Source organism: Myxocyprinus asiaticus, chromosome 2 (genome assembly GCF_019703515.2).
Source record: "Myxocyprinus asiaticus isolate MX2 ecotype Aquarium Trade chromosome 2, UBuf_Myxa_2, whole genome shotgun sequence".
NCBI lineage: Eukaryota > Metazoa > Chordata > Actinopteri > Cypriniformes > Catostomidae > Myxocyprinus > Myxocyprinus asiaticus.
Window position 1 is genome coordinate 14944301 of NC_059345.1, and position 60948 is coordinate 15005248.

General features: G+C 37.3%; 2 protein-coding genes across 2 annotated transcripts; one reads left to right on the forward strand and one right to left on the reverse strand.

Moving 5' to 3' along the window:
• Positions 1–20311: 20311 nt before the first annotated feature.
• Positions 20312–32266, reverse strand: LOC127451215 (60S acidic ribosomal protein P2-like). Its single transcript, XM_051715732.1, has 5 exons — positions 32137–32266; positions 29434–29557; positions 29277–29325; positions 21075–21170; positions 20312–20429 (listed from the first exon to the last, which is right to left on the reverse strand). The coding sequence occupies exons 2-5, from the start codon at positions 29554–29556 to the stop codon at positions 20353–20355; spliced, it is 345 nt and encodes a 114-aa protein (XP_051571692.1). The 5' UTR covers position 29557; positions 32137–32266; the 3' UTR covers positions 20312–20352.
• Positions 32267–45960: 13694 nt separating this feature from the next.
• slc25a22b (solute carrier family 25 member 22b) lies at positions 45961–59246 on the forward strand. Its single transcript, XM_051715501.1, has 9 exons — positions 45961–46309; positions 46390–46445; positions 46592–46682; positions 49515–49572; positions 51194–51254; positions 51821–51980; positions 52069–52223; positions 57418–57493; positions 58205–59246. Exons 1-9 carry the CDS (start codon positions 46131–46133, stop codon positions 58356–58358), a joined length of 990 nt encoding a protein of 329 aa, XP_051571461.1. The 5' UTR covers positions 45961–46130; the 3' UTR covers positions 58359–59246.
• Positions 59247–60948: the final 1702 nt, after the last annotated feature.

The window sequence follows — 60948 nt, forward strand, 5'->3', positions numbered from 1 at the left end:
TAACTTTTATCCAGAGTTGATTAGAGTACACGTGTCAGAGAAAATGTTAATTGTGCAAAGTTTAAGTAAAATGGGGCTTTTTGTCTCTCTAAATGGTTAGGAATGTTCCCTTAAAAAAATCATGCAAGTAGAAAATTGTTTTTGTCCTCAGAGTATAGTTTCATATAAAATTCCTATTCTGACGGTATTCTGATGATAAATTGCCTGATGTTTGTAGCATATGATGGACAGCTGTTAATTAATATGCCAGACGAAGCAGATGGGTTATATTTTTGACAAATGAGAACTAAAACACTAAAACAAATGTACATTTTCTCTTGTTTTTTTTGTTGTTTTTTTTCAGATATACAAATGGAAATCTGCTCCTGAAATCTCTATTCAAATGATTTTTAAATAATCCTTAACCAGTAATTTTGAATGACTCAAAAGGCCATGAAGAAGTCATAGATATCAGTTAGTCAAAAAGTGTGGGAATACATATAGCAAAAGAAAAATCAGTCCTGGACAGTAAAAATAAAAAGTTGAGTAAACTTAAAGGCAACCAGCTGCAAATCATTTGAGTTTACTAAACTTTAGGAAAATTAGTTGGACCAACTTAATAATTCAAGTTGGATTGTAAATTCCATGAACGCAATAAGTCCAGCAAACTCAAAAATATCTATTATTATTAAGTTAGACAAACTTGCATTTTTAAGTACAGCTGTTCATAATTTTCAATATTTTCGAAAATAATACAGTATAAAGATACCTTTTTTATTTTCACCACCAAACTTGACATTGTTTAAAAATTTAAGTTGCTCTGACTGAAATGGCATAAAAGCTAGCTTTATTAGTTACTGTTACTTATTACTGTTTTAAGTAATATCAACTTTTTTTTTAACATTAGATAGTTCAATCAACTGTTCAATCAACTTTTAAAACTGAGTTTATCTGACAAAATTGAAGTTAGATTTTTTACAGTGATAAGTGTTTGTTTTATAAACAACTGTACAAATGTGACCAAAGAAGCCACAGAACTAGCTTTGTTATATACAGTATGAGTAGTCTTGCACTGATTACAAGGAAATCAGATACCCATTGTATCTATTATTGTTTGGTTATTATTACTATTATTAAACAGGTTACATTGCAATGTAGTAAAAAAATAAATAATAATAATAATAATAAATATATATATATATATATATATATATATATATATATATATATTATATTAAAGAATCTTGCACTCTTCCGTATAGGTGTAATGCTATAAAAACCAGTAGAGAAAGTCAATATTTCACCCCGATGCAGTATCTAATTTCTGTTATCAGCACATGTATAGGAACTGTAAAGGGGGTTAGAGGGGAAATGAAACAGATCTGCAGTTCTCTTTTCATAAGAAATTGATGTTAATTATGCTATGGGATGCAATTATACCAGAACTTACACTTCCAGTTCTCTTTTCTTTAACTATAAAACCCATTAGTACATGTTTAAAAATGAAATAACATGAAATATGGTACAAGTTACCTTACCGTACCTATGGTGAAAAATTATATTTGATTTAATACTCCGGTGCATTAATTACTAGTAATTATCATTTATATTATGAAATTAGTTAAAAGTGCGCTTAATCCACAATGACTTTATGTAGTTTTATGGCTTAGTGTGTCATCACTGTTTATGAGGATTTGTTTACAGGTGGCTCACATGCACTTTCTGCATTGTCTGCTGCAAACAGACTATGAGAACAAAGAAACGACACCTGAGATTAACCACAAAAACACCTGCTATTTTCTAGTAAATATAGAACATGTATGGGGATTTTTTTATTTTTGGGGTTTTTTTTGTTACGGGGTTTTAATTTTCATTGTGTGCTGTCATTATAAATTTAAAGAACTAATTTCATTAGGCAATAGTTTATATTTACAGTTTGGCAAAGCAACAGTGCTTTGGAATGAACTGAAGTCACAAAGCATTTCAAAATAAATCTATTTTTAACCATTTGTTTAAATCTTGTAATTGCCAGACATATTCTTTTTAACTAAAAACATGATATACGGTGCAAAACATGACCAAACAGTGACCTAAAATCAGTTGTCAGATGTGCAACACAACAGATATGAGGAAGCTGGCATGATTATGTGGTGAAACAGGAAAGACATTCATATCCACCTGTGATGGTGTCTGCAAAAAGTTTAGGCAGCACATATTAATTTTAATTAAATCTGAACATTTTGATATGGTGAGTGTATTACATGTTATTATGAGCCTTACTTTAATAAGCTGATAGTGTACCAAATCAATTTCTGATTTCCATTCTTATAGACAGGTTAAAGGAGTCATGTCATGAGGAATACAATTTTCCTTGATATTTTGACATATAAGAGGTCTTTCTATTATAAAAACATATTATACATTTCAGAATTTAAAACTTAATCCCAAATGCAATAAAAGCATTTATTGAAACCAAGCTGCAAAAACGCCTATTTCTCTACTTCCACGACTATCCTACATAATTCATGACCGCCTCTACAGTGAAAAACATCAACGCCTACTTAAAATCATCACACCCTTGGACCCACCCACTGGTGCTTCAGTTTATACTCAGAAAGAGGGAGCAGGACAAATAGGCCTACTGCCTCAATATTCCTGAATACCAAAGCGGAACCATCTGGACTATTTTGGATTATTTTTGTATATATTCATGCTCTAGACAGACATTTTTGATCACTTGATACATATCTCGGGACGCTTTTAAAAGGCGCGGCTTCAAGTTACAACTCTGAAAAGGAGAAGCAATTCGGTTTCATTCAGCTGCTCTGCCTCTTGTTGTTTTGAGCACAAACGCATCATAGATGCGTTCTTTCACCCATCTGCACTATTTTTATTTGTTGGTGTATGAAAACATGTGCTAGATGGACTTCTTTGACCATTTTGACAAGTTACCTGTGATGTGATGCTGGATGTGTGCATCTAGTTCGCACCGTGCTTTGGACTATGTGTGTGCGTCATGTGGATATGTCTTTGTGAAGGATTCCACAAACAGAAGGGGAGGAGGACACAGGGAAGCAGGTTTTTCCAGACTCAGGTAAGGCTTTTAATCGTCCACTTCAATGCTTTACAGCTTCACAAACTCAACAGACTCAGAGGCACGTAAGCACTCAAACTCATTAGCTTCACGAACGTAAACACATTAGCTTCACAAACATAAACACATCAGCTTCCACGAGCACTGTAGGCTCCCTTGTGTCAGACTCTCTCTGCCTCTCTGCTGGTGGCGTGGCCGTTTATATGCCACTCTCCCCATGCTCACTGGAATTAGAGAGAGGTGTTAGACATAATCTAGCTCAGGTGTAAGCGCCCTTACCACTTTCTCTCTCTCCAGACGAATGCTCGACCATGCTCCCGCTGCCACATATCCCCCCATTTATGGAAAGGAAGTCAGCGACAGCCATCTGCACCCCTGGTCTGTGGACCACCTTGAATTTAAAGGGCTGGAGAGCCAGATACCACTGGATGATCCACGCGTTGGTATCCTTCACACGGTGGAGCCATTGGAGTGGGGCGTGATCTGAGCAGAGGGTGAAGTACGGTGCTGTACTTTGTTTCCCTCAAGGACAGTTTTTTGGCTGATGTACAGCACCGGGCGCTCCTCCCCCTCCACACCTGTGAGAGTACGGCCCACAGCCATCTGTCTGAAGCGTCCGTCTGCAATACAAAAGGGAGAGATAATTAGGTGCATGTAAAAGCGGTCCCCTGCAAAGTGCGGCTTTAATCTGCATAAACACCTGTTGACACTGCTCCGTCCACTGGACCAGGTCTGGAGCCCCCTTTTTAGTGAGATCAGTAAGCAGGCTGGTGACGTGTAATAGCCAGCCAGCCCCAGGAACTGTCTCACCCCCTTTTTAGTCTTGGGTCTCAGGGCAGGTCGCAATCGCCGCAGTCTTGTCAATTTGGGGATGCACCTGGCCATGGCCCAAGTGGAACCCCAGATACCGTACCTCCACCTGCCCAACCGCGCTCTTCTTGGGGTTTGCTGTGAGCCCCGCCCATCGCAGCGACCTCAGAACCACCCTCACATGCTGCATATGCCGCTGCCAATCATTACTATAAGTGACGATGTCATCTAAATAGGCAGCGGCGTAAACCGAATGAGGTCTGAGGATTCGGTCCATGAGGCGCTAAAACATGGCCGGTGCCCCAAACAAACTGAACGAAAGCTTCACAAATTGGTGTAATCCAAACGGTGTGGAGAAGGCTGTTTTTCACGGGAAATTGGTGTCAAGGGGACCTGCAATAACCCTTTGTCAAATCCAATGTCGAATAAAATCGAGCAGTGCCTAACCAATCGAGCAACTCATCAACGCGAGGCATTGGGTATGCGTCAAATTTAGATACTGCGTTGACTTTTCTATAATCCACACAGAACCGTACAGACCCGTCGCTCTTAGGAACTAGAACAACCGGGCTGGACCAATCGCTGTGGTATTCCTCTATTACCCCCATATCGAGCATTGCATCCAATTCTTCCCGAACTATTTTCTTTTTGTTGAATCATGTTTTTAAGGGTTTTATTAAATCGCTCCACCAGGCCATCTGTTTGTGGATGGTAAATGCTGGTGCGAATTGACTTAATGCCCAATAATTCGTAAAGCTTGCATAGTGTCCGTGACATAAAGGTTGTGCCCTGATCGGTGAGGATTTCTTTCGGAATCCCCACCCGGAAGATTATATTGAAGAGTGCCTCCGCAACACTATGTGCTGAGATGCTGCACAGAGGCACTGCTTCTGGATATCGTGTTGCATAGACCACTAGGACTAATACAAAGCGATGTCCGCATGCTGACTGCTCTAATGGCCCGACGAGATCCATGACAATTCTCTCGAAGGTGGACCTCGATTAGTGGAAGGGGGCGCAATGGCGCTTTTGGGGTGGCCGGTGGATTCACCAGCTGACATTCGAGACATGCCGCACACCATTAGTCGGTTCCGTGTTTTCCTTTCCCCTAAGTGACCTGCTATGGGATTATAATGAGCCGCCTGGAACACTATTTCCCGGCGGCTCCGCAGTATTAAGAGCTGGGTTGTATCTTCCTTTGTTTAAGCCTCCTGCGTCACTCTATATAACTGCTCATTTATAATTGCGAAATAGGGATAAGAAAGTGCGACAAGTGGCTGGAGTTGTTGACCATCGATCACTCTCACTTGGTCGAAGGCGTGCTTGAGGGTTTCGTCTCACGAATGCTCCAAAGGGAAATCCCCTTCAGGAAATACCCTGAGGATGGGAGGGGCTCTCCCCCCTCACGTCAACCTGACGTGGAGCTAACGAAGACGGCCAGAGCATCGCACATTTCACATCTCGTTGCTTTTGTGCAGGACCCATCCGCGCATATTCCCTTTAATACATTTCTAAATTCAGGCCAATTAGTTCCCAAAATCAGCGGATGGGTGAGGTGGGAACTAACCACGACCTCCACTCTATGTTTTGTTCCCCAGAATTTAATCACAAGAGTCAACACAGGGTAGTTGTGAATATCCCCATGCACACATTCACCCTCACCATTTTAGCTGTGCCCAAAGCCTCATGTTGAACCAAGCATTGGTGGAAAGTGGTTTGATTACAACCCGTGTACACCAATGCTTGGTGAATACCCCCCTTGACATTTACTGGTATCTGATACGCTCCGGCTTGGTCGGGGGCAGCCTGCGGAGTGTCGAGGATCTGGACCACCACCCCTAGCTCCATCACAAGGCATTGATCCCGGAAGTGTCCTGGATCCCCGCAACTCCAGCAGGCTGGCCCAGGCGCCACGCCCGCACCTGCATCGGCGATCACTTCCACCTGAGGGGGAAGAGTGGTGGGGCACTATAGATGCTGGGGAAGGTGCAAACCCTCTCTCTCTCCGGACGGACGCTCGACCACGTATTTCAGTGTGGATTGCATGTTTTTTTGGCTCATATAAGCATGGATTGCTAGTGAAATAGTCAATACAATTCAAGCTTTGCAAAGCAACTATTATTTAAAGATGGAGCAGTTAAAAACACTTGGACCCGATGCAAAACAGTAAGTAAAGAGTAAAATTCATGAATATTTCAAATGTCATGACTGTTTTAAATTTTATGGTGCTGAGTCTTAATAGTTGTGCTTGAGATGAACAGTTTAGTATATTCAGATGCAATGTGTTGGATGTGCATTAAGTGTAAATCATAAGGTGCTTGCTCATTCTCTTCCAGTTGAGTTTAAAATATGGCTGATTTCAAGGGGCTGCACAATGTTAGCCAATCATAATAGTGGCGTTTACGTTGAAGCAGGGGTGGGTTTATGATTTCTGAGGCCACAAACAACCAACCAAGCTGTGGCCCCATTTTAAAAATATTTGCTTAAGAAATTACATAATTTATTTTAAATCAGAATTTTAAATTCATCCTATCAACCATTGTAGCCAAGTACATTCAACATGTTTAATGGAAAAAAAAATCTAGTTAAAGATAATTAATGCATGTTTTCCTGTTTTTCCACAATACAGTAATAAAAAAAGCAATATTTACCTACATAAATTTATACAAAACAATTTTTTTTTTTTTTAAAGGGTGTGCAAAACCTACTAATTCACCCAGTAACATTTTGGAATTCAGTTGATATTAATTTTATAACCCAACAATTACTTATTGTTGTCCAGTTTGTCGTTATAATATGATACAGTATTATTATTATTACTTAGAGGATTTGTTGTATACAATAGTAATATATTCCTGTCTTATTTACTTTACTTTCACCTGGAGCTTATATTCTGATGCTGAGGCTGTATTTTATGTAAGCATTGTAGGCAACATTCATAACTAACAATAAACATACAAAGCACGGTGGCCCCTCAGCACACTAGAGCAGAAGGAAAAAAAACATTGCCGTTTATCAAGCACTGAAACTTTCCTTGTTGCAGAACAATCTGGAATAATGTTAAACAGTCATTAAATACAGTCCCCTCTTTGCAACCTGAACTTGTTCAGAACGTTAAATCTATGTGACACCTGCGCTAAAAAAAACAATCTAGACACAGTTCAACGACTGATACAGAACACAGGTGTCTCGGCATGCATTTTTAAAGCCTGAAGCTCTTATTAACTTGACACAGTGTCTAAAAATGTGCCAGTCCTCCGAGAGACATTGAAGAAACAGTGAGACGCAGTGCAGCAGGTATGGACGTTCGTTTAGCGCGTTTACACAGGAAAACAATGGCAAAACACGTTCGCTCTGAATAGCCCCTAACTCATCCGTTCACATGTATTGCGTATCTGAGAGTGAGAGCGCATGCGCAGAACAAATTCAGACGGCCTATATATTTTTTCATAAATTACAAACCAGAACCCTACTTGAAAAAACTCACCTGTCCCGACCCCAGCGGCTTCTAACGTGAACCGCTCTAAGAGCGCTGACAACAGCGTATTCGCGCGTGTACCCAGAACAACATGTCACTCCTCAAGCATTTTTTGCAGAGCTTTCCTACCGGGGCAGGGGCCCCCCAACGTCCGGGGCCCCACGCAATTGTGTGGTTTGCGTGGTGGTTAAAACCGCTACTGCGTTGAAGTTTTATGAAAGCACTTAGGCCAAAACTGAGCGTTTCAGTCAGAGGGCCAGAGACAGGGAGGAAAATTATCATATATTACAAAATTATGACTGTTTTGGTGCAAAAAAAAAAGAAAAACTTAATTACATTATAGTGGACCCTCAGGAAAGATAATTAAACTATAAAAAAAGAGCATTTCATGACCCCTTTAATGTTTCATACTTTTAAGATCATAACTAGCAGGTTGGGAGATTACATTGATAAATTGTAATGATTTTTGTATATTGATTCAGTTGAGCCCTGAATCCACAAACAATTACTAAAACATATTTGATTTGTTGAGTCGTTGTTTAGTTGGTATGGCAATTCTTTTTTGGGAAGTGTGAAAACGTTTGTCATCGAAATTTTTGTCATGCATTCTTATTTTCTGTTTTGGTAATTGGTAACTAAAACAAACGAACTGTCTCGTTATGCTTGTAAAGAGAGTGTTCTGAATTTGTAGTTTAATTATTCATTGATTTATTGTCTGATAAATCAATTATATCAGGCCATAACCAACTTTTCCAGGTGCGAGCTGACATTGTCAAAGTCAGTACTGACACACAGGTTTGAATGGTTTTGTAATCTGTGAACTCAACAAGAGTGCAAATAGTATTATCTAGACAATACAACAACTACAGATCTATATTTTAAGATGCAATTTAGCCTGCCAAATATATATACAGGTGCATCTCAATAAATTAGAATGTCGTGGAAAAGTTCATTTATTTCAGTAATTCAACTCAAATTGTGAAACTCGTGTATTAAATAAATTCAATACACACAGACTGAAGTAGTTTAAGTCTTTGGTTCTTTTAATTGTGATGATTTTGGCTCACATTTAACAAAAACCCACCAATTCACTATCTCAAAAAATTAGAATATGGTGACATGCCAATCAGCTAATCAACTCAATACACCTGCAAAGGTTTCCTGAGCCTTCAAAATAGTCTCTCAGTTTGGTTCACTAGGCTACACAATAATGGGGAAGACTGCTGATCTGACAGTTGTCCAGAAGACAATCATTGACACCCTTCACAAGGAGGGTAAGCCACAAACATTCATTGCCAAAGAAACTGGCTGTTCACAGAGTGCTGTATCCAAGCATGTTAACAGAAAGTTGAGTGGAAGGAAAAAGTGTGGAAGAAAAAGATGCACAACCAACCGAGAGAACCACAGCCTTATGAGAATTGTCAAGCAAAATCGATTCAAGAATTTGGGTGAACTTCACAAGGAATGGACTGAGGCTGGGGTCAACGCATCAAGAGCCACCACACACAGACATGTCAAGGAATTTGGCTACAGTTGTTGTATTCCTCTTGTTAAGCCACTCCTGAACCACAGACAACGTCAGAGGCGTCTTACCTGGGCTAAGGAGAAGAAGAACTGGACTGTTGCCCAGTGTTCCAAAGTCCTCTTTTCAGATGAGAGCAAGTTTTGTATTTCATTTGGAAACCAAGGTCCTAGAGTCTGGAGGAAGGGTGGAGAAGCTCATAGCCCAAGTTGCTTGAAGTCCAGTGTTAAGTTTCCACAGTCTGTGATGATTTGGGGTGCAATGTCATCTGCTGGTGTTGGTCCATTGTGTTTTTTGAAAACCAAAGTCACTGCACCCGTTTACCAAGAAATTTTGGAGCACTTCATGCTTCCTTCTGCTGACCAGCTTTTTAAAGATGCTGATTTCATTTTCCAGCAGGATTTGGCACCTGCCCACACTGCCAAAAGCACCAAAAGTTGGTTAAATGACCATGGTGTTGGTGTGCTTGACTGGCCAGCAAACTCACCAGACCTGAACCCCATAGAGAATCTATGGGGTATTGTCAAGAGGAAAATGAGAAACAAGAGACCAAAAAATGCAGATGAGCTGAAGGCCACTGTCAAAGAAACCTGGGCTTCCATACCACCTCAGCAGTGCCACAAACTGATCACCTCCATGCCACGCCGAATTGAGGCAGTAATTAAAGCAAAAGGAGCCCCTACCAAGTATTGAGTACATATACAGTAAATGAACATACTTTCCAGAAGGCCAACAATTCACTAAAAATGTTTTTTTTTATTGGTCTTATGATGTATTCTAATTTTCTGAGATAGTGAATTGGTGGGTTTTTGTTAAATGTGAGCCAAAATCATCACAATTAAAAGAACCAAAGACTTAAACTACTTCAGTCTGTGTGCATTGAATTTATTTAATACACGAGTTTCACAATTTGAGTTGAATTACTGAAATAAATTAACTTTTCCATGACATTCTAATTTATTGAGATGCACCTGTATAAAAACACCATGAACTGCACTGTAAATATTTCCTACACTTTAAAATGAAAACAGCACTGTGGAGATTTGGGCGTGGCCGAGCAACGTCTGTGGAGAGTGAGGCCGTGAGAGAGAGTGACGCACGCAGCAGTCTTGTGTGTGTGTGTGACTGTTGTGCTGAAAAGCAAACACTGGTGTAGAACGCTGAAAAGCATTGCAAATAAAATGTTTACATTGCTTGTTTACCTGGCCGCCGCTTCCTCCTTAATAAGAGAGTTAGTGATCTGCCACAAACACATTTATTTGATGTCAGTGTTTACACACCAGTCTCATATACACACACTGACTTATGTACTGCTTGTGTTGACATATGCAGCCATCTGGAATTTCCATGTCCTGGGATGATTCCTTATTACTGTAAGATGATTCACCAAGCATGAAAAGAGCAGAAAGTCAGAAGTGAAAACAGTTAAAACTCAGTAATAAAAATAAAACATTTTGGTTACGTACGTAACCTCAGTTCCCTGAAACGGAGGGAACGAGACACTGCGTGCTAATGTATCTGGGGGAGTTGTCCTTTTTAGGCGCGAAGCTGTTTGCTATTAGTGAGGTGTGGTTCATGAATGATTTGTTCATTTTTAACTAATCTTTTATATGACTCAGAAGAACAAGTAGTCTCAGAGAGTGATTCGTTCATTTTGTCGCAACCACACATATGCAAAATCCGTGCTGGTGTTTCGTTCATTTGGCACAGGGACAGCTCTGTACAGGAAACAGAACTGATTAGTTCACCTCCGGAGTCAGTCTTCAGGTACAAGTTGTTCACTGACAGCTGCAAAATATCTGTATTGCAAACAGAAGTTACTTAATACTTCTTAATGCTCCCCATCAAGCAGTTTGAGATGCTTTATTGTTGCCCTTACAGTCACATAAAGTGTTTCTGGTCACTGATTTTAGCTTCTTTATTTCTTGCAATTCATAACTTTGTGAATATTTCTGTCATGATGTTTTTCCCATCCCACTGAATCTGGTAATAAAGAGTAATGTTTTAAACTTTGTATGACCATTGCCTTCTCATCAGAAAATTCTGACTACAAGAGCTATAAGGAAACCCCATATTATTTACTTGTTTATTGATTTGATTTTAAATAAACTGTAATTTATTTTTCCTTCATGATGCATTCCCTTGTTGTATGATTTCTTTATTTCTTCTTATGTTCTTGTTGGGAATAGACCCAAATCAAGCATTAATTCATTATTAACTAATTTACACTTGGGATAAAATATCGTGTCAACACTTCCTGCATGAAATACATGAAAACAATTCATCATGACAATTAATATGATTATAAAAAGTCATTTATTGCCATACTAACATGTACTGATCACGATACAAACAACTGCAACACACTGACTGTGAGCTGTAAAGAAAAAATAATGAAAAAAGACCAGTAATTGTCATTCGTGAATGAGTGCTCAGTCTGGAGGTCACGTGTCAAATGAACGAAGACTCAGATCTGAACTCCGAAGACCGACTCGGGAGTTGAAGTAATCAATTCTGTTTCCTGTAGAGCCTATGTCACATGATGAACAAAATGACTTCATTTTGCTGAACGAGACTCAAAGATCCAAGTCAGTAAAATGATTCGATCTTCCCATCACTATTCGCTATAAAAGCAGGTGCACAAACACCATTCCTCAGAATTTTCTGACTGAGGGACAAGGAGCGCATCGCTGCCACCTCAGAAGAACTCTGACTCTTGTAGTGCTGCCAGCGTTCGCAATGTCTCGTTCCCTTCGTCTCAGGGAACTGATGTTATGTACGTAACCGAGACGTTCCCTTACGACTTAGTACACTTGACATTGCGTTCTAACGCATATGGGGAACAGAATCCCATCACGCTGCACTACACGACATAACCTTCCAAAGAGGATTTTTATTCAAATTAAATTTACAGGTATTTTACAGGTGTACTTTTAGTCTGATACTTTATTTTAATTATATATTAATATAATTATACATGTTATATACTCTGCACCCATCTACTGAGGTACTTCAACTTGGGAATTAACATCCCTTGCATTTGAACATCATATTTACGTGCAAATTGGCGTCATTTTTTTTTGACATTTCCATTGAAGCAAAGTATTGTGGTTATGAGTGCCCACGAAGGATACACCTCATGCATCCACCGAATTCCCGTGAAAGAAGGTTGCATTCGAAGGCTGCATTCGAAGTGTCCTACTCGCTTTTCTGAAACGAGACAGCCTCGATGACATATGCGGCTGACAAATGCGACCTCCGGAGGACGCAGCCTTCCAAACGAGACACAGCCATATGCTAACAATGAATTTTCTTTAGTTTAATTGCGGGTTGCAAACCAGTGTAACAGGTGCCGCCACCTATTTTAGTGTGTTACGTCATGGCTTTACCAATCTTTTATGCCTGAATTCGTTTAATCATTACGGTCTCTTTCACTGTTGATCATTCCATTGATTATTATATAAATATTGGGGGGGTTGTACTTGCTTGTTTTGATTATTTCGGGGGGGGGGGGGGGGGGGGGGTCACCTTCCCCCATCCCCCCTGGAATTTACACCCCTGGGTAGGGTTGCACCAGCTGTGAGTAAGTTCTCATGTTAGTTAGGATGTAAAGTTTACACTAAGGGCTTAGTAACTACTAGTTAGTTTGTAACTAAGTCAGTGCTTAATTTGGCTGCACCACCTGTTCTTAAGGCAAGACTTAACTAGTAGGTCGTAAGCTCTCCGTAAAGTAATGCGTAGTCGCATAATATGACGTTTACCTGTATTGATCCAATAAGCAGCCTTCAAATTTGTACACAGAAGTGTTAAAAAGCCGTGAATTTCAACTTGATGTTCAAACTTTGTTTGCTCACATAACTGTCAGCTGTAATAAATTAAATCCCCATTAAAATATGATACGTACATTTTATAAATAGTATATTTGCCCTATGTAAATAACAATATTATAGGAACTGTATCTAAAATAAATGAGGGGTGATAAATACTAATACAACAGGCTGTAAAAACAGACATTTATTCATTTTAATACCCTCTATATATTTTGAATGTGTTGAAACTTGACACAGGGCAACGCACCCTGAAAACTGCACCGTTAAATCGGTTTCGTGCTGAATAGCCGCTTAAAAGTACATTTATTTTCTCTCTCTCTGTCAACATCATAATGTATGTTGAAAGGATTGATGCCTGTCAAGCAAAACATGAGCTCATTGATGTCATAAAATATCAGTCTGCTTTTTTATTCCATCCGTTATGCCTGGTCGGAGGCTTCCGTAAATATTTAGTTTATACGTAGGGATATGTAGGGTTACGTTAAATTGTGACTTAGTGCCCATTTACGCCACAACTAGGCTAAGTTTTAACTTACGCACAGCTGGTGCAACCGGCCCCAGGTGTGTAACATCACAGTCTTTTGTAACGTAGATGCTAGACACATGCTGCAAGCCGGTAAAGTAATTTGTGTTGGTAGGTATATGAAAAAAATACGCGCTTGAAACAAATGTTATCATTTCATGTCACAATAATCTTGTTCTGAGAAATAAAAGTGAATATATGAAAGGAAACCTGTACAACAGAAATAAAGCAGGTCATCAGGTTTTGAAAGAATGACTAACTTTGTAACAAGTGTAATCAGTTTTGTGTTTTGTACTTAGAATTTTTACATTTTACCGCTTGCATGTAAAAATAGTATCAGCAATAAAAAAAATTAAAAAAAATTAAAAAAAACACACTTTTGTTGTCGTTCCCCATTTAGATAATGCGCCTTGGAATCTTGGGCTAAATGTAAATGCTGTATACAGTTTTAAACACTTTATTGTAATGCATTTGAACTTCATATGTTTCTGCCTCTTAGCTTATGCCAAGTTCAACTTGCCAAACTGAACCAATGTGTTCCTGAAAGTCTCTACAGGAGTTCATGTTGATTCTGTTTTTTGCAATTTTTATTGTTTTTCTAATAGGGCAGTGTAGAGAGACAGGAAAGCAGGGGATAGAGACTGGGGAAGGAGATCAGGAAATGACCCCAGCAAGTATTGAACCCAGGTCCCCATGAGCCAACAGCTCACATATGTGTCCTGGATGAGGGCACTACCAAAGTTTTGGATGATGCTAAGTCTGGTAAGAAACTCAAACGACCTGCTGTCATATTCAATGAAAAATATTATCAAGGTTGTGTACTCTCTTCATACTTATAACTGCACATCACTCATGATAGCATCTTCCTTATAGAATATGCTATTTTTTTTTTTACTGACTGGCATTTTCAAGGCTTTGGATATCTTTTTATATCCTTTTCCATCTTTATAAAGTTCCATTACCTTGTTACGCAGGTCTTTTGACAGTTCTTTTCTGCTCCCCATGGCTCAGTATCTAGCCTGCTCAGTGCATCCACGTGAGAGCTAACAAACTCATTGACTATTTATACACAGACACTAATTGCAATTTAAAAAGCCACAGGTGTGGGAAATGAACCTTTAATTGCCATTTAAACCTGTGTGTGTCACCTTGTGTGTCTGTAACAAGGCCAAACATTCAAGGGTATGTAAACTTTTGATCAGGGCCATTTGGGTGATTTCTGTTACCATTATGATTTAAAAAGGAGCCAAACAACTATGTGATAATAAATGGCTTCATATGATCACTATCCTTAAATAAAAGACAGATTTTTTGCATGATCAGTCATATTTTCAAAATCAATGCCAAAATTTCACAATTTCTGCCAGGGTATGCAAACTTTTGAGCACAACTGTATATATTTATAGCAAGAGTGTATATTGAGCAAGAGTGCGATATGGCCCTACGGCACTCGTGCCTGCGGCCGAATCACAGCAGTGCTGATTTAGGGCCATATAGCACGATTAAGAGTGTGATATTGCTTATATACAACAGATGAATGAACAAGTAAATGTAAAACAAAATATGAAAAACTCAGGAACTACTTTCTTACACCTCGAATCAGAATCTGCCATTGCTGGTTAAAAAAAAATGATGCATCCAAGCCTCTCAAAAACATCACTTTAGAACTACTAGTATCATGACTTGGGCTGTTTCTAACATGTAACTGTAGAAACAAGGATGTGTGTGTGTGTGTGAGATAGAGAGATATAGAGAGAGAGAGAGAAAGAGAGAGAAATGGAGCTTGTGTGATCACCTGTTGATGATGCTGTAGTCTGTTAGTCAGCTTTCTGAAGATAATGTAATTTTGGTCAAATTCATCCTATTTTCTCAGTAGAAAATAGCCATCCAAGCAGGGGTTTTCCTCCCTATTTTGTGGTAGCCGGTGCGTAAGTCTTTCACTATAGAAAACGCAATCTCCTCCACCATTTTGAACAGTAAGCGCCTTGAGTTTGTGTATTTAATCAGTCTGTTGTGTCTCTTAGCTGTGATGAGCCTTAATGCTGAAGTTGTTAGTTTGAAGTTGTTTAAAGCTATTTCCTAGCTTTAGTTGTGTAGTAGTAATACGAGCGATCACGTAGTACTGATGAATGAAAACACTGACTGACGCTGACTCACTTCACCCCTCACCCCTACCTTGCACATACATTACCACTTGCACATGTACATACGCCATTCTATGTTATATGTCCTATTATTTATTATTTAGGGCAGTGGTGGCTCAGCGGTTAAGGGTCTGGGTTACTGCTCAGAAGGTTGGGGGTTTAAGCCCCAGCACTACCAAGATGCTGCTGTTGGGCCCTTGAGCAAGGCCCTTGACCCTATCTGCTCCAGGGGTGCTGTATCATGGCTGACCCTGCACTCTAACCCCAGCTTAGCTGGGATATGTGAAAAAAAGTATTTCACTGTATGTGTGAAAAAAATAAATATAATTATTATATTTGTATGTCTATTTATACTCTTACCTTGTTTTATATTCTCTGTCTCACTGTGCACTTGTTTCTCCTATCACCAAAAAAAAAAAAAAAACAATTCCTTGTGTATATGAGAACACTTGGCAATAAAGCTCATTCTGATTCGGATTCTGGTTCATGTCACCAACTGGCTCATATTACACACAAAAATGGTCTTTTTCCACCACCTGCTGGCTAAAATATGTAATGTTACAAAATTAAATGTAAAGAGACAGATACAGTTGAAGTCAGAAGTTTACATACACCTTAGCCAAATACACTATATTGCCAAAAGTATTCGCTCACCCATCCAAATAATTGAATTCAGGTGTTCCAATCACTTCCATGGCCACAGGTGTATAAAATGAAGCACCTAGGCATGCAGACTGTCCAGTCGTGAAATTTCCTCACTACTAAATATTCCACAGTCAACTGTCAGTGGTATTATAACAAAGTGGAAGCGATTGGGAATGACAGCATCTCAGCCACGAAGTGGTAGGCCACGTAAAATGACAGAGCGGGGTCAGCGGATGCTGAGGCGCATAGTGCGCAGAGGTCGCCAACTTTCTGCAGAGTCAATCGCTACAGACCTCCAAAGTTCATGTGGCCTTCAGATTAGCTCAAGAACAGTGCGTAGAGAGCTTCATGGAATGGGTTTCCATGGCCGAGCAGCTGCATCCAAGCCATACATCACCAAGTGCAATGCAAAGCGTCGGATGCAGTGGTGTAAAGCACGCCGCCACTGGACTCTAGAGCAGTGGAGACGCGTTCTCTGGAGTGACAAATCACGCTTCTCCATCTGGCAATCTGATGGACGAGTCTGGGTTTGGCGGTTGCCAGGAGAACGGTACTTGTCTGACTGCATTGTGCCAACTGTGAAGTTTGGTGGAGGAGGGATTATGGTGTGGGGTTGTTTTTCAGGAGCTGGGCTTGGCCCCTTAGTTCCAGTGAAAGGAACTCTGAATGCTTCAGCATACCAAGAGATTTTGGACAATTCCATGCTCCCAACTTTGTGGGAACAGTTTGGGGATGGCCCCTTCCTGTTCCAACATGACTGTGCACCAGTGCACAAAGCAAGGTCCATAAAGACATGGATGAGCGAGTTTGGTGTGGAAGAACTTGACTGGCCTGCACAGAGTCCTGACCTCAACCCGATAGAGCACCTTTGGGATGAATTAGAGCGAAGACTGCGAGCCAGGCCTTCTCGTCCAACATCAGTGTCTGACCTTACAAATGCGCTTCTGGAAGAATGGTCAAAAATTCCCATAAACACACTCCTAAACCTTGTGGAAAGTCTTCCCAGAAGAGTTGAAGCTGTTATAGCTGCAAAGGGTGGGCCGACGTCATATTAAACCCTATGGATTAAGAATGGGATGTCACTTAAGTTCATATGCGTCTAAAGGCAGGTGAGCGAATACTTTTGGCAATATAGTGTACATTTAAACTCAGTTTTTCACAATTCCTTACATTTAATCGTAGAAAGCATTTACACCACATGGAATAATGAAAACTCTAATCATCAGACAGTACCTTAGAAGAAATGTTGATTACCATCTCCTTGAGAAGCTCTGCATCCATGGGCTTTGTTGGATTGTTTTTTTTTTTTATTTATTTTTTATTTTTTTTGATGCCCTAATCTTTCTCCGACATTTCTTCTTCCTTGGGGTCTTTTTGGTGGAGTTTGTCATCCTTTGATATAGGAGCACTAGAGTCAATGTCCAAAGTGAAGTCACTTTCGGTGGAATTGTCAACTTGTCTGCTGTAATTGCGGGATCCCACGTGTCGTCCGGAATTGCGGAAGCGCTGAACATTCCTCGAGGACAAAACTGACCCTAGATTATTGACGTCATCAGGCCCAATGCTGCATGCCACTAGTGTTCGAAGAAGCTGCAACAGGTACCTTCTCCAGGGATACACCTCATTTTGAAGATAATCCTCGGTATCTCATTTATACTTCTTCAGTTTTATTTCATGTAGTTTCTCACAATATTTTTCAATTGAAGAATTTATGGAAACTTGGATAGAATCAAAGTGATTTGAGGTTGCACTCTCTGCTTCTCTTCCAGTTGTACAATATCCTCATGTGTTTCCTTAGCGTCAACTGATACTTGTTCTATGATCAAGAGCATCAGATCAAGAGAGCATTTGTTGAGGATTTTCCCTTATTTCTTTAGGAAAGCATTATTGATTCTACACAGTCAGGGGTTTTGGTATTCTCAGACCACATGGAAAAAAAGAAACATCTTTGTACAGTTGCTCTACAGATCTCAGAACTCAATATACTGATCTTAAAGTTATAGTTATCCATAAATTAAAATTCTCTCATTATTTATCCCAGATGTGTTTGACTTTCTTTCTTCAGCTGAACACAGAGATTTCTGGAAGAATATCTTAGCTCTGTTGGTCCATTCAAAGCAAGTGAATGGTGACCAAAACTTTGAAGCTCCAAATAACACATAAATGCGGCATAGATGTAATCCATGTCTTCTTAAGCGATCCAATCGATTTTGGGTGAGAACAGATCAAAATAGAAGTCCTTTTTCACTGTACATCTTGCCATTGCAGTCTCTAGGCACAATCATGATTTCAAGCTCGATTAAACTTCCTAGTGCTTGACACATGTACAGAACGCTAGTGAAAATTTGTTCTTGACAAGAAAATGTTTCTTTGCTGAACATGAGGTAAGCAAAGAACCATTAAAGATCCATTGTTTCTTGTATATGAGTACATGGGGGGGAGGTCTAATATTCTGAACAAACAAAAACGTAGAGATGGATTGTGGCAAGATTAAACGATCAAATAAACCTTATTCTGAGGAGGCATTTTCACGTTGTCATTATGGGGTATTGTTTGTAGAATTTTGAGGAAAATAATGAAGTTAATCCATTTTGGAATAAGGCTGTAACATAAAATGTGGAAAAAGTGAAGCGCTGTGAATACTTTCCGGATGCACTGTATATGAAAATGTTTTGACTACCTATACCAGTGGTTCTCAGGCTTTTTTGATGAACACCCCCATACGTCATTCCCTGACCCCCTCCTCAAATTATGTGATATAATTTGAAAGCTGCGATTTTGTGTTTTCAAAAAACAAACACAAAACTCAATATTTGTGTTATTTACTTGATTCAACTTCAATGCATTACATTATTTTACAGTTTTGTTATTAATAATATTTTTCAGCAGGCTTAGACATCATGAATGTGAGAACAAACCTTGCATTTCTTGAATGCAAGAAGATGGAGGGATATATCTGGGGCCTATACAATTAACATTTTGAGGACAAACTAATAATGAAAGTGACAATATTTGTATTATATTTCAAAAATACGTGAAATTACCAATAATATTGCATACTTCATCCCACTGAAACGCTCATTCTACAGTACGGCAATGATTTTTAGTTGGATGCAGATGTAAATTTACTGATATTAACAGTAAGGTTATCTATTACATCTGAAATGTTAACACCTAATTTATGTGGCTAATTTATTCTGACAGTTGTAACTCTCCATTCATCAGGTTTTTATTGATTCAAATTCAGTCATCTCTTGGAATGTCTGAAGACAAACAAAACCAGTTATAATTTCTTTCATTAAATGCATTTTTTTTTGCCTATTTTTTTATTTTAGAATTTAGGCATTTCTCTTTCATCTTTAAAAAATGTAGTGTATTTTGCCCTTATGAAAGTGTGTGTGTATATATATATATATATATATATATATATATAAATATATACACATGCATGCATATTCCACCATTAATCTAGATACTTCAGATGACTGCGGTACAGATACGTACTAACCCGTATGATGGAGAACTTGTATATTCCAAGCCTACATAAATGTGTTTATGCAACAAGGAACTTGACATATATTTGATTAATATAACTGATAGTCCTAAAGCCCCCTCTCAACTAATTTGCTCTCAGCGCCCCCTGACCTAAACGGACCAATAAATCTATAATTTACTGTTCAAGTATCTTGGCCCTAGTAACATTGCTTTGATTTTACTTTAATGGAGTAGCAGAAAAGGTTTAGTCTCATTTGTATCCAAAACACTCCAGTGCTTGCATTGCTTTTCTGCATATAAAAATCAGAAAAGCTTAAGCCTAATATTCAGGGTCCAAATTAATTTAAAAGATTATCCCAACAAAGAGCAATTCCTAACCAAATATTTTAGAGCCAAGATTAGAATATATGTTCTAGTTAAGCATGGCTCTTATCATGTTTTCCATTTAATGAAAAACTGAATTTTCATGACTTGTAAAACCCTGTAATTTGCAATTATCTCTGGACAGGATAAGGGCTGTTGGTGGTGATGATTGTGTTTGGATTCCCAATACTCATTCAACTCCACATTACAACCCTCATATTATCTGGCTGAATGTGGGTGTTTGGCAGATAATTCAAAAACAGTGCTATATCTGAACCTTTCTGTGTGATCATCTTTTGAACATGAGGCTGTTACAATAAACTTGTTCATCATGACCTCTAACCAACACAGCATTCACATAATTTGACAAAATACTTGGGCACAACTTGGAAACCAAAGAAAATTAAGTGATCAAGACAGAAAAAAAACATTTTTGTAGTAAATTTTATTTTGGTCCTGAGGAGACAGATTAGTCAAAGAGTCCGAATCCCATGTCATCATCGGATTCTTCAGACTCCTCTTTCTTCTCTTCTTTCTTCTCCTCCGCTGTAGTGAGATATTAGACAAGAGAGAAAGACATAAGACCTTACAGGACTTGCAGGAGACCACAGTCCACTTCAACACTTGGTTAGTTCACATTCAGTTGACCAGTTGCACAGTACAAAGTCATACATTGTGTTACAATGACAAGTGAATATACCAAAAGCTCTGCATCAGTACTAAATAAACCACCTCCTACACTGTGCTTAATTTCATTTTAAACTACCCAACATAGGGATGTGCGAAACCACACATTTTTAAAATTAGTTAGTGGGTTCCCACACCAAGTCAACAAATTGGTAGTGAGAAGCTCTGTATACGGTAATTAGGCAGTTTCACTTTCAAATGACCCCGATCGGACGCGTTTCTTACGGGGCTGAGGAGAAGGGTCTTAAAACACTGCTTATGATGGGATGCTCAAACATACAGCAAGATGCAGTTCTCTCAAACATTCAGCATTTCTAGTAAAAACATTGATTTCCTGTAACAGGATCCTCTTTAAATAGCAGAAAATCTGTTTTGAATTTGGGATGGGTCACTATGGTCAACCGCACACCAAAGAACGGCATTTTAGACAATGCCATTTGCATACACAGGAACGGTATACAAAGCACACTAAAGAGAAAATGAAAAGACCAGGAAAGAACTAACCTGCAGGGGCGGCCGCAGTTCCTCCAGCAGCTGGTGCAGCAGAGCTGGAAACTGCCACAGCACCACCTGATGGCACACTGGCCAGTTTACTGAAACCTGTTAGTCCGTGACAAACAAAAACACTTGAGGATTTGTTCAGCATAGACTAGTAGTAATAGGCTTCTATCACTAACTCATCAGTTCAATGGTTACGGCTTAGGATCAATATGGTATCATCTCACATCTGTACCTACCACCCTTCTATCAAAGAAATAGCTCAGATGAATTTCTCATTATTACCAACCCTCATATCATTCCAAACCTGTATGCTATTATTTATTTTTCCCATACAGACGAAAAAACGAGAATTCCAAAGAATTTCCACACAGTTCCACATTTGTAAAAGCTCCAAAATGGACAAAAAAGTGCAATAAAAAGCACCAAGAATGTAGCCCATAAGATTTGTGCTCTGTATTCCAAGTATTCTAAATCAGTGATTCTTAACCGAGGGTAAGCAAAAAGAATTGGATTTTTCTTAAAATAGTGATTAGGGCTGGGTAAAAATATAGATTTTCTGATTAATCATTCATTCATCATAATTAATCTTCATCTGACCAATCTCGATATTGATTCTTGAAATCCCAAGATCAATCTTTTAATATGCAAAATACAGCAAAAAAATTTTTTTTACAGCATGTTGAGAGTAAAAGTTTGGTTTGATTTGCTCCATTTAATGTATGTTCAAAGATGAGATCCATGCAATCTGTTTGTTATTGAGGTCTCATTTAATATCCCTTCTGGGAGTCATTATACTGACGCACATCACAAACAGACACACAACAGTGCCAGAGCCCTTCTATAAAGATGAGCCTACAAGTTAAGCATTATATGGCATAAGGTGGCGGTCCCATTGACATTTTATGGGCAGTACTGTCTTAACACTCTCCTATGATGGGGCCGCGGAGGTTATCTCAGAAAATAAAATAATCTGACAGTGCTCCCCTGTCAGTGATAAAATGGAGAAAGGAGCTCTTAGCACTATTTCATGTATAAAACAAGCCCAGATGGGACTTGTGATAAAAATCAAGAATTGTTCAGCCACAGAAGCACACCAAATCTTAACCATTACCAAAATGCTGAATGAGACGTTTTTGTCTGCAAGCACTTTTCATGGTAAGTTTAAAGCGGCACTCTGACATGAATCATGAACGCAGCATCACGAATGCTATAGGAAAGTGGATAGCTACAGTCTATTGGCAGATTAATATTGTGGAGGATGAGAATTTAAGAGATTTAATGCCCATTGCATTGAATATGCTACCAATGAGGAAACTACAGTGCATCCAGAAAGTATTCACAGCGCTTCACTTTTTCCACATTTTGTTATGTTACAGCCTTATTCCAAAATGGATTAAATTAATATTTTCCTCAATTCTACAAACAATACCCCATAATGACAATGTGAAAGAAGTTTGTTTGAAATCTTTGCAAATTGATTAAATAAAAAACAGGGAAAATAAATCACATGTACATAAGTATTCACAGCCTTTGCTCAATACATTGTTGAAGCACCTTTGGCACCAATTACAGCCTCAAGTCTTTTTGAGTATGATGCTACAAGCTTGGCACACCTATTTTTGGGCAGTTTCTCCCATTCTTCTTTGCAGGACCTCTCAAGCTCCATCAGGTTGGATGGGGAGCGGCGGTGCACAGCCATTTTCAGATCTCTCCAGAGATGTTCAATCGGGTTCAAGTCTGGGCTTTGGCTGGGCCACTCAAGGACATTCACAGAGTTGTCCCGGAGCCACTCCTTTGTTATCTTGGCTGTGCTTAGGGTCGTTATCCTGTTGGAAGATGAACCTTCGCCCCAGTCTGAGGTCCAGAGCGCTCTGGAGCAGGTTTTCATCAAGGATGTCTCTGTACATTGCTGCATTCATCTTTTCCTCGATCCTGACTAGTCTCCCAGTTGCTGCTGCTGAAAAACATCCCCACAGCATGATGCTGCCACCACCATGCTTCACTGTAGGGATGGTATTGGCCAGGTGATGAGCGGTGCCTGGTTTCCTCCAGACATGACGCTTGCCATTCAGGCCAAAGAGTTCAATCTTTCTTTCTCATGGTCTGAGAGTCCTTCAGGTGCCTTTTGGCAAACTCCAGGCGGGCTGTCATGTGCCTTTTACGGAGGAGTGGGTTCCGTCTGGCCACTCTACCATACAGGCCTGATTGGTGGAGTGCTGCAGAGATGGTTGTTCTTCTGGAAGGTTCTCCTCTCCCCACAGAGAAATGCTGGAGCTCTGTCAGAGTGACCATTGGGTTCTTGGTCACCTCCCTGACAAAGGCCCTTCTCCCCCGATCGCTCAGTTTGGCTGGGCGGACAGCTCTAGGAAGCGTCCTGGTGGTTCCAAACTTCTTCCATTTACGGATGATGGAGGCCAATGTGCTCACTGGGACCTTCAATGCTGCAGACATTTTTCTGTACCCTTCCCCAGATCTGTGCCTCGATACAATCCTGTCTCGGAGGTCTACAGACAATTCCTTGGACTTCGTGGCTTGGTTTGTGCTCTGACATGCACTGTTAACTGTGGGACCTTATATAGACAGGTGTGTGCCTTTCCAAATCATGTCCAATCATCTGAATTTACCACAGGTGGACTCCAATCAAGTTGTAGAAACATCTCAAGGATGATTAGTGGAAACAGGATGCACCTGAGCTCAACTCTGTGTGTCATGGCAAAGGCTGTGAATGCTTATGTACATGTGATTTTTTTCATTTTTTATTTTTAATAAATTTGCAAAGATTTCAAACAAACTTCTTTCACGTTGTCATTATGGGGTATTGTTTGTAGAATTTTGAGAAAAATAATGAATTTAATCCATTTTGGAATAAGGCTGTAACATAAAATGTAGAAAAAGTGAAGCGCTGTGAATACTTTCCGGATGCACTGTATTTCTTTCAATTAGTCAAACTCCCACTTAGATTTTGGGAAACATTTAATGTTACTTGAATTGGTGATATTTGAGTGCATTTCTTTATACTGTGGAAGGCTTTGTTTGGAAAATGTTAATAAAGCATTATATTGTTACATGATGATTTCTTTCCTAAGAAAGAAAATGCATTTTGACAAGCATATATAGGTGTCAAATTTCAGCACTTTCAAATATGCAATTAATCACGATTCTCTACAAAAAATTATGCAAATAATCATGATTAAAAAAATGTAAATGACAGCACTAAATATATAAATATATACAGTTGAAGTCAGAAGTTTACAATACGCCTTAGCCAAAAACATTTAAATTGTTTTTCACAATTCCTGACATTTAATCGTAGAAAACATTCTACGATTAAATTAAAGAAATCTAACATTTCTTAAGTCAGTTAGGATCACTATTTTAAGTATGTGAAATGTCAGAATATTAGAGAGAATTATTTCTTTCATCACTTTCCCAGTGGGTCAGAAGTTTACATACACTTTATTAATATCTGGAGCATTGCCTTTAAATTGTTTAACTTGGGTTAAATCTTTTGGGTAGCTTTCCACAAGCTTCTCACTATAAGTTGCTGGAATTTTGGCCCATTCCTCCAGACAGAACTGGTGGAACTGAGTCAGGTTTGTCGGCCTCCTTGCTCACACACACCTTTTCAGTTCTGCCCACAAATTTGCTATCGGATTGAGGTCAGGGTTTTGTGATGGCCACTCCAATACCTTGACTTTATTTTCCTTAAGCCATTTTGCCACAACTTTGGAGGTATGCTTTGGGTCATTGTCCATTTGGAAGACCCATTTGCGACTGAGCTTTAACTTCCTGGCTGAAGTCTTGAGATGTTGCTTCAATATATCTACATAATTTTCCTTCCTCATGATGCCATCTATTTTGTGAAGTGCACCAGTCCCTCATGCAGCAAAGGACCCCCACAATATGATATTGCCACCTCCATGTTCATCGGCTTGCAAGACTCACCCTTTTTCCTCCAAACATAATGATAATTTTGGCCAAACAGTTAAATTTTTGTTTCAACAGACCAAAAGGACATTTCTCCAAAAATATCTTTGTCCCCATGTGCACTTGCGAACTGTAGTCTGGCTTTTTTATGGCAATTTTGGAGCAGTAGCTTCTTCCTTGCTGAGCAGCCTTTCAAATTATGTCAATATAGGACTCGTTTTACTGTGGATATAGATACTTGTCTACCTGTTTCCTCTAGCATCTTCACAAGGTCCTTTGCTGTTGTTCTGGGATTGATTTGCACTTTTCGCACCAAACTACGTTCATCTATAGAAGACGGAATGCTTATCCTTCCCGAGCGGTATGATGACTGCGTGGTCCCATGGTGTTTATACTTGCGTACTATTGTTTGTACAGATGAAGGTGGTACCTTCGGATGTTTGGAAATTGCTCAAGGATGAACCAGACTTGTGGAGGTCCACATTTTTTTTTTTCTTTTTTTCTGAGGTCTTGGCTGATTTCTTTTGATTTACCCATGATGTCAAGCAAGGAGGCACTGAGTTTGAAGGTAGGCCTTAAAATATATCCACAGGTACACCTCCTATCAGAAGCTAATTGTCTAATTGTCTAAAGGCTTAACATCATTTTCTGGAATTTTCCAAGCTGCTTAAAGGCACAGTTAACTTGGTGTATGTACACTTCTGACCCACTGGAATTGTGATATAGTCAATTATAAGTTAAACAATCTGTCTGTAAACAATTGTTGGAAAAATTACTCATGTCATGCACAAAGTAGATGTCCTAAATGACTTGCCAAAACTAAAGTTTGCTAATATTAAATCTGTGGAGTGGTTAAAAAATGAGTTTTAATAACTTTAACCTAAGTGTATGTAAACTTCTGACTTCAACTGTATATATACAGTATATATTAGGGATGCACCAATACGAAAATATTTGTCATCAGATCATTGTTTTGCTCAGAAATTATATTTTTAAATTGTACAGAGAGGTACATGGATTGAATCTGTTGAACACATGACAGGCCAAAATTTTAAAGAGAAACAATGAAAGACAAATAGATGAAGAAAAAATATAACTAAACTAAAAGCATGATGATTGATGTGAAAAGATTTTGTACTTCAAAACAACAGAGCTCACATTTTACATGTATGTACTGTATATAATAGAGCATTACAAATTCATACTATGCATATGTTGGGCAATTCCATGGAAATGTAAACTACATCATGGAAAAATAAAAAGTTATCAAAGGAGAAAAATGCCCTTTTAAGTTTTAGTGTAGTGATGCCATACAAGCCGATACGACAGTTTTTCCTCAATGTGAGAACGAGAATGATTATAAATTAAATATTACATGCTCTTGCCAACCCTTCTTTATTCTGTGGCTATCATTATTTCTGGATTGTGCATTTGAATTCACAGTTTTTACAAAGTGTGATAATTATAAATAAACCATCGGTTTTTCATATTGGTGTTTTCATGCTTAAACCTGATTTGATGACGGTTTTAATTTGGTCAATAATAAGCTGATCAATATCGGTGGCTGATACACTGGTGAATCCCTAATATATATATATATATATATATATATATATATATACAGGTGCATCTCAATAAATTAGAATGTCGTGGAAAAGTTCATTTATTTCAGTAATTCAACTCAAATTGTGAAACTCATGTATTAAATAAATTCAGTGCACACAGACTGAAGTAGTTTAAGTCTTTGGTTCTTTTAATTGTGATGATTTTGGCTCACATTTAACAAAAACCCACCAATTCACTATCTCAAAAAATTAGAATACATCATAAGACCAATAAAAAAAACATTTTTAGTGAATTGTTGGCCTTCTGGAAAGTATGTTCATTTACTGTATTTGTACTCAATACTTGGTAGGGGCTCCTTTTGCTTTAATTACTGCCTCAATTTGGCGTGGCATGGAGGTGATCAGTTTGTGGCACTGCTGAGGTGGTATGGAAGCCCAGGTTTCTTTGACAGTGGCCTTCAGCTCATCTGCATTTTTTGGTCTCTTGTTTCTCATTTTCCTCTTGACAATACCCCATAGATTCTCTATGGGGTTCAGGTATGGTGAGTTTACTGGCCAGTCAAGCACACCAACACCATGGTCATTTAACCAACTTTTGGTGCTTTTGGCAGTGTGGGCAGGTGCCAAATCCTGCTGGAAAATGAAATCAGCATCTTTAAAAAGCTGGTCAGCAGAAGGAAGCATGAAGTGCTCCAAAATGTCTTGGTAAACGGGTGCAGTGACTTTGGTTTTCAAAAAACACAATGAACCAACACCAGCAGATGACATTGCACCCCAAATCATCACAGACTGTGGAAACTTAACACTGGACTTCAAGCAACTTGGGCTATGAGCTTCTCCACCCTTCCTCCAGACTCCAGGACCTTGGTTTCCAAATGAAATACAAAACTTGCTCTCATCTGAAAAGAGGACTTTGGACCACTGGGCAACAGTCCAGTTCTTCTTCTCCTTAGCCCAGGTAAGACGCCTCTGACGTTGTCTGTGGTTCAGGAGTGGCTTAACAAGAGGAATACGACAACTGTAGCCAAATTCCTTGACATGTCTGTGTGTGGTGGCTCTTGATGCCTTGACCCCAGCCTCAGTCCATTCCTTGTGAAGTTCACCCAAATTCTTGAATCGATTTTGCTTGACAATAATAAGGCTGCGGTTCTCTCGGTTGGTTGTGCATCTTTTTCTTCCACACTTTTTCCTTCCACTCAACTTTCTGTTAACATGCTTGGATACAGCACTCTGTGAACAGCCAGCTTCTTTGGCAATGAATGTTTGTGGCTTACCCTCCTTGTGAAGGGTGTCAATGATTGTCTTCTGGACAACTGTCAGATCAGCAGTCTTCCCCATGATTGTGTAGCCTAGTGAACCAAACTGAGAGACCATTTTGAAGGCTCAGGAAACCTTTGCAGGTGTTTTGAGTGGATTAGCCGATTGGCATGTCACCATATTCTAATTTTTTGAGATAGTGAATTGGTGGGTTTTTGTTAAATGTGAGCCAAAATCATCACAATTAAAAGAACCAAAGACTTAAACTACTTCAGTCTGTGTGCATTGAATTTATTTAATACACGAGTTTCACAATTTGAGTTGAATTACTGAAATAAATGAACTTTTCCATGACATTCTAATTTATTGAGATGCACCTGTATATATATCTATGAGAGAGAGAGAGAGAGTATGTACTGACTGCCAAAATGAACAAAATAAAAAAAACTAATGATAAAATATTTGTACCAAGGTAAAAGGTACTCTTAAATCAAGACTTAAAAGGTCCTCTTAAATCAAGCAGTGCAGTTACTGACTGGCGTTTCATATGACAATGTACAATTAAAGATACATACGTTTTCTTTTGTAATAAGTGGAGTTGCATAAAATAATAAATTAATTATGCAATCAAATTTCTTTTTATTTATTTTTTAACATAGTAAGGATCAATTATTGAATTGTATTTATGTCTCAAAGTCTGCAAACGCACCTTTTACTAGAATTGTATTAAATTTATTTCTGATTTGTTATATCTGCTCTGTAGAAATCTGAAATTATCAAATTTTGCAACAGACTGCAGAGGACAGTAAATCTAATAATTAATTAATAATGAGAATATTTGTAATCTTACCAAATAATTCTTCCTCAAAAGTACTAAAATAAATTACTGGAATCGTTACTGGAACCAGAATTGTTACATTTCTTACAATTCCCATCCCTAGAAATGGTACTTGAGCCTCACTGATGGTGCTGTGGCGGTACTTGCATCAAAAAAGGTCGAGAAACATTGTTCTAAAGCCATTCAATAGCTTAGTGCAATGAACAGACCACAATTTAAGCCATTATTCCCTCAGATCAATTACCTAATTCACATCATGCAGTTCTCAAATCAAATATGGTGCAGGATGGATTACATTTATGGTCCTTTGTCCTTTTTAAGGAGCTTGACAGGCATGGTCACTACAAACCGTTATATGGAAAAGTGTGATGAAGATTCTTCAAAATTGTTTACAAGTTCATGGGGAAAATCAATGCAAGAGTGAGTAAACAAGGACATTTATTTATTTATAATTTGATGCCATATCAGCAGCAATGGCTATATTCATGGTGAAAACAACAGTATTTAAATTTAAACATTGTTTAGTACACAAGGACAATTTTAACTTTCAATTTTTCCTCAGCTAAGTATTTCTTAAAAAAAAAAAAAAAAAAAAAAAAAAAAAAAACAGCAGCTTACCTGTGGCAATCACCTCCTCTACATTTTTACCATTGAGCTCTGAGACTACCTACAAAAAAGGCAGACATTAATGCAGCAAAATGAGCACAATGTAAAAAGGTAGACCAACAAACATTCTCACCTTTTGTTCCCATCTGAGAGTTTATAATAGTTTTACCTTGTTCATGCGGTTGTCGTCAGCCTCGATGCCGACGCTCTCCAGGATCTTCTTGATGTCACCAGTGCTGGGGCTCTCTTTGCCTCCAAGGGCAGCGAGCAGGTAAGCAGCCACGTAACGCATCCTAGGACAAATTAATACATTTACATAAGTTCTCAAACGGCAACCACATTTATGCGTAATATATACAAGTGTTAAATATACCAGCGGTTCTCAAACGGTGGGTCACAGGTGATGCTAAATATACATAATAAAATCCAACCAACTACATATCGTTAGGTTAGGATTTAAGAAAAAACGAGCCAGACTATATTAGATTTTACTTGTAACTTAACCCAAAATATAATCCATTTTATTTTTCAGCCTGTCAATTCAATAATTGTGCATATTTTTGGGAGCATGCAACTTACATTAATATTAATATATTTCAATGTTTGGTTTTATTAACATTTTTGCTTTTGTACTTTAAAATTTCGGTAGTGTTTTTGGGTCACCACTTGATGTCCAATGTAAAATCAGGGTTCTGAAGCAAAGCCAATTGAACCTCTGATATATAGCTACTCTTCAAAGCTATGACTGTGTCTATTCAAAGGAATCCATTAAAAGCCATAATTTTGAATTACAGCTACATATTTGAGATTTTGGTAACCCTGCAGTACAGGGATGGGCAACTGGCGGCCTGCGGGACGTATACGGCCCTCTGTATCGTTGAATACGGCCTGTCGGACAAGATGGAGGATTGATTTTATTTTTTTGAAAAAGGGATTATGTAAAGATTGCATTCAGTTTATGATGTTATTACAACTACTGACAGAAGAGAACGCTTGTTCTTAGCAGACCTGCTGATCATGCTAGGATTCTAGCATGCAACATCTTACACTTGCTCATCATTTATAAGGTAAATTGAGATATATTTTACCTCAGCTTGTCAGCGACATAGCGCGCGCTATTGTTAATGTACGCAGGTGGAACCCATGTCTTTTGTTTGCCTGGATACGAAATCTGTCATTAAAGATTTAAATTTGATTCGCAAATACACCATTGATCAAGTGATCAAAGAGGCGTACAGTATGAGAGATACATACACCAGAGCTGCTCTCCTCACAGATGTAAAGGGTAAATAAAATAAGCGTAAAAGGCATCAAAAGTTTTTATGAAATCCGTGACAGCGCTTGTGAAAAACAAAAGTTGTTATAAGAGGGAGAAACTTTGAAGAAATGCCTGACTGATTGTTGAAAAGTCTTGTGAATAGAGAGAATGTTCTCTGATGCACGGGACTGTTCAGTCCATGTGTGTATGTTGTGGTGCTAAAATGTTTGTATTAATGCACTGAAATATGTTCTTGTATCCAGTATTGTTACTGATGATATTATTTAGATTTTAACTAATACCTATCAGCTGTTTTATGAGGTGGGGTTGAAAATGTTGTCTGTTCATTTGTGTGTTTGTCTGTTGCAAATGTAGATACATTTTCTTGAAAATGTAAGTCTGAAGTATATTGCTTGTCAACTGAACATGAATTTGTACGAGAACGGCATGTTTTAGTAAAAACGTATGTTACAAAATAATTATGTTAGTTTTTATAAATATTGTTAAAATGTTAATATAGGTAACAAAATCTTTAAAAGAACACTGCATTAGTCATGTATAGATTACCCACAATAATGAGAAAATTGAGTAAAGGGGTGAACATTGTTAGTGCGGATTTGTAATCCGGCCCCTTGGTAGAATGGAGACAAAATGTTGGCCCTCGCCCCCTTCAAAGTTGCCCATCCCTGCTGTGGGTTCAATACAAGTTAAGCTCAATCAACAGCATTTGTGGGATAATATTGATTACCACAAAAATTAATTTTAACACATTTTTTTTTTTTTTTTTTTTTATAAAAAGCAGCAAAAATCGAGATTACGGTGAGGAATTTACAATGAAAGTGAATGTGGATTTTTTTTTGGAGGGTTTAAAGGCAGAAATGTGAAGCGTATAACTTTATAAATGCACTTGCATTAATTCTTCTGTTAAAACTCATGTATTATTTGAGCTATAAAGTTATTTAAATAGTCATTTTTGGGTTTGTTGACATATTATAATGGTAACGAAGTTGTAAAATATTCTATAACTTTACACAGAAAAGGTAAGTGATTTTATCACACTAAAATGTTATGTGTTAACACACATTTCCTTTATGTTTTGAGGTAAAACTTTTAAACGATGAAAAATTGGCACCCATTCACTTCCATTGTAAGTGCCTCACTGAAACCTCGATTTTATTTATTTTTTTTTTAAAAGAAAAGGAGGAACGAGTCGAAATACATTTTTTGTGGTAATCAATATTATGCCACAAATGCTGTCGACTTAACTGAACTTGTATTGAACCCGGAATATTCCTTTAAACAAGACTCAATCTGAGCTCTTCTGCTACCAAAGATATACATGCTGAAAGAGCCTGTGGACTTTTAATGTGCATGTACTGGAGCACTGGCTCAAACATTAAACAATAAATCTCAAACAGTTTGGATGAGTGGTAGTGATGTACAGAACAGCCACATGGCAGAACTGGCTACTGCTACTTGTGTATCAATCTGAGACTTTATTTTATAGTACAGCCGCCCTGCGAGAGATGAAGGTCTGGCGATCTATTTTTTTATGTATGCATTTGTCGCTCATTTATGTGTCTTTTTCTGAATTAGTGTTTTTAATTCACTCACTTTGCGGAGAGAGGGAGTCTCGTGTGTTCGCTAGCAGGCTCGTGCAGGCGGAAAGGAAGCGGAAAGGCGACGAAAACCTGAAAAACGACGCTGTTGATGACGTCACATGAGAGGAGCCAATTGAGAGGCCGAAAAGCACGACGACCACCGGGGCGGAGTCTCTCTCTCTTTCTCGGTACACTAGGGTTGTGTTCTCATTTTTCTTCTTCTTTGTCATTTTTATTATTATTATTATTTTTATTTTTTTGTTTTTTTTGTTTTTTTGTTTAGTAGAACGAAAATGCCAGGGGTATACATGCATAAACATTCAAAAAACATATTATAAAAGTATATAAACATTATAAAAATCATAGAGAGAAATGGTTTTTAGGGCTTTGGAGTTGCTGGAGGTAGCAAGATTAACCAAATAGGATTTTAAATCCTTTCAAAAAATAGCAAAAGAGGGCACAACACATTGAAATTTACATTTGTGTATGGACAAACTTTGCTAAAATAAATAAATAAATAAATAAATAAAATAAAATTATCTTTTAAACCTACATCAAAATTATGACAGCCAAATAAGACACCTTTGTATGATACAGAAAAACTCTCTAACAGACATACCCGTATAAAGATACAGAAGTCTTTCCAAAAAGTTGCTGTATGTGTGCACTCCCAGAAAAGATGAAAGGCAGACTCTTCTTCAGCAACACAGAAAGCACACAGTGAGTACATTTCCAGATTTAATTTTTTAATTTTTTTTATTATTATTATTATTTTTTTTTTTTTTTACCGGTGTAACAATTTATAGGACACATCCTTGACCTTATTGGTGATCAAATATTTATGTGACAAGGTCCACACCTTCTTCTATGGGACGTCAGCAAAATAGTTGCTCCAATAAGACAAAATGGATGGGACAGAAATATCACATTCTGAAAGAGCTGCCTGTCATTATTTTTTTTGTTGTTGCCCCAAAACAGTTTGGGTGTAAAAGACCGTAAACCACAGATGCCCAAATTTGGTTGGATGGTTACAAATCCCACCCACTAGTGGCATACACACAACCTTCTGACACGAGGTGGCGCTACACCATACAGGCTAGAATTAACATCCTTAATAAATGTATTATCCTAGAATCTAACATTCTATTCTATTCTATTCTATTCTATTCTAAAAATAAATAAATAAATAAATAAATAAATAAATAAATAATCTTCAAAAATATTATGTAAAAAAATACACCGAGCACCGAATAAAATCTTGCCAGCAGAGGTCGTTGTTTATAATCAGCATATAAACAAAAATGAGTGTCTGATGTCCCATTGTCGTGAGGAATAGATTACTACTCATCGCCTTTTTGGTATTGAAGGATTTATAAGGTAAATATACTATATTTACATTATCCCATCAGGTTTGCTCCAATACTGTACTTAGCTGTGTCGCTCATCACAAATTCACTGTAAAGTTTATGAACAATGCTTTTCTTTTAGAGAGCATTCTTTTAATAACTGAAAAGGTTGTAGGGTGTTCTTAAAGTTTATTTCAGCTAAGAGTTGGACATACAATATATTGTACTTATAAGCCTGTATATTATTTAGAATAGCACTTAACTGGACAACAGTGTCAGAAGTGAACATTATTATTATTATTATTATTATTATTATTAAGAGGCAGTTTGCTCCCTAAAATCTATTCGATTTTGATGTAAGTTTCAAGTTTTATAGTAGTTGTTGGGAGTGTTTCCTTCACATTCAGCATTTTCAGTGCACTTTTTTTTTTTTTTTTTTTACATTACAGCCTCTTTAATAAAGTGTCAGTGTCTGCAAAGGGACTAAACCGACTTAAATTTTGAAAAAGGGGAGACTAGGTCTAGTTGTCAATCTGTAAGTGAATACTGTATGTCTCAGGGATTACTTCTGAAAGTCATTTTCTGTATAGCCACAAACCTTAAAGTCTCAGCCACAAAAAAGTATATATCATAAACATCTCAAAGACATCTGCTGAATGTTTTATTGACATCCGTGACATACTTACTGACATACGTCTTATAGACGTATTGCAGATGAGCAAACAACTTTAAAAATATGTCTTCCAGATCTAAACACACATCAAATAGACTCCTGGGTGATGCACTTGTGCTATCAGGGATGTTTCCAACATTATTACATAGTAAAAAAATATGCAATTATTTAAATATACTTTAAAGGACTAGTTCACCCAAAATTGAAAATTCTGTCATCATTTACTCACCCTCATGCTGTTTCAAACCTGTGACTTTCTATCTTCCATTGAACACAAAAGGAGATGTCAGGCAGACTGTTAGCATCAGTCACCATTCTCTTTCATTGCATCTTTTTTCCTTTCAATGAAAGTGAATGGTGACAGAGGCTAAAATGTTGCGTAACATCTCCTTTTGTGTTACACAGGAGAAAGAAAGTCATGCAGTGTGGAACAACATGAGGGTGGGTAAATGATAACAGAATTTTTATGTCAGGTGTCACACTATATGGGGTAGGTTGTCCAATATAGGAGCCTGCCATTAAATAGCCTTTTATAGGCTTTTCAGCAAAATCTAAAAAGGAAAAAATTACAAAGCATAAAACGATTCATATAACAGCAAAAATGTAAAAGAAATATTTATATTGATATCGTTATTAATGAATTTCATAAACTTACTTTTAATACACATGGCCTGACCAGACATTCTCCCTAAATTTTCTTTTGCGTTTTACTGAGGAAAGAAAATTATTTGGAACCGCATGATTCTGAATAAATGATGACAAAACTTTCATTTTTGGTTGAACTATTCCTTTTATTTGATCATGCGAGTGTAAAATCATCATGAAAAGGTCTCTGACAGACAGAAAGCTTTGTGAGAATGTTAGTGATGTATGCAGACCATCAGGCTGTCTATAGAACTGATGTCAATGTCAGATAAGGTGGACTGTAGAAAACGTGTGACAGATGAGTGATAAAGGATGTGAGAAATGTTAAAGGAATAGTTCACACAAAAATGCAAATTCTGTCATCATTTACTCACCCTCATATTGTTCAAAACCCACGTGACTTACTTCCAAGTCTTCTATTTCTTCTGTGGAACACAAAATGAGAAATTTTTAAGAATCTTTACACAGGGGGGCCTGGGTAGTTCTGTGAGTACTGACGCTAACATCCACCCCTGGAGTCGCGAGTTCGAATCCAGGGTGTGCTGAGTGACTCCAGCCAGGTCTCCTAAGCAACCAAATTTGCCCGGTTGCTAGGGAGGGTATAGTCACATGGGGTAACCTCCTCATGGTCACTATAATGTGTGGTTCTCACTCTCGGTGGGGCGCGTGGTGAGTTGCGCGTGGATGCCATGGAGAACAGCATGGGCCTCCACACGCGCTACGTCTCCGCGGTAACGCGCTCAACAAGCCACGTGATAAGATGCGTGGATTGATGGTCTCGGACGCGGAGGCAACTGAGATTCATCCTCCGACACCCGGATTGAGGCGAGTCACTACACTGCCACAAGGACTTAGAGCGAATTGGGAATTGGGCATTCCAAATTGGGGAGAAAAAATCTTTACACAGCTCTTTTCCATACAGGTAAGATTTGCAAAATAGATTGACAGCCTTAATTTTTTCTTTATTTAGTTTAGCATTGGCATTTCTATCACAATCTCACAAATCTTTTTCAGTTCCATCATGAAAACCAAGAGGTTTGTAAAAAAAATAAATAAATAAAAAACTTAAAAAAGTTGTGTCAACTTAAGATGAAAAGTTGTTTAAAAAGAACATAAAATTAAAGGGATGGTTCACCCAAAAATGAAAATTCAATGATTGTTTACTCACCCCTGTTTTTTTTATAACCCTATATGACTTTCTTTCTTTTTCTTAACACAAAGGGAGAAATTGTAAAAAAAAAAATTGTGTTCAGTGATGTCATACAATGGCAGTTTATGGTGACTACCTCTTCAAGCTTCAAAATAACGCAGAAGTATAATTCAGAAGTCTAATAAATTATTCCACAAGACTCATGATTGTTATGAAAGCATACGATAAGTTTTGGTGAGAAACAAACTGAAATCTAATGTATTATTTAGTGAAACAGTTCACTGACCGTTGATCGCCTGTGTGCGTTCATGATAGGGCACAAGAGCAACAGTTCACGCAACTCCCTCACGAGATTGTGGCGTTCAAGCGAAAACTCATTTTGTTTATCTAAAAACAGGTCCTCCACAGTGATAGTGACAACAAAGCACAACACAGCTGCACAAAAAACAGAGAAAAGAACTTACTATATATGTCTGAAGAGTTTGTAGTCAAAGCATTTATGAATATCTATGCCCAGCCGTATTTTTTTATTCGGAAATCAAACAAAAATATATGCTACAGGCAGTCACATTCACACAGTGTCCAAACTTAATGGCAAACGACACGTGATAAAAGGTTTATTTTCTATGGTAATCAGATTTTTTTGTCCTAACCAGCAGTGATGAGCGACGGTATATTCTATCGATTGCTTGTTTTCTATTTTCGGCATCACGCGGGTAACTCCGTCCGCTGTAAACTGGCATTGGTCCAAAAACTTTCAAAAAAGGCTGGACATAGAAATGCATCAATTCTTCAACTACAAACTCTTCAGACATGTTTAGTACTGTAAGTTCTGTTTAGTAAGTTCTTGTTAAATGAGCTTAATGTCTTTTTAAGTCAACTTTACTTTCTTTCAAGAAGACACACATGGGCCTCAACACTTTACACACTCTTAGAAAAAAAAGGTTCTTTGGGGTTCTATATAGAACCCTTGGGTTCTTTACTCAGCTCCAAAGAACCCTTTTTGCCAAAAAGGTTCTATTTACAAAGATTTACAAAAGGGTTCTTTAGGCTGACAATTGCTTAATGTACGTATGTACAGTATGTTTGTGTATGTATAATTTACATTATTAAAAGTTGTATTTATAAATAGTTTTGGACAATACACTACATTACTTTTGCATTTGCATTTCATACTGCAGAAAAATATTACTCTTACAAATTACTTCTTCAACTTTGTGTTTAATTAGAAAAGGATAAATTACTTTCTCTTTAAGAGGACAGGTTTATCTCAGTATCAGTCTACGTCTGCAGTACAGACTCATAATTCAACAACAGATGCATAAAATTGTGTTTATCATAAAAAGCAAACAACTTGAGCATGTAGCGCTGGTTATTTTTGTCCTATCTACATAGCACAAAGGCGCATTTAGCTTGCTCACAGACGTGAAACTCAGGCGAGTGATCAAAACGTGAGGCTCCTGTTTCAAGTTTCAGCTGCCATGGAAAGTCGGTTGAGCAGAAAGCCTGAGAGGGCAATATTACCCTGGTAAGTGAGAGAAATAAATTTATTTGATCTTATTTTTATTTATTTTGACCTAACTCCTTTTCATTAATGACTTACATGTTTATTTTAGCAAGAACAAAGAAGTCAACAAAACTATTTTGTTCAGGTTTCCAGGAGCACATCACAGTGCTGTAAGCGATTTCAGCCTTTCTACTTCCATGAGACTGAGCTGTTGGATCAGCCACGCCCCCTCTTTCCAAAACCCTGCCCTCCAAAGATACCAAAATGAGCTTTATTGAGAGCAGAAACATTGTTAAAAGCAACAGCTTGTAAATAGTGCCCTCAACTGACAACTGTTATGAGCAACATGGCATAAAATTGCAGTATGCCTCAATAATTCGCTGCAACTACAGTACTATGAAAACGCGCAAAATGATCGACAGGCAGAAAGCGTCATTGTCCGTGGACCGCGGTCACATATTTGTTTGCTATTTACAGAGTCTACAGCTGTCACAGAAACCATTGAGATATATCAGGACACTTATTTTGTTAATATCTTTCAGGGAGTAGGAACATTTTTTGCATAACTTTCCATGAAAAAAATCGCTTACAGCACCTTTAAAGAGAATGTCAAATGTCTAATGTCAAAGAAAGGAAGTTCTGGAAATGTTTCGATTTCTCGAAACATTTGGTGTGTGTAGTTTTATTGTAATTTACAAAAATATAATATAATATATATATATATATATATATATATATATATATATATATATATATATATATATATATATATATATATATATTAAATTGAAGATGGCATATTAATTGAACATTGGTTTTTAGCAAAGATCTTCACCTAACTCAGAGAGCACTTCCAACATCATTAGAGCTATGAGAAGTGAAAGTCAAAAGGGTACATTTGACTTCAAAACAATGACATAAACAATAGATAGTCATAAAAGGTATATCTTTTCCCATTATTTCTCATTATTTTGCATTGTATCAAGGTTTTTATGATATTAAAAAAATATTAATTTCTGTTCTCTCTCTGGAGTGCAGCATTACTTATTTCTTCATACAGATAAAATGCAACTCTCCTCTTCTAAGTTTTAGGATGTAATTTAGAGACATACCAATTTCTCTTACAGGGATCAGCACATCCATCCTCAACCTAATCTTTCATATGGTGTCCAGACCCCTCAGAGAGTGCAGAGAGTCGGCATCAAACTGATGACATGGAGATGGCTGAAGTGGAGTGAAGTTTTGTTTAATTTGTTGTATCCAAAAGACCTCACTCAGTGTGTTTCATTGTAACCATGCTGTAGAAAAGACCCCAAAATTATTCTGGATCTGCCCCAGTGCTAAAATAAAACAGATTTTCATAGGTCATTTATATTATTTATTTATTTTTCACTACAGTTTTGTATTTATTTATTAATCATGGAGTGGTGGTGGTATAGTGGACTAAAGCCCTAAACTGGTAAGCAGAAGATTGTTGGTTCAATCCCCACAGCCACCACCATTGTGTCCTTGAGCAAGGCACTTAACTCCAGGTTGCTCCAGGGGGATTGTCCCTGTAATAAGGGCACTGTAAGTTGCTTTGAATAAAAGCATCTGCCAAATGCATAAATGTAAATCTTACTTATGGTTATAGTTTGTATTTACATTTAATGTCAGATTACATACAATATTACTACCTTTAGACTTTTAGCTTATTATTACAAACATGTGGATTTATTAAGTCAGTTGTTATAACAGTTGCATCATGAATTGTGTTATTTATTGACTGTATTGTTGTAAATAAACAATTTATTAAAAATGCTTAAGTAAATAATTCTTAAATGTGGTTTATGTGGTTATTTCACTTTCTTAGTGATATACTGTAGTATCTATATTAACTATTTAATTCACTTATCCATTAAACGTTCCTCTGGTAATAAAACAAAATTTAAAAACTAAAGAAAAAACAAATGTTATGATTCCATGTTGGGAACCCCTGCTAAAAGGTTCTATATAGAACTATTTCACCTGGCTCAAAGATCACTTTAGGGTTATTTTTATAGAACCCTTAAAACGGGTTCCATATACAACCTTTTTGGGGTTCCAAATATGAAGTGAGCAATAGAACCCTTTTAGGTTCTATATGGAACCTTTTCTTCTAAGAGTGCATGCAAATCAAAAAGATGAGCTTTGAACTATTGCTACATGACAAATAACTGAAAGTGACAACAAAAACAATAACCAACAGCATAAATAAAAGCTGCAAACAGTAATTTTTTTTTTGAAAAAAGACAGTAACACTGCAATTTGCACAATTCATTTATGCGGCAGTGCATGCTGTGAATTCGAATAATTGAGCGTGATGTGAGTAATTCTCGACTTATATTTTTTTATTTCAGCTGAATAGTTTTTCTAAGTTCAATAACTCATCGCAAGTTCAGCCAACAAACACTTGGATAATTGAGTTATCTCAACAAGATCAGTGCAGGGCAGTTATTAAAACTCTACATTTTAAGTTATGATAACTAAAAGGCAAAATATTTTTTTCTACTGTGTTGTTAGGGAAACCCTGATTTGTAATTACACAAGTTACATTGAACCCCAAAAGTATTGACACAAAAATGTATGAATGTCATTGCATTAGATAACACAGTATCAAAACATTTGGCAGTTTTTCTACAGAAATATAGTACAAAGACAATTGTTTAAAATTAAAAAACAATGGATATTCTGATCAAAATAAAGACAAAAATTATTTTGACACTTTTTGGATAGTCAATTTTAACCTGTGATTACTCTGCTTGGACACCTGTGTGAACATGTAGAGAACTAACTTTATGTGAAAAGAAAGAGAAAACAATGACAACTCAGGTCTGCAGGACTTACTCTGGGATTTGCTCCCATCTTCTTATTTCCCCTCCCATGTCTTTTCACCCTTTGTCCTTTTTGAACACCCTTATTTACTTCACTCTCTCTTCCCTTGTACATTAGCAGCCTCTGTTCCAGTAAGTCCTATCAATGGTTGGTATAGGGTTTCTGAACATAATCTCTCAATGGGATGCATTGTAGGGACTACCTGTTGATTCAGGATAAATTTGAGTCTGGTGGCTTTGGCTCCGTCTAGTTTGTCCCATCATTCATCAGGCTTGTTTTAGCTGTACTGCACAGAATAAAAAGCTTCAGAGGCTTAAGTATTTAAAGAACAGCCTGAAAACTAGTGCTTCTAGAAAAGGTATTTATCTAATTGACAACTTGAAGAAATTTCTGTTTGTCCTTTTTTGCTTTTAATAGAAAAGACACAAATCCCCAGTTGTTGATCATGTATGGAGATAGAATTGTTGCATATTACCATACAAATGGAAAGAGATTCACAAATAGAAAGTTGGTTCACAAATAAATTTAATGAGATCCACAAATTTATGTTAGGAGTTTCACAAAAATGAAACGATCAAAAATTATCATTATGAATCTTAATTGGCACTTTGCTTGAATAGGGCACACACAAAAAAACTTTTTTTAAAGTAATAATGGCATAAATCCCATGTTCTTTTGAGAGAGAACTATGAGATGTGTTAGATTAACTTTTCTATAACATAAAATAAACATAGCATGAGAATTAGCTAGTTTTAAACACATCAAATGTCTGTAATTTCAGTGTTGACTGCATTTTGTGAGGTACCCTGTTACCAAAGTTATTGTACAAAAAATTATGAAACAAAGATTTTTCTTTAATTTTAGGCAAATTAAAGTTTATCATTAACTACAAACCAACATTTAGTGGCAAACTAGCTAGACCCTAGATAGCAGACTGTTACCCATTCTGGTATATTTCTATTTTATTGAAAACTTTTTAACTGGAATGTGAACTTGAAATGGACTAAAACGTAATCTTAGGCAAATTATTTTAATTATTTGTTTTAATTACAGATCTGCTTCTTAGTCAATAACCTGCAGCATTTAATCTGTATTAATGCATCATGTCTAACAATAGTTCAGTAAAGACTTAAAAACTGTAGAAATGTTTTACCTCTATATTATTTTTTAATGCATGTAATTGTAGTAAATATATATAGTTGCCAAAAAGGTCTTTGCATGTCACCAGGGCCGTAGCTAATGGGGTGAAAGGTGGTAACGATTCTAGGGGCCCACAGGTCCAGGGGGGCACAAAACAAATTTTAAACTGTACATTTTCATATGAAAGGGGCCCAGAGCAATATAAAGTCAGGGGTCCCAGAATTCCTTGCTATGGCCCTGCATGTCACGGAAAGCTACATCGACAATGTGCAGTTAGGCAAAGAAATGTGTGATGCAGCGGTTTCTTTCAGGATCAAAGCACATGCTTATCACGTTCTACTAAAAAGAGTGAAGCTCTTAAAGTGATAAAACATTTGTTCTTTGGTTTCATGAAAGAAAAAAATTTTTTGGAAAGAAATTAACTGGTTATTAACTGGTTACCAGCATTTAAAATTAACGTATTCACAATTGAAAGGGACCTGTTTTCGGTTACATTCTGCAAAAAAACATTTTAGTCCCTGTTAAAATCTGAAAACAGTGATATTATACATTGTGTTTAGCTCAGATCACGCTTTTTATTTTCAGGCTAGCTAAAACGCATGCTCGTTCTCGAGTTAATTGACAGGCAATGTCTGTATCTAAAAAGGTGATTGGCCCTTTTACCTGTAAGGAGGGACTTCCTTTTCTACACCCACCACATTGGGTGTTCCTATTTCTCCCATTCATTTAATACAAGTGCTCTGTCTCTGTTTGTACCCTGTTCTTAGAAAGTGACAATTATGATTTGAGACAATTGACAGTTTAAGATTCATAACTCAATACGTTATATAATCTCTTTCTCTTTTATCACACAAACATACAGAAAAAAAGAGAGACAGAGTAAAGGAGAGCGAGAGAGAAACAGGTGTTTTATTCATAAATAAAGAACAAAGTGTATGGTTGGGACAGTTGAGTATCATTTCAAGGAGCAATAATTAGTTAGTATTAAAAAAAGAAAGGTAGAGAATCAAATGTCACCCTCCCAACACACACACACACACACACACACACGTTTGGTTTTATATCATCGCGGGAACTTTCCATAGACTTCTATTTATTTTATAGGGATCTAACGATAATTTCTATCCCCTAAACCTAACCCTCACAGAAACCTTTTTTCATTTTTTCATTTTTTCATTTTCAAAAAAACATCGTTTAGTACGTTTAATAAGTCATTTCCCTCGTGGGGACTGCTGGCTGGTCCCCACAATGTAGGTGATCTCAGGTTTTACTATCCTTGTGGAGACATTTGGTCCCCACAATGGAGGTTAAACCTCTATACACACACACACACACACACACACTCACACACACACACACAAATCTGCCTTTATTGAGCATTTGTCACCCCAGAGGGATCCTTTTACAGAATAAAGGCTGAGCAAACCCTTTCATTGTCATAGTATTTTTGTGGTTCTCAGTCTTCTGCGACACTATGCTGCATTTTCACTAATGGTTATTTGAACAGGCCAGACTGTACGTGAGCAGCTTTGATGGAGTCTGCTGCGGCTCTGTGCTGCTGTCAGATTCAGTCTTTGATCCTGCATATTGCTGCTCTGAAGTGTCCAATCCCTGTGCTTACTGCACATGGTTTTTAAGTCCAGAAAACATTGTGTTGTTTACAGTGTAGTCAGAATTTGCCATGGTTGCAGAAACACACATTTTATCCTTGGTTTAAAAGACACAAACAGAAAGAAACTCCTTTGGACACACACAACAATAAATTCAAACCAACCCCATAAATGTACACACACAAATACATTTGAGCAAATGTTCTGAGATCTGTAGAGGAAACTTACATGTTCATCTAAGAAGGAGAGGACAAATTGCTTGGAGGTGGTGTGGTATAGTGGCACGGTTGTACGCCATTCTGAATTGAATTGAGAATCACTTTTAAATTCCAATTTAATTGCTAAATTGTATTGCGGTAGCAAACAGACTGCAGAATTATAATTGTTGGTCAATACAATGCAAGTGAATGGTGGCTAGAACTTTGAAGGTCCAAAAAGCATATAAAGGCTGCATAAAAGTAATCCATATGATTCCAGTAGTTAAATCCACATCTCCAGAAGTGATATGATAGGTATGGCTAAGAAACAGATCAATATTTAAGTCCTTTTTTATTATAAATGTCCACTTTCACTTCCTTATTTTTCTTCTTTTGTTTTTGGCGATTCTCATTCTTCGTGCATATCGCCACCTACTGGGCAGGGAGGAGAACTTACAGTAAAAAAGTACATAAATATTGATCTGTTTCTCACTCACACCTATCATATTGCTTCTGAAGACATGGATTTAATCACAGGAGTTGTTTGGATTGCTTTTACGATGCCTTTATGTGCTTTTTAGGTCTTCAAAGTCCTGGCCACCATTCACTTGCATTGTGAGGACCTACAGAGCTTAGATATTCTTCTAAAAATCTTTGTTTGTGTTCTGCGAAGAAAGAAAGTCATACACATCTGGGATGGCATGAGGGTGAGTAAATGATGAGAGAATTTTCATTTTTGGGTGAACTATCCCTTTAAGGATGTAGAATTAAAATGGAATGAAATTCATACGTTGGCTGTAGTTAATAATACGTTTTATTTTCAATATGACAAAGCACTTCGAAAATCATACACACAACATATGTGTACGATGTAATATTTGAAATGTAACCTTTAGAAATTTGTATTTAAATTTCATTATTTTATAAATTAACATTCATTTCAGTCAGGGCCACTCCCATCAATTGAACACTTTTATTGACATAGACAATTTGAAGAAATCTGTTGGTGTTGGTGGTATGGTTCTGTTCTGGGCAAACTTCTTGCCCATCCATGTAGCCATGCATGGACAGAGCGGGGAGAGCAGCAAATCAGTTTTGACAGTATTGACAGTGTTTAACAGTACTGTTAGAGAAACTTAGTTTAGAGAAATATTTCTAATCAGTTGAGAAAAATTTATTCTACATATAATGGAATATATAGGCAAGATTTGTCTAAACTAATGATGATATTATTTATGTTTTTGTCTCAAACCCTGTGTTGGACTCATAAAAGTCTGACCAATCAAACTCTGTGTTGAAAATCTGTGTGACTGTGTTGAATATTTTAGAATTGATATTCAGTAATCTTCCTCTTCCTGTCTTTTCCAAAGGTATGTTAATGTTAAGCTTCATTATGACTTTTCTAGGCATCTCAGTTTCACTTTAGAGAGGAGGCAGTCAACTGATCTGAAGTCCTGCTCTGTTCCAGTTTCTTCTCTCTTGCATTGCTGGACTTCCCTGCTTATCAAATACTGCAAATACTGGAGCAGTGAAAGAAACTAGCTGGCCAACATCAACAACAAACCCAATTTCGATCAACGTTTTTTAAAACTCAAAATCTCAGATGTATTTGAAAAGAATGTGCAAATTTAATACACAGCATTAAGACTGAAAGACAGACGAAAGATAGCTGACAGTTACATTGATCGCCTTACCTTTATTTTACAATGGCTGACAAGCAGATCAGGTGAGTTTTGTTGAAAGGGAAATGGTTATAATCACCGTATATACAGCAGTAAATATGTACAGTTTCTAACATGAGAAACTGTTTCTACCCAATCGGACTCTTTAAAATTAGTTTCAGTGGAGCAACCCAATGTAATCAACAATATTTGTATTTGTTTTTATTTTTATATATATATATATATCCCAGATGTATTACATTACATGTTTCTAGTTTCATTTCTCTTATGCAGTACTTTTTTAACTCTGTTATTTAAGGAAGTATTATACATACCAGACTTTCAGAATTATGCTCTGGGCAAGCTCAAACACTTAAACTGTATTAATTATTAACTTAATTATCTACACAAATATTTTAGAGAACCACAAACCTGTCCCACTTTATATTATGTGTCTTTAACAACTATGTACTAACATTAAAATAAATACAATACAAAGTACTTGTGTAACTACATGTTGATTTGCAAAATTCTCACAAGTTTAACATTTGCTGCTACTGAATTTGAGGTACGGGTAAGTTTAGGGTTAGGGTAGGGTTAGGTTTAGGGGTTTTAAGGTTAACATTGTAGCTACAGATGTAATTTAATGCAGGTACTTTAAATGTAAGAACAATGCAACAACATGTATGTACATAATAAGTACATTGCAAAACAATGCTTATGTACATAGTAGTTAAAGACACCTTATATAAAGTGGGTCCCACAAAACATCTAATACCTCAAAACCATTACAGAATTCATAAAATCCTTTGCTAATAATTCGAAATAATGCTAAAAGATATTTGTGCTGTTGTTTTCCTACTAAAATTATGTCACTTCCTGGAGGATGATGTCCTGAAAGAACTGGCTTTTCCAAGACCTGTACGATGGAAAGTGATATTGTGGATATACCATTGAGGAAAACATTTGTTTTCTAATATTCCCAAGAAAACGTTTGTTTTAAAGATTTCAATTCAAGAAAGGAGAACATGAAGAATCATCTGGAATATGTTTTATTAAACTGCCAGTTTTCAGTGCCAGGGGATATTAAATTGTACTGCATACTTGAAATGACCCACTACACCAAGTACAGCTATTGCTTAATGTAAATAATAGATAATAGCATTTATGTGGCCTTTAAAGATGATGCTTTCACAAAATAAAGTTGATGATGTTGTCTTCTTAGATGCAATGTTTTCTTTCATACAGTGGATTAATTTGGTTTCCATGTTTTCTCAGCATGCCAGCTAAACTCATCAATGGAGGCATTGCTGGACTGATTGGCGTCACTTGCGTGTTTCCAATTGATTTGGCTAAAACACGCCTCCAAAACCAGCAAAATGGATCTCGCATCTACAGTAGCATGTATGTTTGAGCAAAACCTGTACCCGATTAATGCCTGTGCTTATGGATACTTATGGTGTGAGGATGTGTTTAATTCACAGGTCTGACTGTCTCATAAAAACCATCCGATCAGAGGGGTTCTTTGGAATGTACAGAGGTACAGTACAGTGACATATTATGTCAAGGCGAGGATTTGTGTGCATGTAGATTATTTTGTTCATGGATAGAACAACTCCATTTTCTATTCTCCTTTTCTCTTAAGCTCCACTCTTTTCATTTCTTTTAACACTTTCATTTTGCTAGGGGCTGCGGTCAATCTGACGCTGGTAACTCCAGAAAAGGCCATTAAACTGGCCGCCAATGATTTCTTTAGACAACAGCTCTCCAAGGATGGGTGAGAATGAAAACATGATGAAAACAACAAACAGAACCTCGTTTCGCTCTCTGTCTCTCTCTCGCTCTCTCATTTACAGGCTATATATTACACAGCTTTGTGCGCTTGATTTTGATCGGTCAATCATGGCATTCTGTGGTCAAATAGTTTTGTACGATAACTGCTAAAATATATAAATGACCATTGTCTAAGGCAGCCAATTTCCTACATAGCTGAGATATCTCTCATATTATTCAACAGTCTGCTTCTTTACAAAATTAAACAATTTCAATTTAAATCAATAGTTCATGTCCATTTGTTGATTTATTTACTAAGTAGCCTTGAAATACGTGGGATTATGCACAGTCAGCTAACAGGATGATCAAGTTTTAATACAGTATATACTGTAAGTAAATAGTTAAAATTTCTCTGGGTAGGTTTATTTTTTAAAGTAAATTTCTGTACAGACACATACCTTAATGTATTGACAAAAAAAGCTATTGTCTGTAACTGCACAAGAAAAAGCTTCATTAAATCCAGTCCCAGTATATGGGGTAAGTTGTCACAATGGTAATCTGCTGTTTGTTGACACTGAATTGAAAGAATACCTTTTTCAAATATAAAATACTAGCTTAAGGCGACAAAAATCAACAATATTTGTATTTAAAATGTATCACGGGCAATTTAAAATATTTTCAGCTACAGTTGTGCTCAAAAGTTTGCATACCCTGGCAGAAATTGTGAAATTTTGGCATTGATTTTGAAAATACGACTGATCATGCAAAGAGGATAGTGATCATGCAATAAGGATACTGATCATACGAAGCCATTTATTATCACATAGTTGTTTGGCTCCTTTTTAAAATCATAAAAACAGAAATCACCCAAATGGCCCTGATCAAAAGTTTACATACCCTTGAATGTTTGGCCTTGTTACAGACACACAAGGTGACACACACAGGTTTAAATGGCAATTAAAGGTTCATTTCCCACACCTGTGGCTTTTTAAATTGCCATTAGTGTCTGTGTATAAATAGTCATGAGCCATGGAGAGCAGAAAAGAACTGTCAATAGACCTGTGTAACAAGGTAATGGAACTTTATAAAGATGGAAAAGTACGGTGTGGTTGTTTCAAGGAGCACAATATGACGATACTTGAACAAAAGTGAGCTGCATGGTCTAGTTGCCAGAAAGAAGCCAATGCCACAAAAAAAAGCCCGGTTACAATATGCCCGACAATACCTTGACACGCCTCACAGCTTCTGGCACACTGTAATTTGGAGTGACGAGACCACAATAGAGCTTTATGGTCACAACCATAAGCGCTATGTTTGGAGTGGGGTCAACAAGTATTTTGCTCCTTGAAACAACCACACCGTCTTTTTCCAGAGCAGCCTGTATTTCTCCTGAGGTTACCTGTGGGTTTTTCTTTGTATCCCGAACAATTCTTCTGGCAGTTATGGCTGAAATCTTTCTCTGGTCTACCTGACCTTGGCTTGGTAGCAAGAGATCCCTGAATTTTCCACTTCTTAATAAGTGATTGAACAGTACTGACTGGCATTTTCAAGGCTTTGGATATCTTTTTTTATATCCTTTTCCATCTTTATTAAGTTCCATTACCTTGTTACACAGGTCTTTTGACAGTTCTTTTCTGCTTCCCATGGCTCAGTATCTAGCCTGCTCAGTGCATCCACGTGAGAGCTAACAAACTCATTGACTATTTATACACAGCACTAATTGCAATTTTAAAAGCCACAGGTGTGGGCAATTTACCTTTAATTGCCATTTAAACCTGTGTGTGTCACCTTGTGTGTCTGTAACAAGGCCAGACATTCAAGGGTATGTAAACTTTTGATCAGGGCCATTTGGGTGATTTCTGTTATCATTATGATTTAAAAAGGAGCCAAACAACTATGTGATAATAAATGGCTTCATATGATCACTATCCTTAAATAAAAGACAGTTTTTTTGCATGATCAGTCATATTTTCAAAATCAATGCCAAAATTTCACAGTTTCTGCCAGGGTATGCAAACATTTGAGCACAATTGTAAATTAAAAATGTGAAACAATTCATGAAACAGTAAATATGTAAAAGGTAAAAAAAATATATCTAACCATTGTTTTGGTCAATAGAAATTTTAAACTGATAAACACGTAACAACTTTCCCCAACCTTACATTTATGTAGAAAACTCTTCCTTGAGAATCCAGAGAATTTAATTTATCCTCTCGGTTAAAACCTTCATTGTATAGTTTTGTGATTTTTTCCCCCCATAAAAAATCATTTATTCACAAATTATTATGACTAATTTTAATTTTACAGGGAATGAGATCAAAAGTAGGGCATAATGAAGGTCTGATAACTTATTTAACAGTTGCACTGATTTAAAAAGTGAATGCTCTTATTTAATTTATTCTTTTTTGCCTTGGGCATAGTGTAGTCCATTTGAAGTCTCATATCGACTTCTTATTTTTAAAGTGAATTAATCCACTGAGCTGCTGTATTTGCATGTTGAGTGTTGAAACTAGGGCTTATCTGATAAAAGCTGCCTATAAGCCCCTGCATAATGAATAGATATTGCAATATAACTCAGCTTACCTTGAATACTTTAGCTGTCTGTGGTGACTTATAGCTAGAATGCTAAATTGATGATTAATACAGTTCAGTAGACTGCAGTGAAGCAATTAACTATTGAAGTGTTTGAGTGTGTGATGTCATCACATTAAGCGACAGACCCTAGTGCTTCTTGTTTACAGTGGAAACAGTCTTGTCATCATGTAAAAAAAATTTAAATAATAGAAGAACTTTTCTTCTCTTTCTCTTTCTCTCTGTTATATTGGCTCTTTCCCAGACAGAAGCTGACGCTGGTTAGAGAAATGTTAGCTGGCTGTGGAGCGGGCACCTGTCAAGTTAGTCACTATCTCTAAGGCACCCACATGACCCACATCAGGGTCAAACACACACACACACATGCACGTGTGCACACACACACACACACACACACACACACACACACACAAACAACATTTGTCATTAAGTGATGCATTTCTTAAAGGAATGTTCTGGAAATGTAAGAGACCAGCTGTTGGACGAGCTAGATCTGCTTAACCCTCATTACAAGAACGTGACTATAGGTATATATTCGCAATGGCGATAAACATTAATTTGTTTATGCATCGCTGCATTTTCCAGGTGATATGTCCACTGAGTGGTGCTAAAAACACTAGAATTTTTACTCCCATTAAGATAAATAAAGATTAGAGGGGAACGTGATTAGTTTATAACAAGTTTAATTTTGGTCTGTTCCTCACACAGTTGCTTCAGAACACTTGAATTAAGGTGAACAATTTGTATGGAAAAGCGCAATTTGATGAGCGCACACAATAAAGTGTACTCACATCAAAAAGTGAGTCAGATCGCGCTTATCTGCTGCATCTTCTGCAATATATCGCGCTCAGAATCGGCCCACAAGATCGGAATCGCACGTGCAAATTGCGTTGAGCGGCGATTTTGTAGCTGTGTTTCCGCTGTTGCCCGATCGGCATTATTCCTTAAAGGTATAGTTCACCCAAAAATGAATTTATAATTTATCATTTACTCACCCTCATGCCCTCCCAGATGTGTATGACTTTGTTTCTTCTGCTGAACACAAAGATTTTTAGAAGAATATTTCAGCTCTGTAGGTCAGTACAATGCAAGTAAATTATGACCAAAACTTTGAAGCTCTAAAAAGCATATGAACTCAGCATAAAAGTAATCTATTTAAAAATATTTAAGTCCTTTTTTTTACCAAAAAATCTCCACTTTCACTTCCACATTCTTTCACATTTTGAAAGTGAAAGTGGAGATTTATAATTCAAAAGCATTTAAATATTGATCTGTTTTTCACCAAAAGTGGCTGCATCACTTCAGAAGACATATATTAAACCACTGGATTAGTATAGATTACTTTTATGCTGCCTTTATGTGATTTTTGGAGCTTCAACGGTCTATCCACCATTCACTTGCATTGTATGGACCTACAGAGCTGAAATACTCTTCTAAAAATATTTTAGATTCTAATTTTTGGGTGAACTATCCCTTTAAGTGAATGGGGCTCTCAACCAGTGCAAACAGCATGTGCAAATAACCGGTGCTATTACAGAGTGCAATTTATTCTTAGTTTTTGTGTTCTGGCAAAAATGTAGCAATAGTCATGTTTTTGTAATGAGACCAGGTTGGCTAAAACATCATAAACCCCTTAACCCTGCTGAAATGACCATCTTAAAACAGCCTAGGTTGATTTTCTGGTCTTTTCATCAGGGATAAGCTCTATGAACAGTAATGGTGACGGTGACTTCACTTGTAAGTACATTACTGAAAATTGTGTTTTTACAAACTGAGGGATGAGCCATAATTATTGTCTGTGTTAATCAACAGCATGTCACAGTCTACTGTCAATAGAACTCAATTTGCACTGAACTCAGAACATTCCTTTAATCTACGTAAAACTCTTATTTCTGTCTGTGTGGTTTATTTGTGTTTTGGCAGGTGATTGTAACCACTCCGATGGAGATGCTAAAGATCCAATTGCAGGATGCTGGCAGAATAGGTGAAAGATATAAAACTGTCTGTCTGCTATAATTTACACATGTCTCATCTCAATAGCCAAGTTCGTTTCGAAGAGCATATTACCATAATATGCATACTATTTTTGCTGTATGTAATATGTATACTATGCACAATGTGCAGTTTTCTGTAAGTATGGAACCTGGATGACCTGCTACATTTGCCTAAATGTGCAGTATACAACCAGATCACACTGCATGTATATTGTAAACTCAGTGCAATACACTTGATTTGACCTTCCATTTCCAGTGTGACAAATATACTGAAGGAATATCTTCTTGACTCTTTATTTGATTGAAAGTTTAGACATTTATACACAAAACTGGAGCAAACATAACGATGTTTAATTATATAACTGCATTAAGATAACTGGATGCCTCTCACTGAATAAACGTGCAAAATAATGAGGTCATGTGACAACAGTGTAGTATACTACTATGTAATACATTTATCACTTATACTACATACTGTTTTGCAACCTATGTTTTAAAAATAACATGCAGTATACTGTGCAGTATGCAGTAAGCAGCATGCTAATATTTCTGACAGAGGCCCAGAGGAAGCTGACTGACCAGCAGTGTGGAGGAGGTGAAGCCAAAGTGAGGTTTGTTCAGGTGAAGTCTCCCACTGCCCTGCAGCTCTCTAAAGATCTGCTTAAGGACAAAGGCATCGCTGGTCTTTACAAGGGATTGGGGGCCACTCTATTAAGGTAGTCAGACTTGCAATTGGTCATAATGTGTTCTGTCCATCCTTTATCTCACATTGGTGTGACTGTATTCTCTCTTTCTCTCACTCAGAGATGTGCCCTTTTCCATCATCTACTTCCCACTGTTTGCTAACCTGAACAGCCTGGGCAGGAGGAATGATTACAGCTCGGCTCCGTTTTACATCTCCTTTCTCTCTGGCTGTCTTGCAGGCTGCACTGCAGCTGTTGCTGTTAACCCTGTGGATGGTGAGACAGCCTACGCTCTACAAATGGACACATTTAGTGAGATGGGATGTGTATATAACTACTAGAAGTCCAATTTCAAGGACCAATAACCAATAAATAAATAAATGAATAAAAATGAATGAATGAATATACACTGAAATTAACCACAGGCTAGAGTTGGGTATAATGCACAAAAGAGAAATTGTACCTCATGAAAACAGAAAAAAAACAGGAAATGGTATTATGGTGTGTTTTTTTCTCCCCACAAGATAAAGTATCTGTTCAAATAGTGAGCTGTATACTACCTACATAGGCATCATACTAACTGAAATGGAACCTCATTAGTGACTGATTTGGCATGCTCTACATAAGCAACAAATTTGCATGGCACACAAAGAGTGCTCTGCACATGAAGTGATCGGGAGAATCAATCTCTTTGTTGTTTTTATAAATGAATATTGCAAAAAATAACAACAGCTACAAATGTTAACTGCATGAGGCTCAGTGATTGTGATGACTCTCACTTAATTCCAGCATTTTCATGTATGATGGCCTTCGAAACAAATGTTTCTGTATCGGGTTCAAATGATGGACAATACACTACCAAGCGGACAGGAACTGGACCATATGTCATAAGTCTGTAAGTCTGCCAACTTTAATGTACAGTACATTAAACCAGCTACGACTGTAAACACATTCTATTTCTATAAACAAAAACATGTGACATGCCTTCATCTCCATGGTTTATAAAAGCCTAAATTATTACAGTGAACTTTTTACAAACTTTTTAAACCCCTGGCTTTCTGTTTGAAAGTGGCTATTGTTTGTTTTTCTTTTTGTTTTTTTTGTTTTTTGTAATTAACATTTTTATTGATTCATATGCACATGACAGTGAAAAACTCAACACATATATAAAGGATCAACATTTTACATTTAAACCCCACTAATACGATCCCACCCTGACCCCTAACGAACACCCCTGTGGTCCCACATAACACACACAATCCAAACAAATATATATATATATATATATATATATATAACTAAATAAATAAATAAAATAATAATAAGCATACATGATTAAACTAAACTACACTCTTCACATCCCCTCCCCGAGAGTCCCCCCAAAAAACAAAATATTTGCCCTATTTTTTAACAAATAAGTCCCTAAACCCCAGCCTTCTACTTACCGCTTCCTCAAATGCAGCTACCCTCCCCATTTCCACACACCACTTCGAAAAAGAGGGTGCTCTACTTGACTTTCAACCCCTTAAAATTACTTGCCTGCCGATCATGAGACTGGTAAGAACCCAATTTTTTATGTGATTATCCCCTAAATGCATGACCGCCCCATCACCCAAAATACAGAGTCTGGGACAAAGCAAAACCTGAATGTTCAAAACATCACACAAATAACTCCAAACCCTCAACCAAAACTCCTGGATCTTAACACACCCCCAAAAGACATGGGTAATGTCTCCAACTTCTGATTGGCATCGCCAGCAAGTGGGTGTGTCTTTAAGACCAAGCCTGTATGATCTAGAGGGGGTCCAATAAAATCTATGTAAAATCTTAAATTGCATAAGGCGAACCCTTGCATCTCTAGATACAGACTTGACATTTTTAAGAATCTTAGTCCACACTCCATCCTCCAATACCAAATTCAAATCTTTTTCCCATACTCTTTTGAGAGAAGTCAAGGCTCCATCCCCCAGACTCTGAATTAGTAGGGAGTAATACACTGATGCTTCATGGCTTTTTCCAAAAGCAGCAATCACCTCTCCCAAAGCACCTGCCGCTTTAGGGGGTGCGTGCCACTCCCAAAAACAGTGCAGAGTAGGTGGTGAAGCTGTAAATACTTATAAAACTGAGATCTGGGAATGCCAAAATGTTGAACCAAATTTTCAAAAGGTCTCAATACTCCACCATCATATAGGTCACCAAGTGCATTAACCCCCCTCACAATCCAATCTGACCAACAGAAAGGGGACTTATTAATACATAGTTTAGGGTTCAGCCATATGCTCGAGGCTGCGTTTAAATAAATATCCGAATTAAACACTCTGGACACTTTTGTCCATATCGAGTGCAAATGCAAAATAACGGGGTGTGACTTAACCTCTCCGGCTAGTTTGATCGAAAGGCTCTGCAGTGGCGAGATAGGGGCAAGAACTTCCTTCTAAGCCAGTACTAAAAAAAATATGTCCACCCCATATCTTCTCAAATTTTTCAGCTTCCTGCAGGGAAAGATGTGTTTCTTGAAGAAACACTATATCATATTTCTTACATTTAAGAAAATAAATAACCTTCCTTCTTTTTATGGGGTGCCCAAACCCATTTACATTCCATGTGGAGAGAGATAGTACACTCATATTAACATTTGACATTTTGATATAGTTGAAAAAATAAATTGTGTGTCAAAAACAAAATTATACAGACCACATTCCCCATTAGTGAAACAATCAAACCCCAAACTTCCCCCCGAACAAAACAAACAGAAAAAATAAAAACGTGCACATTAACCCCACGCACGAAAGCGCCAACTTTCCCCACAAACAATCCCTTTAAATTCAAAAGGTCCATGAACGTCCACGAGCCCCCACGACAACTTTGCCATTGGATTGCACAATTTGTGAGGCAGAATTACATAACAGAAAATACTTTGTAAAATAAATCCAGTCAATAGGAAGAATGAACACAAAGAATGTGTAGATTCATTCACAGAACTGTCTCAAAGGTGTGATCTTCCACAAAACAAATTCCAGCTGATATAAAACATTCAGATATGTTCAGTGAGCTGGCTGTCATGAGTTCAGTGGATGACATAATCATTCCAATCTCCCGTAAAAAAACTCAACAAGACAAACTACAGCCAGCAGAAGGAATAAGCACAAAGAACAAACAGATTAATCCACAGCTGTTCCGAAGGAGTGTTATTCAATAGAACAAGCTCCAGCCGCTAGGCAGAACCAATACAAAAAGAAACAAAACCGGCATCCCGGTTCCTCGGATGGTCGAGTCAGTTCACTCGGAGGCCCCATAAAGTTATACACCATGACTTACACAATCCGTCAACTTTATAAAAGACATCCTTTGTGTGAGCATGTAGATATTTTGCGGTCATCTGTAGTGTCCACTCTCAAACTGGCCGGGAACTTCAATGCAAAAGTAATCTTTCGTCAATGCAAAAGTTTCTTTAAGGAAAAGTGTTATTCACAAATCAAGCTCCAGCCGCACGGTGGAGCCAACACGAAAAAAAAAACAAAATGTCACCCAGCTTCCTCAAGAGTAAGTACAGCGAGTTGACCCACTCACATGAGAAACACCCAATGGTTTACTCACCCATTGATTCAATAAAAGACATTGCCTGATTGGGACATGTAAATACTTTGCGACCGACCTTCGTTTCTATTCTCAGTTTGGCTGGAAGCATCAGAGCAAAAGTGATCTTTCGCTGATGTAAGAGTTTCTTACATTCCTTGAACCGATCGCGTTTCTCTCTTGTCAAGTTCGCAAAGTCCGGGAAATATTATGGTTAATATTTCAAGAAAATATTATGGTTCTTACAAGAAAGCTTCTCTTTGCTCCTCGCCTGGCGCAACACAAGATCTTTATCGGATGATCTCAGAAATCTGGCCAGAATCGGTCGGGGCCTGTCTCCCTCAGCAGATCTGTGAGCTGGGACTCTGTGAGCTCGCTCGATTTCCAGCTTGTGGCCTGTTATGACGAGCAGACTCGGGAAAAACTCGTCTAGGAATTTCACCATATCTCTGCCCTCCTCATGCTCAGGAATTCCAACAATTCGAACATTATTCCTGCGACTTCTATTCTCAAGATCTTCAAGCTTTTCAAGGAGATGTTCAAAATCAACTTTGGACGCTGGCGGATTAGCGGTTAATTTCCTCTCCGAAGATTCCAGGCAATTGATTCGTCTCTCAACATCAGTCACTCTTGTAACTAGCTCAGAGAATTTTGTTTCCATCGCCGTAATCGATCGACATATTACAGCGAGATCCTCCAAGTCAGCAAGAACCTTCGTCAACATCACCGACACTGAATCTCCTCTCCCGCTGTGCCATCCAAATCGAGTCTCCGGTCTGTAGGCCTGTTGGGGCTTTCATCCTGAACACGTAAGTGTCTTTTAATGTCTCCAGAGCCCGAGGATTTTGACTTCTTTGCCATGTTTTGCATCAAAGAGCAATTGTGTAACTGGGTGTGTCAAATTTACCAGATTATAACATGAAAATAATAAAAAATATAGCAAAGTGTGCAGAGCTCGTCGCTCACACATCTGCTTCTTGCGTAGCGTCATGTGACCCCTGAAAGTGGCTAATGCTTATGTTTTTGTTTTTTTTTACTATAAATTCGCTTGATCTGCTATTCTAATAAAGGAGTTAATATAAAAGGAGTATAAAGAGTGGTATTTTATTTCTTTATTTATTAAACATATACTGTACTTTGTTTACTGGTTTAAATTTAAAATTAATAAAACACAAATATTTTAACATGAAGCTTAAATTGCTTCATGAAGTTTAAAAGTTTTAGAGCATTTTATTGTTGTTGTTATTGGTTTGCATTCCGAAAGTACTTAATAGTAAGGCAAAATAATGTGTTATATTTCTAAATATTTCTAATTAACCGGTGTTCATTAGCTCAACCTTGTGCAATGGTAACATTGGTAACAGCTCCTTTTGCTTGGGTAGAAGATACTGAAGTGCATTCTGAATAACCGATATGTTTGAGCCCTAGACCTTTCAACCCTCTGAAACTCTCACTCTTGAGGGTAAAGCCTTCGAAGGGCTTAGGGCTTAGGGCTTAGGGATGAGGACTTCGGAATGGAACACACCTAGTATATACAACACTACTAATCAGTAGAATCAGCTGTGTTAGATATAGAAGTCATTCAAAATGTGCAGTGCTGTGGTCCTCCAAGACCAGGATTGAGAAACACTGGTTTAGAAACCTAATCCTGTTAAAACAGTGCTTGAACACCCTCTTGCCTAGGTGTGTGTATAAGTTCTTAAAGGGATGACTCCTTACATTCCTTTACATTTCACATCAAGTTATCAAACATACTGTAACATCATGGATTGTTTGTTTCTTTACAAAGCCACCAGTATCTGTAAGAGGGAACAAGCATATAATATAACTGTGTGAATGCAAACTAATTGTGTAATTTTGTGTATGTGTTTGTTTGTGTATATCTGGCCTGCAGTGATAAAAACCAGGCTTCAGTCTTTGGCTCGTCGAAGTCAGGAGGACACTTACAGTGGAGTTAAAGACTGTATCAGGTAAGACCAGCGTCCCACTAGCTGATTTTTAGTCATATGCTTAAATTAAACAGATTTATGTGGTAGTTTTTTCACAAACAATCTCTTTAAAAGAATAGTTCACCCAAAACATGTAAATTCTGTCATTATTTACTCACGTCTGTTTTGTTTTCATACCTGTAGAACTTTCTTTTTTTTCTTGGAACACAAGTATTGTTGGGCAGAATGTTAGGGATTGACAGCCTCAGTCACCATTCACTTTTTTTTTCTCTCTCTCTCCATATAATGAAAGTGAATGGTGACTGAGGCTGTCAACTAATATTCTCTATTAAACTCTAACAAAAAGGCCATCTTAAGGCTCTTTATACTAAAGGGCGGGACTGCCATTCCTACAGCTACCATATTGAGCACTCCATTTTTACGATTTGCTGCCAAAATGGGACTTTGCAATGTGTGATAGGGATTCAAAGAGGAATGTCATAGACTGTTATTTAGTCTGTCGACCCTCTTCCATTCTTAATTGGTGAAATGACAGACTGTTGATAGAAGAGAGCGAGTTTTCAGCTAAAACAGTTGGTAAGTACGACATTCCTGAACAAAATCTAGTTATTTCGAGTCAGCTGGTGGGATGCCACCTTTTGAAACTGCCACAAACACTCTTTAAGTTTTACCCATAACACAAAATATTCTCTATTATTTTCATTTTTATTCTCTTTCTCAATTTCCTGACAGTAAGATTCTCCACAATGAGGGTCCATCTGCATTCCTGAAGGGGGCGTACTGTCGTGCATTGGTCATTGCTCCCCTTTTTGGCATCGCTCAGGTGGTTTACTTCCTGGGAGTTGGTGAATTTGTTCTCAGCCTCCTGCCTGGACAAAATCACTGAATCTATACTGACACTGGAAGTACTGATCTTGGAACAGCTATTTGTATTCAAACTGTAGCAATAATAATTAGATGATATGTTTTAGATCTGCTTTGAAGACCATTTCCATCAGAGGTGTAAAAAGTAAAAAATAAATCATACTCTAGTAAACTTATTGTTACTGTGTCAAAATCTTATTATAAGTATCATGCCAAAACATATTAGAGTGAAAGTACACTGAAAAAAAAAGGGATAGTTCACCCAAAAATGAAAAGTCAGTCATCATTTACTCACCCTCATGCCATCCCACATGTACAGTAAATGACTTTATTTCTTCTGCTGAACAGAAACAAAGATTTTTAGAAGAATATCTCAGCTCTGTAGGTCCATACAATGCAAGTGAATGGTGACCAAAATTTTCAAGCTCCAGAATATACATAAAGGCAGCATAAAAGTAAAAGTATAAAAGTAAAAAAAAAAAAAAATGTAAATCTTCATTTGTGTTCAGCAGAATAAAGAAAGTCATACACATCTGAGATGGCATGAGGGTGAGTAAATGATAAGATAATTTTCATTTTTGGATGAACTATACTTTTGACCTACAAAACTGCTTCATGTGGTACCACCTAAATTAAATGGTTTTATTCAAGTCAAAAATATTTTTTAACATCACTCAATCAAACTGAATACATTGTACATTTGAAATTCATCTGATTCATCTGACATTTGAATATAATTGTTTGTAGACTGATGAGCAACTGTGTTTGTTTACTCGAGTCAAGTTTGTCCATTTACAGCGATGGCTATAATTAAAACATATTGTTTTAGGTCAAAGACTGTGTTGTAGTGACAATCAGATTTCTCTTTACAGGATGAATGACTATAGTTGACCTTGAAATTTTACACGAAAATGGATTTAATTGGTTGTTTTAAGTAAAAAAAGTAAAGGAAAATGTGTGTGTGTGTGTATGTATGTATGTATAGATAATTTATTAGAAGCATGTTGCTTGCTATGAATCTATTTAGATGCTGCTCATTCAATGAATATATTTAAATGTTCTATCATAGTACAAAGAATTATTCCTAATTAGTAAGTGTTATTTCCTAATTGCGTATGCCTCAAAAGTATAGAAAATGGCTATTATTCCCCACAAACTTTGCTTTTGTGACCAGGACAGTGATATTTAGAAATTTACCTATTTCCAATGAGAAAACGGGTGAATATGTGTCTTTCGTTCACATGAAGTCCGAAAAAACCAACATATGAATCCAAATTAACATGTATTTATACTAAAGTAATATTCAAAGCCGTGCTGGTCCATAATGGTAACAAGTACCCGTCTCTACCCTGGCTCACTCAGTGCACCTCAAAGAGGATTACAACAGCATCAAGACCTTGCTGAACGCCTTGAAGTATGATGAGTACAGCTGGGAGGTCATAGGAGACTTCAAAATGGTGGCATTCCTGATGGGTCTCCAAGGTGGTTTTACCAAGTTTCCCTGCTATCTTTGCCTTTGGGACAGCAGGGACACCAAGGCACACTAACACAGGCGGGACTGGCCACAGAGGACCGAGTTTTCTGTGGGGAGGAACAACGTCAAGTGGGAGCCACTGGTGGATCCCCGGAATGTGCTGATGCCACAACTGCACATCATATTGGGCCTTATGAAACAGTTTGTCAGAGCTCTAGATAAGGAGTCGGCAGCCTTCAAGTACCTTCAAGATTTCTTCCCTAAGCTGTCTGAGGCAAAGGTCAAAGCCGGTGTCTACGTCGGACCACAGATAGAGAAGGATTTTGGATTCACATGTTGTTTTTTTCTGACTTTATGTGAACAAAAAGACTCAAATTCGCCTGTTTTCTCATTGGAAATAGGTACATTTCAAAATATCATTGTCCTGGTCACAAAAGCAAAGTTTGTGGGGAATAATATCCATTTTCTATACTTTTGAGGCACAAGCAATTAGGAAATAACACTTACTACCCAGGAACAAAAATTGTGTTACATAGTGTTATAAATCTTTTTATTTTTAACCTTTAAAATGTTTTTAAGATTAAAATCATGCAAAATCATGTCCTCTGCAGTATTTGATTGAATTATGTTTTCTTTTGTCTTATCTGAACAGAAAAAAAAAAGAAAGAAAAGAAAAAAATTCAAATTAACTTTCCTTGAGCTTATGTGAAAAAAATCTTGTTACATACGGGAATGGAGCCAGACTAAATACTAAAGTTAAAACAATGCCTAAATAGCTTTATGGCTAGAGTTTAAAATCATCCATTCGCCTGCATAGCCTAAGTGATGTCAGCAGAAAAAGAAAGCTGTTTCCGAGGAAGTTTTATTATTATAGAGCTATTACATTTTGATTTGATTGCAAGGACAAACAATTATTTTGTACTTTTCCCACATTTTCTGCACAGATTTTAAAGGTGCTGTAAGTGATGTTTTTATTAAATGACATGTAGAAAACTCCCGATTACCTGTCACATTACCGTTATCACTGAATAGTTGCCATAAAATATCACACCTTTCTCTGTAACAGCCCTAGGCTCGGTAACAACAGGGAAAAAGGTGTGTGTTGACAGGGCAGCCCAGTTATGCTCGTATAAGTGCT

What these genes read in the sequence shown, in the direction of transcription:
- LOC127451215 (XM_051715732.1), bottom strand. Translation starts at nt 29,556, where the DNA reads ATGCGTTACGTGGCTGCTTACCTGCTCGCTGCCCTTGGAGGCAAAGAG. An exon ending in AGAGGAGGTGATTGCCACAG is followed by an intron (nt 21,171 to 29,276) that starts GTAAGCTGCTGT and finishes ACGGACTAACAG; the next exon opens with GTTTCAGTAAACTGGCCAGT. An exon ending in AACTGCGGCCGCCCCTGCAG is followed by an intron (nt 20,430 to 21,074) that starts GTTAGTTCTTTC and finishes ATCTCACTACAG; the next exon opens with CGGAGGAGAAGAAAGAAGAG.
- slc25a22b (XM_051715501.1), top strand. Translation starts at nt 46,131, where the DNA reads ATGCAATGTTTTCTTTCATACAGTGGATTAATTTGGTTTCCATGTTTT. An exon ending in GTGGAGCGGGCACCTGTCAA is followed by an intron (nt 49,573 to 51,193) that starts GTTAGTCACTAT and finishes GTGTTTTGGCAG; the next exon opens with GTGATTGTAACCACTCCGAT. An exon ending in GGAGTTAAAGACTGTATCAG is followed by an intron (nt 57,494 to 58,204) that starts GTAAGACCAGCG and finishes ATTTCCTGACAG; the next exon opens with TAAGATTCTCCACAATGAGG.